The following is a 72089-nucleotide window of genomic DNA, read 5'->3' as shown; positions in this document are numbered from 1 at the left end:
GTAGTACCAGAACTTTTTTTGAACAGGAGTAATTTCATTGCAATGGGACAATTTTGACTTTACCTACACATATAGACTCTACTAATTGTAGTGATTCACGAACTGTTTTGTGTTAAAAATGGAACTGTTTTATGGAACTGTTTATGTAAAAGTGGAATTGCTTATGGAACTGGTTTTGTGTTAAAAAATGGAACTGTTTAAATGGAGAAGTTTTGGGGGTTTTCTACTCAGGTTCAAGATTCAGTTTTAAAAAGTATTAAAAAAAAGGGGGGGAGAGTTAATATTCCTCAGTCACTTTAATTTAATTATAAAAAAAATTCTTGTCCCTTGAGTGGACTGATGTTAACTTGTGTTAATGTAACCTATGTTTTCTATAGTTCTATTAAGAAATTGCTTTTGTATGTTTGCTAAAGTTTATGAAATGTAAACAGTTATATTGAGGGATTGCTTTTGGCTGTTTGCTAAAGTTTATGAAGTATAAAGAGTGCTTTTGGATGTAAGTTTGAAAGAATTGTAATTTTGCATAGTAATATCCATGCTAGAATTATGTTAACCTGTTGATATTGATGAACAATGGTTTGGTGAAGCTAAGGGAGTTTTTAGATTTGATGCAGTTGCATCAGGAGTTTACTGATTTATTTGATGTGGTTGCATCAGGAGTTTATTGATTTAAAAAAGGGCTTGGTGCAGCTAAGACTTCTATAGACATCTTAGACCCACTCAAAAAGGATATTCCATATTGGTCATCCTCTACTTCTTTTCTGGGAGGTATGGCAACCATAGGATTTACTCTGGTTGTTCCAGATAGTTGCAAGCTCTTAATGGGAAGCCCTTTAAAAATATTAAGAAGGGGAACCTATGGTAGCCTACAGAGGTTTCCTAGTGAGATCTGAGCTTACTTTATCAGCAGGGCTGCATAAGAGGATGATTGGACCATGGGCCTGGGTACCAGGTGTTGAAAGGATCTACACTTGGCTGTATCTAGCAAGGGGGAGGTCTTTTGCCTCACCCTGTGGCATTGTTATAAAAAGGGCCATTGGGTATTGACTCAGGTCTTCCCAAAGTTATCCTGTGTTTCTGTCTTCCCTCTCATCAGCTAGAACTATCATTCTACCTAATATTTTTTATTCCTTCTCCTCCTCATAGGAACCCTTTAAAAGGTGGGAGCAGGCCTCCCACAAGTGGTCCCATCTGTCTTGCACTGTGAAGAGTTTTGCTTAGGTACAAGATGGAGAAGGGGATGCTCACTGTGTAAGAACCCTAAGGCAAGGCTCTGGTGGATGAATCAATTTGCACCAGACCCCAACCCTTACAGTCCCCAGCTCCTCAGCATTTCCATGCTGGAAGATCAAGCACCCAGAACAGGCACCCTTGAGTACCAGGTCACATCAAGCAGAGATGGACTTTGCTTGACTTCTGAGTATTCCCTCAGCAAACAACTGCTTAGAAACAAAGGAGAGGGGAGGAGAATTCAGATACCAAACTCTAACTTCAAGCTCAGACAGACATTTGACTCAGAACATGGCATGATCTAGTAGGACGATAGTGTTCAACGAACATTCCAGATGGCTGTGGGGACTCAGCTTGCCCAAGAGGTGTTCTAGCATAGGTTACAGAACCCAAGAGACCTCATCATGGAGAATAGAGAGCAGAATCTGTGAAATCTAAAGTGATGAGAGAGCAGCAGTCATGGGGCAGGAACTGGGGTGCTCCAGCAGCTGTTTATTACAGACAATGAGATCCCTGTATCCCTGGTCTGCAGGAGAAGCCCCACGGTAATTTTTTAGCTCCTTCCATGTAACTGCACTATCATCACCTGGGATATGTAAATAAAAAACAAGGTTCTTTATCTTCCCTGGGACCTTTCTCAGAATTATTTCTTAATCTCTTAGATATCTTGGGAATATCAAAGAACACACACACACACACAAGCTATCTCCCCAACTCCCCATACATGACTAAGAGTTTATTGACTTGACACATTTGTTGTGCCTGGCCTCATATTCCTTAACCTTCTTTGGTCCATAGCATTTAGGAACACAAACTTCAGAGAATCTGAGCTTTGCTAGATTTTCTGAGCATGACTGAATCACAGGGCTGGATGTGTAATTTCAGACTGGAAACTCCCAGGAGATGTTGGAAAGGTTGACAGTCAGCAGTGGAAAGCCAAGCCCTATCTCTGTCTGATAAAATGACTACTCATTGCCTCCCTCTCCTTGAATCAGGCCCTTCAGATTCCTCAAAGGCCAAGATTTCCTTTCACAGCTGATTAATCAGCAGCCCTAGGTCATCAGGAAACAGTTTCTTGGGTTTAGTACTTGAAGTGCTGAGCTTGATAGATGTGATTTTTTCCTCTGGAAGTTATTTTGAAATATTTCCCTGAGTAGAAAAAAATTTAAGGTGTTACCTGGGAAAATTGATGTAACATCATAACTGAGGATAGCTATGAAGGCTGCCAAACTGTGGTGGTTTGAAAGAAAATGGCCCCCAAGGGAGTGGCACTATTAGGAGGTGTGGCCTTGTGGGAGGAAGTGTGTCACTTGGGGATGAGCTTTAAGGTCTCTTTTCTCAAGCTTCACTCAGTGTGACAGTCAGTCAATTTCCTGTTGCCTCTGAGTAAAGATGTAGGACTCCCAGTTCCAGCACCACATCTGCCTACACACCGCCAGGCTCCCCATCATGATGATAATAGACTGAACCTCTGAAACTGTAAGGGAGCCATCCCCAATTAAATGTTTTCTTTATAAGAGCTGCAGTGGTCATGGTGTCTCTTTACAGCAATAAAAACCCTAACTAAGACAACATACAATTATAAACTTACTTAAAACATTATGAGTTGATTTTTTTTTTTGCAGTAACTTGATTATGCAGAACTTTCTAAATAACAATGCCATGTTACAATATCAAAAGGATGGGCATGCCTGGTAGATTTTTAAAATGAGAGAACCTTTGTGGTCTATATTAATTTTCTTGTTAATTCTGTAATTGCTGCCAATGAAGTATACCTTATTCTGCCAACATTTTCCACGTGGATGACCTGTGCTAAGCCACCCTTTTATAGTTCTCTCTGCTATAATTGCCTCCTCGGCTTAATTAATTCCTTTGTTTAATGTCTATGCAATATTATCAACAGAGTTAGCTTTACTCCTAAACATAGTCTGAAATCCAGTGCAGGCCAAGAAGAAAAGAGAATACAATGGCTGATACAACAAGCACCATGGAATCTGAATTCAGGAAATACCTAATTATCTTTACAGTTACTCAATAATTCCTTCAACATTTGCAGTCTCTTCCACCTCCATTCTTGTTGCCTGTAGCTCAGCACTCACTTATCTCAGACAAGGAGAGAAGAGTAGCCAGAAAGAAAAATCTCAGCAAGCAAGAAAGGCAGTTCCCTCACCCCTAATACTGGTCCCATTAGAGCAGTGGTTCTCAGCCTGTGGGTCATGACCCCTTAGGGGTTTGAAATGGTCCTTTCCCAGGGGTTGCATATCAGATATTCTACATGTCAGATATTTACATTATGATTCATAACTAGCAAAACTACAGTTATGAATTGGGAATGAAATAATTGTATGGTTGGGGGTCACCACAGCATGAGGTGTTAAAGGGTTACAGCATTAGGGAGGTTGAGAACCCCTGCCTTAGAGAGATGCTGTCCCTTAAGCTGAGAGTCAGAGAAGAAGGAAGAGCAGAGCATAGTGGTCGAGGACCCCAGGACAAGGAAAGTCCATGCTCAGCTGTGCCAAAGTGAGCACCTCAGCAATTCTTCTCACTCAAAATTTTTTTCAAATATTTAGACAAAATTTTAAAAACTGAAACATCAAAAAGGTTTTATGATCATCTATCTCTATTTTGGGTTTTCCACCTTGTGTTTCCCCCCACCCATACACACACCATATCACTATCATTAATTTATAGATACAATAATATGCTTCAAAACACCAGGGAGAAAGTAACCTATTCTAGAAATCTCTTAAGTTTTACAAAGTATGTTATGAAAATACTTTCTAAAAATCTATACCTAAATCCTTAGTGGAATTTTTTTTTAAATCATTATTATCCACTTCTCATCTCTTTTTGAAAAATAGGGTGCAACATGAATTTCAAATAAATGAACCACATATATGCCAAAAATGACTAAATCTTCAAGCCAACACCATAATCATGGTAATAAAAAAAAACCTGTATATGTTAGGATATGTGTTCAAAATTTTTTGAAAAGGAAATTTTGGGGCTGTAGAGATGGCTCAGAAATTAAGAGCACTGTCCACTCTTCTGGATGACCTGAGTCCAATTCCACACACCCACATAGTAGCTCATAACCATTTGAAACTCCAGAACCAGGGGCTCTGACACTGTTTTCTAGTCTTCAAGGGTACCAGGTATGCATGTGATACATAGACCTTCATACAGCCAAACCACCAATACATACAAAAACAAATAAATAGCAATAATACAATATGACCAAGATACATTGTATACATGTGTGAAAGATTTGAAGAATAAAAAAATATTTTTAAAAAATAAAAGGAAATGTGTCAACTGATAGAAACAGAGACCAGACTATAATGGCTTGAACACATGCGTTCATTTTTGTAAAGGAAATGTGAACGTTAGTATGGTGCCTCCTCTAACCCAAAGACTCAGAATCCTTTTTACCTTTCCCCTCAGCCATCTTTGCTATAGGCCTTCCATTTTCAGTACCATGAGATATTTACTGGCCGTGATGTCCATATTGCAGACAAGAAGCAGAATGATGGGAAAAGGGCGAAGTGTACATGGCTGCTGTACGTCATACCTTTAAGTAGTTGGTTCAAGTTCATTGCTTTATTTTTCTACCACCAAATCTTCTTGTGTTCCATCACCTTACACAGGAGCTGGAATTAACCAGAAAGGACTCTGTAAAACTCAGCATTGTCATTGCTGTCCTTGGCTGTCCCACTTTCATCCCTTCAGAGTACAGAGGACATCCTTTAACACAAAACGTTTTGGCTGTTTGACATGATTGCCCACCCACAGAAAGAATGGTAGAGAAATTCAAGAGACAGAAAGATCATGTTGAGCAAGATGGTCAGGGGACACCACAGAGAAGGAGGAATTTGTTTATCTTAAAGAGGATAGAAGGCAGCACACCAGATGCATGGTGAGAGGGAGGAAGACTCCAATGTGAAGAAGTAGACAGAGAAAAGCAAAATGAGACCCAGAAAGTCCTTTGCTTTAGAGACCATAAAGCAAACTTGTGGCTACATCAAGTCAACCAGGCAGAAAGGGAAGGGTATGCACATTTGAGCATGGATAATCAAGATGAGAGACTTCTGAGTCAGACATGGTTGATGGTACCTAGAACTGAGCAATAAATAAGAACATATTCTTGTGTTTTGATACATTGTTAACATCTAAGAGATAACATAGTGGGATAAAATGACTGCTCCAGGATTGGGAGATGATGGACACCAGGGAAGTTGTTTTTCTCTTGGAAATATTTATAATCCCAAAATTGGTGACTTTTAGGCTGACAAATACTCTTGGAAGTTTCATGAGACAAGTTTTCAATGAGAAAAGAAATAAGAGTCCAGAGACCAAAACAGGACATGAAGGCTCATATATCATCTCGGAATGTAACTTAGAAGGGTGCCAGTTGCTGCAAATACTATGACTCTACTTCAAATCATTTCAGAACCTAAAACTAAATCCAGGTCTTCTTAAGTTATTCAGACTTCCCAAACACCTACCAAAAGCAAAGATAAATTCCCTCTGGAAGTCAATAATATCTGGAACTTCAAAGTATTCCTACAAGCAATTTGCAATGTAATATCCAGCACACAATCAAAAATGACCAGACACATGAGGAATAAGACTACATGTACAGAACCTGTGAAAACACAAAACAATAAAAACAGACCCACAGGGTCTCTGGATATTAGTTTCATCATACTTGGACTCTGAAACTACTATGCTCCCCATGTTCAATAATATAAAAGATGAGATTGAAAATTTTGGCAAAGAACTACAAACTTTAAGATAGAAATTTTAAGACTAAATACTGTAATCATTGAAAGTTACAATCCAACATGTACTTTAAGCTGCATATTAAAAAGGAAGGAAAGGTAACTTGTGAAGAGATTTTTCAGAAAAGAATGAGAAGACACAGGAGACAGACATAGGGATAAACGGGATACAGTGTGGGAAAGCCTAATGTAGATTTAATGAAATTCCAACAGGATAGAAGATGGAACATGGGTAGAAGCCATAGCTGACAGGAAGAAGGTGGGAAATTTCCCCAAACTGATTAAAGACATCAAGTCACAGATTCAAGAGCCCAAACTAAAGAGAAACAGAGTATACTCAGACCTTGGTATACCATACTAACCTGCTGAAGCACACACACACACACACACACACACACACACACACACACACACACACACATCTTAAAGTCAGATGGAGAAGCTGGAAAGATGTCTCAGTGATTAAGAAAACATGTGGCTCTTTCAGAGCACTGGGGTCTGGTGCCCATCATCCACATTGGAAGGCTCTTCACCACCTGTCACTCCAGCCCCAAGGCACCCAACACCCTCTTCTGGCCTCTGCAGGCACCTGTACACCATACACATAAACAAAAGAAATGAAACTTTTTTTAAACTTTTATTTATTTTTATTTTCATGTGTATGGGTGTTTGGCTTGCACATGTCTGTGCACCATGTGTGTGTGCCTGGTGGCCTGCAGAGGCCAGAAAGGGAAGTCACATCCCCTGAGATTGGAGTTACAGACAGCTGTGAATCACCATGTAGGTGCTAGGAATCAAACTAACATCCTCTGGAAGAACAGCCAGTGCTTTTAACCACTGTGCCATCTCGCCAGCCCCTGAAAATTAATCTTAAAAGAAAAAGTGAAAAAAATACCTAAGTCATCTTTGACAAACCTCTCACTCTCAAGAAAAGGCATTTCCATAAATCAATTAAAATTAAAAGGAAAAATAACTCAGTAGAATAAAAGACAAAGCTAAGATGATGCTTTACAAGAATTTGGCATAAATGGCCATGAACTTGGGAAAAGGTGTTCAACTCCATTTATAATAATTGAAAGGTACAAATGAAAATCACCCTGCCATCTCACAACCTACTCACCAAAAATGGCTCTATGTGACCGTATAAAACATGAGAAGGAGATGAGGTGGCAAGACATCTGCCTCACCCTTCTTACATATCAACTTTCAAAACTAGTTGTTAGTCATCTACCCAAGTTGAACAACTACATACTCTTTCCTCTCTTGGTGACTCTCACATGAGCACTGGGAAATGTGTAAGGTCTGATTAAAGCAGCACTATTTGTAATAGCCAGAAAGTAGACCCATCCTAAAAGCCTACAAGAAGCAGAGTGGGCAAGACAGTGACATATTCACACAGGAAAGCAATATATAGCACTGAAAATAAATACACAGTAAGATGGATGTCTCAAATGATGCTGAGCAGAGGTCAAGAGACATCGAGGAACATCTAATTTGTTACGTAAAGTTCAAAAGCCAAAGCAAGTGTCAGGAACAAAGCATCCAAAGAGCAGTTTTTACAAAAATCAACATATGTATACCTCTGGGAATAGAGCAGAGATGAGGGAGGGACTGGAAATACTCTTTGGGGGTGACTGGAAATATTCTGGGTTTTTTTTTTCAGTTTGAGTGGTGTTTTATAGGTGTTTACTCTGTTACAGCACAAGCTGTGTGTTTTTGTCTTGTGTACTTTTCCAAACAAAAATAAATAAATGAATAAAAGCTTTGTGAGCTGGTAAGATGACTCCATGGATCACCGTCAAAGCTAAGGATCTCAGTCAGCCCCCCAAGACTCACAGGGTAGAAAAAGAGAGCCAACTACCACAAGCTGTGCTCTGATTTCCACACGAGAACTGCCATGCCCAATAAATTTAAATGTTTTAAATGATCTTTAAAAATAGTAATAAAGGCTTTAAATTAAAAAGTAGAACCAAGCATCAAGCATTCATGCATAATTACATATTACATATCTACTGGATGGCAGGCACTATGCAAGTCCTTGGAATATGTTATATCATACTGTATTACATTATATTCATATCATCATAATGATCCTGAGAACATTTTACCTCTGCCCCTCCACCATTTGTTCTATCTTAATTTCCTTACAGCAAAATAAGGCTAATATGAAACTAGCTTGGGAAGTTGTTATCTAAACTGAATGACTTGTGGGCAAAAGTTCAATGCTGTCTTGGAAATGTAGGAAGTGTTACTTAAGGGTTATCTGTTATTTCACTGGGGTACAGCACTGAAACTCAATAAAATCGAGGAGCTGGCACAAGCCCACAAAGCTAGTGAGGGAGAAGCTGGAACTGCCAGCCTCTTCACCAGGATGGTGTTTGTCCCAGGAATAACTTGTGATTCCTCCCCCTGGGTGGAGAGACCTGTTCTCAGCCTTCCAGAAGAACTATGGGCTTTGCTGTCGCTGTCATCTGGTATGACTTACTCACGATGGTACCTTCACCTTTTAAAAGATATGAATTTTATTTTGAAGTGTGTGTGTGTGTGTGTGTGTGTGTGTGTGTGTGTGTGTGTTCACATAGGAATGCAAATGTCTATAGAGGCCAGAAGTGGGTATCAGATCCCCTGAAGCTAGAGTTACAGACCAATGTGAGCCACCTAAGCTAAGCTGAGTTCTGTGAGGGTGCAGCTCCCACTTTTTGAAGGGTTCTTAGACGAAGAAGAGAGGAATAAGGAAATATCAGATAGAGAGACCTAAATGACGATAAGAAAGACAGAAACACAGGATTGTTTCAGGAGGGCCTGGATCAATACCCACCAGCCTCAAGGCTTTATTCAAAAGTACTTTTTATAACAATGCCAATGGGAGAGGCAAAAGACCGCCCCCTTGCAAGATCAAAGCACACCGTATAGCCAAGTATAGACCCTTCCAAACACCTGGTAACCACGCCCGCCCATGGTCAAATCATCCCATTACGCAGCCCTGCTGGGTAAAGCAAGGCCAGATTCTCTGACCCTGAGTTAAGTTCTCACTAGGAAACCTTTGTGGGTCTCCACACAGAACTTGGATCCTCTAGAAGAGCAGCAAGTGTTTTTAATCACTGAGACATCTCTTCAGCCCCAACTACCTTCCTTTTAATTACCAAGACTTCTCATCATAAAACAACAGCGAAAGAAATGCCTTTTGTGTGAATGCAGCCAGAGACGGCCCTCTGGTCCAGCTCCTTGCTCTGAGATTGTTCCTTCCATGCATAGGGCTTCAGGGCCACAGCTAGCCCAGAAGTCCCTTCACCATCCCCTATCGGTTCAGAACATTCATGGCCAACCATTTGCAGAGGGGAAGCCTGACAGAGGACCACGTTATAAAGCCAGGGAAGAGACTAAAGATGGGACAAGAAAGCGGGGCAGGCGAGTGGGAGATAGACCACTCCCTTCACCTCAGTCTTATCCTTTTCGTCTTCTTTCATGTCTGTTTTTGTCTCTTCTTTCATTCAAAGACTACATTCTTGAAATCAAAGATGGCCAGGCATGCTCTATAAAATCTCTCTTTCTCTCTCTCTCCCCCTCTCCCTTCTCTGTGTGTGTTTGTCTCTGTCTCTGTCTCTCTGTCTCTGTCTCTCTCTCCTCTCTCCCTTCTCTCTGTGTGTGTTTGTCTCTGTCTCTGTGAACCTAATTCCCACTTAATAAATCAACTAAGAACCCTAGAAGATTTTATAATTTACAAAAGGCTTTTATATGTATGAATTCTCTTTTTTTTTTTTTTTTTTTTTTGGTTTTTCGAGACAGGGTTTCTCTGTGTAGCTTTGTGCCTTTCCTGGAACTCACTTGGTAGCCCAGGCTGGCCTCGAACTCACAGAGATCCGCCTACCTCTGCCTCCCGAGTGCTGGGATTAAAGGCGTGAGCCACCACCGCCCGGCTGTATGAATTCTCATAAAAGACAACAACTTATCTGTTGGGAACCTCTGGTTCCATCCCTGAACCGTCAACTGCTTGGAAGCTGTCACTCCCTCTTCTATCACAAGAAAGGTCCAGGAAGAAATGGAAAGCCAATGGCTTTGCTTGGACCTACCACAGAACTGAAATGACGTGGAAAACTGAAACCTCAAAATGTAGCAGACACACCAGAGTCTAGGAACACGGGCTGAAATCAGCTCGGGGGTTGGAGTCAAACCCCTTGAAGCCAGAAAGTGGCAGAAAAAAAATTAAATGGAAATTTTGAGAACTTGGTAGAGGCTGAGCAGGAGCTAGCACAGAAGGGTAAGATTCCTGGAGTCATAGTCAAGGTAAAGAATGAGTGAGTAATATGCAATAAAGCCAGCGCCTTCTCACAAATGGCTACTAACCTCCACGGAGTAAGATTACTTCCGGTTCACTAGTTGGAGAAAGGAAATTCCTCCTACTCCACCCTGCTCCAAGGCTTCTGTCTCACCTAAGAGCAAGGAAGCAGAGTCAACAGGAGTCAGGACATCAAGGAGATAGACAGGGACACAAGAACCCGACTAGGGAGTGAAAATCCCAAGGGCAGATGCTATACAGCTAGAGAAACACGTGAGGTCACAGCCCTGAGACACGGGACTATTGGAAGAATGAAAGGTTTAATGACAAGACCATAGAATCGTCCCCTCTGCCCCATCTTACCACCATACCAACAGGACTCCAGGACAGTGACAGCTTGTCAAAGTCACTGTTCTATTGCTGTGAAGAGACACCGTGACCAAGGCAACTCATATAAAGGAAAACATGTAATTGGGGCATGCTTACAGTTTCAGAGGGTGAGTCCATTATCATCATGGTGGGAAGGATGGCAGCATGCAGGCAGACATGGTGCTGGAGAAGGAGCTGAGAGTCCTACATCCAGATCCACAGGCAGCAGGAAGAGAAAGAGCCACTAGGCCTGGCTTGAGCTTCTGAGACCTGAAAGACCACCCTCAGTGAAGCACTTCCTCCCACAAAGTCACACACCTACCCCAACAAGGCCACACCTATTGATCCTTTCAAATAGTACCACTCCCTGGTGACTAATTCTTCAAATACATGAGCCTATGGGGGCCATCTGTATTCAAACCACCACAGAGCTTAAAGAAAGGGCAAGACTCAAACTCTCTCAGAAGGAAGTTGGGAAACAAATTCCAGGGAGATCTGAAGTTTCTAATATTACAGATATAACAAACATTATATACAGCCCGGCTCCTGATCTAATTAGCATAAATATGCCCCACGAAAGGCCCATTTATCTCAGCTCCTGGTTCCCAAAACAGCAGGGCCATCTTCCAACAACACTATTATAAGTTATGCCAAAAGGCAATGACTAAAACTCAGTCAGGGGCCTGGAAATGTGGCCCGCTGGTCGGTCACCTGTTGCTCTTGCAGGCCTCTGACCTAAGGGAGGTAACTGTCTCTGTCCCTAGCCACACAGCCTCCCTTTGTCATCTGGAGCCCTCTAAGCTCACACTGTGGCCTTGTTGAGATCCCCAGTGATTGCTCTGCCATCTCAGGATCCCTGGGTAGTACCTTGAAAAACTCCTCCTCCTCTCTCTAGCCCTCACCTTGGGATTTCCCCACAGTGTCTATGAATGGAGCCGTTCTCCATGTACCCAGGGGGAGCCTTAGGCCACTGGGCCTTAAGTCATCCTGGTACTCTGTTCACAGCACAAGCTGTTCCACCCACTAAACCTGACCCTGGCCCAGGGAGGGGACAGGGCTTCTGCTAGAGTCCTCCGGCCACCCTAGGCTCTCCGAAAGCTTGATGTTGCTGTGTGGCCTCTCTCTAGCTTCCCTCCTGCAACTGAGGGGACTGGACGGGCCTGGAGGCCACTCCTCACACCTACTAGTGAAAGGTAAGCTCTCACACCACTCCTCGGCAGCCTGGAGCACCGCTCCTTTGCACTTCCGGGTCACTGGCCTTCTTCCACAGATGCACGTGTACAACACGTGTCTCCCACCGCTGCCTATAAAATCACAAAGCGGCCTTCTCTGGCTGGCTTCCAGATGAGATCAGAACCTGTAATTTACTCCCCAACAGCTGTGTGTTAAGGGTGGAGGTGGGGAACTCCCAGGTCTGACTTCTGAAGACTTCCATGTTCCTCCTGCCGGTTCCAGTTCATTATGGGAATTGCATCTCTTGCCACTGATCCCACCTCCGCTCTCTGTGTGCCGCCACCAGAGCTTTCTGTCCTTCCTCACTTCTTCCCCCGCCCAGCAGGCTGCACCCCCATCGGAGGTCACCCAGAGGCGGGGGAGGAGAGGGCTGTGCCTCTTCCAAGTGGCTGTCATAGTGGAGGAACAGATGGACTGTCAAGTATGGCAGCTGCAGAGACCCCAGCGTAAGGAGGCTCACCCCAGAGTAACAGGGACAAGTGCATTCATTTAAAAAGCCTGGGACAGAACAGCCACAGCTCCACGTGACTGAAGGCCGCTGCTCATCCCACTGCCGGGACACCGCCATTTCCTGGCTCCGGCAGCCATCCTGAGCTGGGCAAATACAGACTCCACCCATCTGTGCTGCCCCCAGAGTCGGGGCTGCCGTTCTTCCAGGAAGCACCATGGTAGGAATCGGGGAAAGATGTCCCTTCCTCTGTCACATGCCGCCCTTCACTAAGAAAACTGTGGCAAGTGCAGCCCATGTGTCTGCACTAAGAGTTCCCCTACAGGCGTGTGTGTTTGAACACTTGGTCCCTTGGGGAGGTTGTAGAACCTTTTGAACATGGTGTAGCCACAGGGATGGGGCAGAGTGCTTTAGCTATAAGGGAGGTCATCTCCCTCACAGTCAGTACATGACACACCCAGACACCAAATTCTCTGCACAAAGGAGATTTATTACCCTGAAGGGCAAGTGTGTGTGTGGTGGTGGTGGGGGTGCTACAAAGGCAGACAATAGGCAGCAATGGTGGCCGCGGCAGCAGGAGCAGCATCAAGTAGCAAGCAAGTGATTTTTGTAAGAGAAAAATGGGGTGAGTTGGTAAATCCTGATTAGACATGTTAGATACATAATGGATTTCACCTTCGCCGGGCAGTGGTGGCACACACCTTTAATCCTAGCACTCCAGAGGCAGAGACAGGCGGATCTCTGTGAGTTCGAGGCCAGCCTGGGCTACCAAGTGAGTTCCAGGAAAGGCGCAAAGCTACACACAGAGAAACCCTGTCTCAAAAAACCAAACAAATAATAATAATAATAATAATGGATTTCGATTGTTGGACCTTGCTGTTTTGTCTCGGGAATGTCAGTAGTCAGATAATGGAATAGACCTTGGGGGTTAGCTTTAGGAATGAAATCTAATATTTTTCAGCAAGGGAGAGGACAAGGGGGAGGGGCAAAACCTGTCGGCACCATGTTTGCTATGCTTGGGCCTGTTAGAGAGCTCTTCAATAGCCAACCTAGGTTCCAGTCCAAGACCTCTGCCTCCTGACTCACTGAGATGTGAACTCAGTTCCTGCCTCAGGTTGCTGTTGCCACAGACCGGATATTTCAAAAGCCACGCCTTCTCTGCGTTGCTTCTCAAACTGTGAGCCGGAATAAGCCCTTCCTCCCTTAGGCCGCCTGTCAGGTATTCTATCACAGCGATGGGTGAGTAATGAATACAGTGTCCTTGTGCAGAGAACAACCTTCCCAAGCCTGCCAGGCGAACCAGCCTAACAGGAGTTACAAAGGGAAGGAGGTTAGCCTTAGCTGTCTGAGCAATAAGAGCGAGGGACTCTTCTAGTTCTAGGGTCCCTTCACCAGAAATTTCATAAGAATCCCATGTGGCTAAGTCAGAGGGTAATCAGGTCAAAACCAAGAGACACTGCCAATAGATGGGCAGCCACCAATTCACATTTCTGCTACCAACTACACAAAGAGTTCAGGTCAGCAATCCTGTTGTTTCTTATCTTATTTTTTTTATTTATTTTACAATACTATTCAGTTCTACATATCAGCCACAGATTCCCTTGTTCTCTCCCTTCCTGCCCCCCTCCCCTTCCCCCCAGCCCACCCCCAATTCTCACTACCTCCAGATCAAGGTCTCCTCCGAGGACTGGGATCAACCTGATAGACTCAGTCCAGGCAGGTCCAGTCCCCTCCTCCCAGATTGAGCCAAGCGTCCCTGCATAAGTCCCAGGTTTCAAACAGCTAACTCATGCAATGAGCCCAGGACCTGGTACCACTGCCTAGATGCCTCCCAAACAGATCAAGCCAATCGACTGTCTCACCTATTCAGAGGGCCTGATCCAGTTGGGGGCCCCTCAGCCTTCCGTTCATAGTTCATGTGTTCCCGTTCATTTGGTTATTTGTCCCTGTGCTTTATCCAACCTTGGTTTCAACAATTCTCGCTCATATAAACCCTCCTCTTTCTCACTAATTAGACTCCCAGCGCTCCACCAGGGGCTTAGCCGTGGATGTCTGCATCCAGATACCTCAGTCCTTGGATGGGGTTTATGGCACAACTATTAGGGTGTTTGGCCATCCCATCACCAGAGTAGGGCAGTCCCAGCTGTCTCTCAACCATTGCCAGCAGTCTTTTGTGGGGGTATCTTTATGGATTTCTGTGGGCTTCTTTAGCTCTTGATTTCTTCCTTTTCTCATGTGGTCTTCATTTACCATGGTCTCCTATTCCTTGTTCTCCCTCTCTTTTCTTGATCCAGCTAGGATCTCCCGCTCTCTTTCCCTCGACCCTCACCATTCATTGCTCCCACTCATGTCCAGGCTGTTCATGTAGATCTCATCCATTTCTCTGTGTCTTTCTTGGGGTCCCGTTTTCCAGGTAGCCTCACTGGTGATGTGAGTAGCAGTCCAGTCATCCTTGTTCCTCTTAAAACTGGGAAGCTTTTGTAGAGCAAAGGATACAGTCAACAAGGCAAAGCGACAGCCTACAGAATGGGAAAAGATCTTCACCAACCCCACATGTGACAGAGGACTGATATCCAGAATATATAGGGAACTCAAGAAATTAGACATCAAAACGACCAACAGTCCAATTGAGAAATGGACTTTAGAACTAAACAGAGAATTCTCAACAGAGGAAACTCAAATGGCTGAAAGACATTTAAGGAATTGCTCAACATCCCTAATCATCAGGGAAATGCAAATCAAAACAACTCTGAGATACCACCTTACGCCTGTCAGAATGGCTAAGATCAAAAACACTGAAGACACTTGATGCTGGAGAGGATGTAGAACTAGGGGAACTCTTCTCCACTGCTGGTGGGAATGCAAGCTTGTACAACCACTTTGGAAATCAATATGGCGCTTTCTTAGAAAATTGGGAATCAATCTCCCCCAAGATCCAGCTATACCTCTCCTGGGCATATACCCAAGAAATGCTCAATCATACCACAAGAGCACTTGCTCAGCTATGTTCATATCAGCATTGTTTGTAATAGCCAAAACCTGGAAAAAACCTAGATGCCCTTCAACTGAAGGATAGATAAATAAATTGTGGCACATATACACAATGGAATACTACTCAGCAGAGAAAAAGAATGACATCATGAGGTTTGTAGGCAAATGGATGGATCTAGAAAAAATCATCCTGAGTGAGGTAACCCAGACTCAGAAAGACAAATATGGTATGTACTCACTCATAGGAAGTTTCTTATCTTTTAACTGGAGGTCATAATGTATTCTTCTGGGGGTGGGGGAGGGGGTGGGGATAAGGAGGCTGGTCCCCAGAAAGAAGCAGTAAGTGTTTAGTAGCTATGGTTACAGAAGGATGATTGCATCTCTCACTTCCTCAAGACCACATTCTCATACCTCAACTCTTGCCTTCGTTTGGGTCTCCCAGACAATGATATCTTGGATCCTAGATGGCTTATAGAAGCTGTCCCCCACAAATTTCCTAGACAAACTGAGACACCCATAAAACAAACTCCAGCTGTTTACATGGCCATCTCCCTCTTGTCTTGGGCTGTGTGATTGTCAGCAGACAGGGAAAGTTGTGTCTGTTTTTAATGGCATCGTCACATGTGACCATCATCATAGCCGCTTAGCTCAAATGCTCATCACACCCTCTGACATCCAACTGACTCCTCTGCATGACTGGTCCTACTGTGCTTCCTCATTAGTTCAGGCTCTGTAACCAGTCAAAAACCAAATCTTCACAGAAAGGAGGACATTACTCTAGGACCTGAGAATCATGCTCATTTCAACGAAAATAAATTAGTCAGGCAGCCGATTCTTTATAGAGGATCAGTTTTAATTAAGAAAGGAAAAGGCTGGGGATTTAAAGATTAGTTGTTAAAAGTTTAAAGTTGTAGTAAATATATTCTACATTTTTATAGTTAAGCTCTGCCCAAAGTATCTGCCACTATTGGCTCTGGTGACGATATTAACCAGCATTGCTAATGCCTTCCACACCTCACATGGTTCCCTAGCACTTAGTACTCTAATGTCAGCTAATTCCTTTAATCCTCCTAGCCACCCTGTGAGGTAGAGCCTATTATTTTATAGACAGTAAACTGAGGCATGGAAAGGTTAAGTAACTTGCCTAAGGTTGCCCAGCACAAACAGTGAAACCTGAACCCTGCAATTTGGAGTCAGGAGCCCTGTTTATACCTCCTTTCCTTTATCTCTTCTTACTAGGGTTGGAAGCCAGGGGGGAACTAAACAAAACCTCACTTCCCTTGACTTTGGCTACTTTGCTTTAGATGACTTTATTTTTATAATATTTATTTATTTTTACGTATTCAAGTGTTTTGCTTGTGTGTATATATGTGCACTACATACATGTAATAGCCACAGAGGCCAGAAGAGGGCAACTGGTCCCCTGGAATTGGAGTTACTGATGGTTGTGAGCTGCCCTATGAGTGCTGGGAGTTGAACCCAGGTCCTCTGCAAGAGTAACCAGTGCTCTCAGCCACTCAGCTATCTCTCTAGGCCCTGCTTTATTTGGCTTTAAAACCCACTGATTTCAGAGGCCATGCTCTGAGTAAATACTGTTAGTCCTCTACCAGATAATAAAATACATTGCAGAGTCATAGTTAAAATAGTCTTGTACTGTCATTAGTAATAGCTAAATAATGGAACGGAGAAGAAAAACTAGAAGTTGACTCAATCTACACACAAATCTCATTACATAAAGATTGCTTTTTAACACAGTGGGAAGAAAGTGTACTATTCAATAAATGGTTTCAAAAAGCAGGCTTGTCCATTCACACACACACACACACACAAACCACTTACTCCCCGATACTTTATACCAAAATAAATTCCAAGTAGATAAAAATATTTAGCTGTGAAAATTGAAGTCATGAAAGTACTAGAAGCAAATGTAATTTTAACGTAATTAATAGAAAGATTTCAGGTATAACACCAAGCCAAAACACAAAAAGTAGATAAATCTAACAATGACAAAAATAACATAAACAAAGCCAAAAGCAAGCAGTAAAGAGGGAAAAATGCTTGTATAACTATGACAAAGAACTAATTTCCATCATAAGAGCAAAACTGTAAACAAATCAATTGGAAGAAGCTGAAACTCCCATAGGGAGGGTGAAAGTGAAGAATGCTATTACAGAGGGAAAATGTGAAGATTCTTGGTTTCTGTCATATTAAAAGAAATGCAAATTCAAGGCACAAGGAGAGTCTCTCTCTCTCTCTTTCTCTCTCTCTCTCTCTCTCTCTCTCTCTCTCTCTCTCTCTCTCTCTCAGTAGTAAGTCTGACACATCTCTGATTGAAAAAACAGGTGTTCTACAGCACAATCCATAGAACTTTCAAATAGAACAATGTCTTTACACAATGACCATTCATCAGAAACTACCAAGTTTAAATCTCACTCAAAAATACAACTACCATTATGTATAAGGGTACTCAACCTTGTATATAATAATCAAGGTAAATAGCTGAAGCATATGGACAGAAAACTGACTGATACGTATGTGCATTCAAATACATAAAGGAGATTATACATTAGATATTAAGAGGACTGGGGAAATTAGATCAGTGGGTCAAAACATTTGCTGTAAAAGCAACTGGACCTGAGTTCAAATCCCCAGCATCCATATAAAAGCCAGCCATTGACCCCACATGCCTGTCACCACAGAGTTGGGAGGTGAAGACAGAAGGATCCTTGGGTTTGCTGGCCAGCCAGTCCAACCAATCAGTGAGCACCAGGTTCAGTGACAAATCCTGTCTCATAAAACAAAAGGAAGAGTGATAAAGACACATGTGTATATTTACTACTATAAAACAATCTACAACGTGTTAAATGCAAAGGGAAATGTGAAGACTAGTATATATAGTGGTTTATAATTTGCATTTTAAATAGACTCTATGGGGCTGGGGAGATAACTCGGTTGATAAAGCAATTATCACAGAAGCAGAGGACCTGGGCTTGGATCCCAGTATCCATGCAAAAATCCAGGGATGTGTGGAATGTTTGCAATCACAGGTCTGGGAAGGTGGAGACAGGAGGACCCCTGAGGCTTACTAGCCACCCTATTTCCAAAAATCAAGTGGGAAATGATTGAGGAAGACACCCAACATCTGGCCTCTACACACACACACACACACACACACACACACACACACACACTTGTACCTGTGTAGAAAATATAAATACATCTATGTATACACTGTACGTGAAAGATTATCAGTTTCAAAGTTACAGGACAACTTGTTAGTAGGATGAAAATCGGCTCAGTAGATTGCTTCCCTGATGTTTGTATCTTGGGTACTTTTTCATTGTATTTAAATATTAAGAAATTGGGCATTAACTTTTTTGCATTTTTCTTTATCATGTAGAGTAAGTATAAACATTATTTGTGTAATTTTGTTATACTTGTGAGACTACAAAGTGGGTTGTGATGGGAAGAACACTTTTTCTGCTGGATGGTGGAATTTAAAAGTTTGAAAAATGCAGATATTAGCTATCTTTGTAAAGACTACAATTGGTCAATGGCTTTAATTAGGGAAGGGAGAGATAAATACAGAAGAAGGAGGGGAGGGCAAAATAATAGTAAGGATGTCTAAAAAGATCATAACAAATCATACTATTAACTATCTATCTAAAAATACCTATAATGCATTTAAGTCTGTATACATGTACATATATAGTTTAAATGAAATTTCCCCATCTGGGCTAACAGTGCTCCTCCCAAGAACCACAGACCATCTAACACAAATCCCAACATCACACATAAGGCCTCTTTTGAGTTGTTGGTCAGGGGTGTCTGAGAGTCTCCCAACACATTACAGACTATTGCTATTGCCCTTGCTTGTCCCCACAGAGGTGGAAGGTAAGTTCCTATTGCTGAAGATACCATTCACTCTAGACACAGAGCCCAGAAGCCCCTGAGATGGACCTGACCTGAAAGCTACCTCCTAGGAGACTAGCTTTCATGGTACCAGAAAGCACCATGCCAACTTCCAAAAGACAGAAGCAACCCATTGAGTCCCATAAACCACACCATTGACCAGCGTGGCATAATAACACTAAGAGTACAGTAGTGGCATGCATACTTTGGAGGTAGCCAATAGCTCTCCAGTTAAACTTAAGACACACTCAACAAAAGGGAAATCACTCCTGGCCCTAGAAACCTAGCCAACTATGCTGGCCTAATAAAGTCATGAATCTTGGAAAAGAACCCACTCCACCACTAAACCAGCATAATCCCTAACCATATTGTAAATATTTGTCCTTATAGCCACAGTTAACTGTAGCCCGTACTTCTCATCAAGGAAACTTAAACTTGTCTTTGAAACAGAAAGAGACCATTATAGAAAAAGCCAAAACTAATCAAAATGCAGAGTTGTGAAGAGTTTCCAACCGATGCATCCATCTACAATAGAATTCTTACATCTAAGGCTTGGGGAACATTGTGGAAGAGAGGATGGAAAGATTGTAAGACGCAGGGGGTTAGGGGGTTTTCTGTAAGACTGTCTCCTAGTAATGTCAGAAGCTAAACCCATAAAGTCTCACCAACATGGCTGCATAAACATGACCTGAATAAAGACAATACTAATAGACACACTAACATGAACAGGAAAAAACTTACGAGGCCTCAATCTTACAGAAAGAGCTAGTAACAACTACGAAATGATGAGTACAGAGAAATAGTCTTCCCCAGGAAAAAACACACCAGTTATTTATCCAGTGCCAAATGGTCAGCCCTGAAAACATATATATACAAGTAACATTATATATATTGACAAGGCTGTTTTCATATACTCAGGAATATGTATGTATGCATATATGTGAGCACACACACGCACATATATATACACATTTATGAAATTGGACATTTCCTGTTCTGACCACCTAGTCCCAAATGACTGACTCAGAGGCTAAATATGAATTATAAATGAACAGCAGATTAGCTCAGGCTTGTTACTAGCTAACTCTTACACTTAAATTAACCAATGTGTTAATGCTTAACTATGTTTAGCCATGTGGCTTGATACCTTTTCTCAGTACAACATTCTCTTCTTGCTTCTCTGCATTTGCTGTGACTCTCTGACTCTGCCCTTCCTCTTCCCAGAATTCTCCTAGTCTGGCTCTCCAACTCAATCTCTTCCTGCTCAGCTATCAGTCAATCAGCTTTTTATTAACAGTGAGCATAAAAAGGCTGTGAATTTGAAAGAGAGCAAGGTGGTATATATAGCAGGTTTTAGATGGAGCAAAGGGAAGGGGAAATTAATGTAATTATATTAAAATCTCAAAAACAAAAAAACCTAAAAAGTTTTTAAAGTTTTACATATAAACTATCTTTGTAAAGAACCTTTAAGGACTTAAGTAGACTCAGAAGTTGAAAGTAAGTTGACTTTATACTATTTTATTACCCATTAAAATAATTGTATTAAAAAGTAGTTGAGTTAAAAGCTAGAGGGAGTTAAATTATGATATTCATAGCACTTCTATTAAAAACATGCAACAAAAATGCAGATTTGGGGACCTCACTGTTTCTCCCCACTGATGGGTCTTGTTTTTATCAAACTCAGAGACATTTGTCTCCATGGTTATCACTTCCACTAGTAATTATGGCAACATCATTTCAAGTCTTCTCCATGTCAACTCCACTGAGCTCAACCACAAATGTCACATCTACCTTACCCCCACCTCAGAGGCTCAGAGATCATCTCTGAAGATGAAGTAGAAAGACTGCTAAAAGCCAGAGGTCAGGAAAGGTCAGAGTAAAACAGTGTCTTCTAGACATGGCAAGACTACTTCACTCATAAGTTATGGCTCTGTGGTTTCCACAGAAGACCTGCACAGAATGAAGTCAGTCAGTCTGTTAGTTTACAAGCATGGAGCGAGGAAGGGTTCACAAGCTCCCACCCCTAACTGAGGAGCTATGGACAGCTGGTTTTCTTTAAGGGTGTGGCCCCCGGTAAGTCAACCACACCCCAGTAGATGGCCCCCCATCCTAGAGTTTATGAGCAGCACCCACTGGATTCAATGGATTATTTTAAAGAAGGGGGAGGAGAAGACGATGAAGAAGTTAGAGAGGTAAAGTTATCAAAGAATATAAGTATCTTTTTAAACTTCAATCTATTTCACATAGTGCCACTATTAAACTGTTTTCAGTCTGTGCCTATTTCCTCTTAAAAACTAATTTTCATTGCAATTATGTTTCATGTAACTTTTTAAGCAAATACCTCACTGGCAAAATAAGGTTTATTCAACTCAATAAAGACTATGTACTGTTCCTCCCAATAGAAAACTTCCTTTCCCACCATTTTCAACACTTGATTTTCCTGAATCTAATTTTGCATAACAAAATTGCACCAGCAGATCCCTCCCAATCAAACACGTGTGCTTTTCATTGCTGTCAGTTTTGTTTTGTGTTATTTCAGCCCCAGACAGTCATTATGATCAAGTGTTTGGTATTTAATCCATGAGAAAACTGTAAATGTGCTGCCCATGATATTCCAGGCTCACTGTGTGGTCCAGGAGAGTCTGTTAGGACTTGAAACCAAGCCTTTGGTGACTTTCCCAACACTGAAGGTTGGAAGCTGCTTCTCAAAGCCACTAAAAATCTGGTCACACAGCAGCATAAAACTGCTCTGAGTTTTAGTGAGGGTGAAAAAATGCCACATTTGACACCTACAAAGTGCAGTTCCCAGACGGTGGCGTCAAACCGACAGGATGGAAACATTGAAGAGGGCCCTGTGCCATGGCTGGGGTTTCCATCTGTGGAAAGGCCAACTTCTTTCCTTCAAAACATTCAGACACTCCCAAAAGACACTATCGTGAACAAGTTCTAATGATGTTGTGTGATAAATATCACAAAAGAACTTTCTTTGCTCAGGGCCCTGAGAATAATAGTCAACCTTTCATACTAAGCCATTGGTGTCTGAAGCATTAAGATCCATCCTGATTGGAACTCACCTTCCACTGACGTGACCAATTCACTGGCATGGGAAATATGTTCTGGGTAGGCAACTATATTGCTTGTTTTTCTCTTCACTGTGACAAAATGCCTCAACATTAAGGAGAAAGGGGTCTTTGGGGCTCACGATTTGAGAAGCAGAGGAAACATAGTCATGAGTCATAAGGACTGAGATTGCTGCTTGTTACATGGCACTAATCATAAGAAAGCAGAGAAACTGGGCAGGAAGCAGGACAGTCTATGAACCACAACCCCTGCCTCCCATCCAGTGACTCCCTTCCTTCAGCTAGGCTCCACCCCCTAAAGTTTCCACAAGCTCCCAAAACAGGCTCATCAGCTGGGGACCACGACCTCAAACACACGAGTCTGTGAGGTAAATTTCACATCCAAATCACAATGACTAGTCATGTTTTCTTCCATTGATTTCCTCACTGGCCCATCTGTCTCTCCTCTGGTGTTGGACTCTACCTGGAAGATGAGCCCCATTGTTTCTAGACCTGATTGTCTTTATCGGTCCATCTGTGGCCTGAATCTACCTTCCTCCCTGGCTCCCTCAGGTCTGAGAACAGCACTTCAGAACACCAAGTAACAGTGACTCCAGGAGCTGAGTCCTCAGAGGACAAGGCACCATGAGAGGAAACAGATTTAAGGAATTCGGTGTTCCCGTGGTGAAAGCCTGATTGAAATTCCATGTTGTTCTCCCTTCCTCCAGGGGAGCTTTGGTTGGCTTGACTCTTAAACCATTTTTATAATAAATTTATGTCCTTGGCAAGTTCTAATGCTAATCACAGCATTAATTCCGGGGTTTATTTAAATGCATAGTGTTGGGCTGTGGTCAAAATGTGCTTTTGTCTGCAAAGTTATCATATTAATTTTCTTCATTGGACAGAATGTTTGACAAGATAGTGATTGTTTTAGCAGAGGGTTCCCTGCCCAGAAACAGTCTAACTGAAATGCCCACTGCTGATGCATGCAGGCTCACCAGCCCTCTGGCCTGCCTCCCCAGAACTAACTTTGATGTCTCTAGCCCAAGCCCAAACAGAGTAGGAAGGATGAGTGATTCAGACAAGGGAGAAAAGGCTCACAGATGCCTCCTTGTTTACATTTGTTTTATTTGAACCAAAGTCACACTCCTCTACTGCAAGGGAGCTATAGAGCCAGGGGAGCCTGTATCTCGGGTCCCCACTGGACAAAAACCTAGCATTCACACTCAGGCACACACACATGTGCAGGAGTACACACACACACACACACACACACACACACACACACACACACACCCCGAATCACACCTGAAGAAGGAAGCCTGAGGAAGAAAAACACTTTCTCTGCAAGGAACTGATTACAGGCAGGAATTAATGCTTCGGAACATAGTATTATTGGATTGATTTTAAATAGATGCTCTGCTCCTTTGTACTAATAAACTGTGGGTTCTCAAGGGGAGAAAAGAAAAGAGGAGAAATAAGAAACAAGGAAAACAACCCCCAAAAAGTCTCCTTATGCTATTGTTCTAGAAGGATCTTTAAGTTTCTGCTTTAAATTGCCAGGTGTCTGACAGCACCATTGTGATAAACTGATGAACGTCTATCGCTACCAAAACATAAAACATATGGATGGTTATTTAGGAGACAAATGCATTTTGGCAGCTATCTAATTTCATCCCTCTGATAGGATGTGTTTTGTCAGGGTCTTCATTTCATTTGGGATGCAATCATTTTTGTTTCCAGTGCCTTACCATGGTGGAAATGCATTTGTCAGGCCCTCCAGACCTAAGACAGCTTAAAAATGCTACTATCCATGCTTAAGACCATGCAAAATCATAAATATCTTCTATTACCACTCTCACAAGAAACATAGCCAAGTGAATACTTCCATGCACACAATTGTATAACAGGGAGAATTACTAAAAAGTCCCTGGCATGGTTGTCAGCAAATTTCAGCCGCTATGATGTATACAACCACACATGAGCATTAAGGCAAAAGAGCTTCATGTCTTCAGTGCTTAGTGGGTTGCACTGGAAAAAAAGCAGGAGGCCCCAGGATGCACTGGAAAACCTTTGTTCCTCCTTCATGGTCTTAGTGGGTTATCGTCTGTAGGAAGCATTTCCTAACTCGTCTCCGCAGTCGTGAGCTTGTATCCTTATCTCTCACTGTACCTATCCTATAGCCCCATGGATCCTCTTGTCACTCTGCATCTCAGTTTTTCTGGTAAAAATATTGACTTTATACTTTGGTACCCTTGGTGTCTACAAGAGCATCTATGACATAGTATGTATTCAATGAGACTTTGTTCAATGAAAAAATGAATAGCAACTTCTAGTGCAGCAATTATTATCTGAAGTTATTAATATACCTCACAATTGTCCTCTACCAGATCATAGATTCCTTGAATATAAGGGCTAATAAATTCAAACCCACTTCCTCAGTATAAGCATGGTGTTGGACACATAGCAGATACTCAGTATATGTGTTGACAGCATGGATGGGTGGATGGATGGATGGATGGGTGGATGGATGGATGGATGGATGGGTGGGTGGGTGGGTGGGTGGATGTTTGTTTTCAGCTTCAGCTACTGGGTACCTCAATATTTTCCAAATTCATCAGGTGTGTGTGTGTGTGTGTGTGTGTGTGTGTGTGTGTGTGTGTGTACCAAAGGACCTTCCTCACCTCTTTAAAAGAAACCTAGGGATAACACCTTGCATCATTGATGTTAGAATCTACTGGATATTCCCCAATATGTATTCTGCTATTCTTCCTTAGTAATAGAACCCCTAAATTCTAGCTTAGCTGAAGCTGCCTGGAATGATATTTTCCATTCTCCCTTGCAGACAGATAGGAGAACATGACTGAACTCTGTGTTACATGAATCTCATGCAACTTTTTGAAAGAGCCCTTACAGGAAGGAAACATGGCAGCTATCTACCCTTCTTCCCCTCTGTCAGACCTCAATTTTGACAGCTGGACCTCAGGCAGCTGTGTTTATTCATGAACAGAAAGCTCCATATTGAAAACATCAGAACAGCAAACTACAGTGTGGGCCATAATGTGGGAAATATAAAAAAAATCTGCTGTAAAATTGAGTTGTATTGCATTGAACTAAATTGAGTAACTTGAATTGAACTTAACACTGGGAAGAATTAAGCCACATCCTTTTAGATAACAGACTCTTCCTGAAACTCGAGGCAAGGGTATTTGAAGCAGATAGCAAGAAGCTGATTAGAGTCAGCCACACATCTCTTCACTCCTCACTGCAGGCAGCCCTACCTGATCTTTGTTGTGTCCTTAACCTTTGGGAAGAAAACCATCACTATGACTATTGTTGAAAGAAACCTAGATATAGTCCCATTGTGGAAGCTCAGACCACCCAGCAACCTCCCTTGCAGAGAGTCCTCACTTAGGCTGAGAGATCTCACTCTCAGTCTCTATCTATGAAGCATCTTGATTCAAATCATCCAGGGCTCCATTTCCATCTCCATTTAGAACACGTTGACTGTGGTCATTTTTCTGATAATGTCTGGAAATTTCATGGCTTCTTAAGCAAGACAAGGTAGAATGGTTGGATTTACTGCGGGTGAAATGCTAGCAGAAGCAACTTCAATTTAGCAACTGTTATCATGGGCGACTAATCGAAGACTCTTCGGAAGAGTGATGCCACTGAAAACAGTTAGTACTCAATGTTAATAAAAAAATTATGGATCTAATAAAAGTTAATGGGGACGTATCATATGCCATAAAAGCTGCAGTCAAAGCAAAGAATGCTGGGGTGGTGGGGAGAAGATTCCACTATGATTCTGTATGTGTTGTCTAGGAGCCAAAATTGCCCATGCCACAATGCTCCTGAGGTTCAAATGGTTATGCAAACCAAATGAAACTGTAGAATACTTAGGAATAGGATCAGCTCCTTTTGTTAAAAAAAAAAAAAAAAAGAAAGAAAGGAAGGAAGGAAGAAAGAAAAAGACCAAGTGAGGTATTCCCAAGAAAATCCAATTATTTAGCAACCAATAAGGCCCCGCCCCATGGTTGGCTATTCTTTGTGGATATGAGTCCTTCTCCCAGAAGGACTCCATACACATTTCCCAGGTAGGTCAAGAGCTGACATCTGGAATGGAAAAATGGCTTAGCAGATAAAAGTATTCCTGTTCTTGCAGAGGATCTAGGTTCAATTACCAGCATTTACAATAGGTGACTTACAACTGTCTATCCAATTCCAGGGGATCTGAAGCCCTCTTCTGGCCTCCAAGGGCACCAGGCACGCACTGGGGCACATACATACATTCAGGCACTCACATATACACAATAAATAAGTAAATAAATAATTAAATTTTTTTAGAGAAAGAGAAAGAGCTGACATCCTCCAGTGGGGCACGGTCACATGTCCAGACTGGATGTCTCTTCCAGGGTCTCAGAATTCCAGCTTCATGGGCTATCCATGATACCTGTATAGTTACTTTCCTTGTTGCTGCGACGAAACACTTTAAAAGCATCTTAAGGGAGGAAGGGTTTATTATGGCTTAGAGTTCACAGGGATACAGTCCATAATGCATGAGAAGACAAGTGCCTTCATAGTGGTGAGAACATGTGGCTGGACTCCTCATATGTCCATGAATCAGGAAACAGACTGAACAGGAAGTGGGCACTAGTACTGTAAATTACTATAAGTAACACAGGGCTTGTCCCCTCCCCCAGTGACCCATCTCCTCCAGTTAAACCCTACCACCTAAGACCTCCACAGTCTCTCAATTCTCAGTGCCGCTAGCTGGTGGCCAAATGTTCAGACACATGATCATGTAGGGGACATTTCACATGTAAACCATAACAATGCCAGGTAAAAGATGGTAAGTCAGAAAGTTCCAATCGTTTCCCATCCCTTCTAGTCAGGCCACAGTCATCCTCCACCTAGACCTCCCTATGACCCCCCAGTTGATCAGCCAACACCCCACCTTTTTTCCCCACTATCTAGATCCTTTCCCCACAGAACAGCTAGAGTGAGCTTTTCCATTTACATATGCAATTTTGTCACACTTGTGTTTTAAAATTACTTCAAAGACTTCCCTTGACTTCTTAGAATAAAAAAAAAAAATTATAAAGGCTCAAAGGCTTTCCCAAAGCTTGGAAAGCCCCATCTCTCATGAGACACTCCTGCCTCACCCAGACGCCCAGCCATATGAATGTACCATGCTCTGGAGAGGGTACACTGGCTCCTCTCACAATCCTACCCTCATCCTTAATTTCGTTTTTTTCTGAAGGACTTCCAAGGAAGGGTTGCTCCTGTTGATGCAGTCTCAGAAGGCAATTTCTGCTTGCTGCCTTCTCAAAATTTAGTCTATTATTGTATGTCCAATATCTGTCTTCCCCACTAGATTTCAGATTAATCACTGATAGGCTCTATGTCCATCCATTTCACCACTGTCCCCAGCATTTATGACAGTGTGTGGTAATTATAAGCACTCAGATCCTTGTTAATTGCTTAAAGAAATAAGCAAATAAATAGACTAGTCCCTAAAACCCAGAAGTACTAATTAATTATATGGTTGTATTGTTGTTTATAACACTGTGTAAAATTGAGACTCAGAAACAAGTCTTATATGATGCAAAACCCAATTCAGGAAGGCACAGCATCCAAAGAGCTCTTCAGAAGTTACTGCCTAGTCATGGAGAAACAGGACCCCCTATTTAGCAGCCTTGAACTACTTTCCAAGGTCAAAGGTGAATTTTGACAGGAAGCCTATTTTGTAACCTGTAATAGAGCCCTCAAGAAATAAGAGTTGGGGAAGCTTCATTGTGAAATCCTTGAAGATTATTTCAGGTAACAATCACCAATAGGATTGATATTGACCATGTGGGGAAATGTTGGCTTGTGTAGACTTACACTGCCAATTAGAGACATAGAATAAAATAATAACTATACCTAAGAGAGATTGAACAACACTCTTCACAGTTAATTAAAAGTAAAAGATAGCAAATTGACATTATGTGGCTCTAGAAATAATACCCTAGGAAGGACACAATGTCACCGATGTAGTATTCTGGCCTGGAATGCATATGCCAAACCCATGACGAAGAAGCTGAAGGGAAACTCAACAGGCAAAGCTGAAGTGGGGTCCAGATTAAAGGTGAAGCAAGATAATAAAATATAACAAATGCACACATATATATAAATAATAAAATACAATATCTCAATGTATATTCTAGGCTATGTTGTTCTAGATTGAATCTTTCACTAGAAGGAAAACACTGAAAAAATATCATAATGTTACTGACAAAATATGAAAACACGCCGGGCGTTGGTGGCGCACGCCTTTAATCCCAGCACTCGGGAGGCAGAGCCAGGTGGATCTCTGTGAGTTCGAGGCCAGCCTGGGCTACCAAGTGAGCTCCAGGAAAGGCGCAAAGCTACACAGAGAAACCCTGTCTCGAAAAACCAAAAAAAAAAAAAAAAAAGAAAAGAAAACACTAAGTTAAATAAATAATAATACTATTTCAAAATTAAACTTTAAGTTGATCGATGTCCTGTGAGTCTATTTTTAAAAAGATGGAAAGGACACCTTTATTAGGGGGAAATAGACATTGAAATATTGTCGGGTTAAGGCTCATCATGTATCCAACTCATTTCATATGGTTAAGAAAAATATTATGGTGAGAGAAAGGACAGGAACAAAGCAAATTGATTAACTGATAAAAATAGAAAATGTGGGTATATTTTGTGTGTGGTCCTTGCTATAAGTTTTCTATAAATTTGAAATTACTTCCTAATTTCAAAAGCTCTCCAAGGCCCTTCAAGCTTTAACGAGCCCTCCTCTTCAAGATAATCACCTGCTGAACAGCATTCCAGCTCTCTTCATATCCATTATTGGTATCGGAAGTTGGAGGATCACAGCCTATGTCCCAAGCTAGGTTTGGCCACCCATTCTCAACAGCCTAATCAAAAGAGCCAAATTAATAGCAGAAACTAGCAAAAGGAAATGTATTCGATGTGGCCGAGGTACAGGGAAATCCAGCGACTCCCTCAAGTGTCTTCTTTAGGGTCCTGAACTGAGATTAAGGTTTAAACAAATAACCAAGATTATGTACATGTAAGCAGCCCTGGTCAAGGTGTGGTCCTCCTCACCACTGATCCATCATTGTCTGGACTTCATTATGATCCTGTTAGCTCCTCTAACAAGGTGTTACCTGTGTGAAATCTCTTTAATGGAGACAAATTACCCCTCTATCCTGGAGCCCTTTCCTTCTCCCAACATGCGATTCCTGGGGAATTTCCTATTTCTTCAGGGTCCATTGTTTTAACAGTCTGATAGTGAGAGTTGGAGACACATGTGTCTCTTTAGAATACCTTCATTCCTGCCAGGCCAGTTACATTATGAGGCACCAGAACCTTTCCCTAACTTATGATAGCCATGCAGGCATGACAAAGACGGGGTGAACCTGTACTCAGACATACACAGCTGCCATGTCTGCCTCTCAGAACTCTTAAGGGTCTCCAGAATCCACCTAAGGAATCTTAAAATGCAAAGCACCACCACAGAGCAGCAAGGCTGCCTTGAACTGTCTGGTTGCCTAGCAACCCAGGCTCCTACTTGACAACATGAAAAGAAGCCTTCCCTCTGGATCCCTGCCTTGCTCCACTCTGGAGGGAAAGACTCTATTGGTCAAGTTCCAGGTGAAGCTCTGGCTGAAGCTGAGTTAGGTACTGAGCAACAGAAACCATCCATGACTCTGGGGTCATAAGTCAAGTACAAAGCCCAGGGATCTGGGGATTCAGCCTGGTAAAATCTCAAGTGAACAGAGTCTGAATCAAGCTTCTTTAAATGCTGTGAGCCTGCTTCCTCACAGTAGATAGGTGGGTGCTTCTCAAACTCATCTGGATTTCAGAACAGCCAGGTAACCTTGGAACCGACCCCAAGTCACTCACTACCGATGAGATTTGAATCCCTGTGGAAATGCTCAGACACCTGCACTTCTGGAATCTTCTTCAGATGATTCAAATATGCAGAGCTGGAAATCAAAGAATAAAATGGTCTGTGCTATAGTGTGAATGTGTCCTATCCAAAATTTAGGTGTTGCCAATGTGAAAATACTGAAATAGGATCATTAAGAAGTGCCAAGAGCAAGGCTGGGGAAATATCTCAGTGGGCAAAGTACTCACCGCCCAAGTATGATGATGTCTGTAGTTCAGATCCTCAAGCACAAACATCAAAGCTTGTCTGTAATCCCGGCACACAGCAGGTAGAGACAAGAGATCCCCAAAGCAAGCTGGCTATCTAGAATAACTGACTCAGCAAGCTCTGGGTTCAAGTGTAAGATGTTGCGTCAATATATAAGGTAGAAGAGAATTGAGGAAGACACCCCATGTCAAACTCTGGCTTGCACACACATCATGAAAACACTTGTATATGCACACACTAGCACACCAAAACAAATTTAAGAAAGAGGTGACTTGTCCTGAGGGTTTCTTCTTCATGGATGGAACTAGGTGGACTTTTAAAAGTGACTTGACCTGGGAGTGTCCTAGTTTGCTTTCTGTTGGGATAAAACACCATGACTAAAGTCAACTTGAGGAATGAAGGGTTCAGTTTGCTTACATGTCCCAATTGCAATCCATTATTGAGGAAAGCCAAGGCAGGAACCTGGAGGTTGGAAGTGAAACAGAAACCATGAAGGAACACTGCCTACTGGCTTGCTCCTCATGGCTTACTCAGCCTGCTTCTTTATTCAACACAGGCCCATTGCCTCCAAGTGGCACCACCCATAGTGGGCTAGGTACTTCCACATCAGTCGTCAATCAAGACAACGCTCCCAAAGACTTGCCTTTGGAGCAGTCTGATGGAAGCATTTTCTCAATTTAGCTTCCCTCTTCTCAAATGAGTCAAACTTGTATCAAGTTCACAAAAAACGAAGCTGCACAGGGGGCTCCACTCTCCTTGTTTTTCTGCCTTCCACTATGTTTAAACACAGCATTCTCCACAGCTGAACCTTACGGTGCCTTAATCTTGGACTTTCTAGCCCAGTGGTTCCTAACCTGTGTGTCATGACCCCTTTGTATGATGAAGGACCCTTTTACAGGGATCACCTAAGACCATCAGATAACACAGATATATACATTATGATTCGTAGCAGTAGCAAAATTACAGTTATGAAATAGCAATGAAAACAATTTTTTGGTTGGGGGTGATCACCACAACATGAGAAACTGCATTAAAGGTTTGCAGAATTAGGAAGGTTGAGAACCACTCTTCTAGCCTCTAGAATTATAAGAAAATTAATTTCTATGTTCTACAAGTAATCAAATCTTTGATTTTCTGTAATGGCACCACAAATAAACAAAGACAACCTATGAAGGTCCCATGTGCCTCTTTTTAGAGTTAATCATTTAGTTGAATTTGGTGCCTATAAAGGCAGCTTGGATCCTCATTTCTTCTTCCTACTATTTCCTCCACACAGAACCCTTAGCCCTACACTTAAGAGTCAGCTTTCCCCCATTCCTTGGAGAAGTCCAACAGAGCTCAGGTCCCTTGCTTCAGACTCGGTTAGTCCAGACCCATATTTCTTGAGGTTGAAGCCTACCATGAGCCTGTCAAGAACTGTGAAGGTCACAAGTCAACCTGCCACAGATGTTTAAAAGCTGATGAAAGAGGTGAGAAGACCAGAGATGGTTTATTACTTCAAGCAGCTGCAGTAGCCAGTTCTACTTACTTTTACTATTCTCCCAAGTCTCAACGTCTACTGAACAAGGTGAAGATTGCAAGAAGTCATAAGAATACAAGGTGGGTTATTGTCTAGGACAGGAGCCCAGAGTTTAGGAAACCCAAATATTTCATATAGGTTACTAAGTATAACTGTCATTTGCTGCAGAAAGAGATGCAATCCATATTATTTGAGGATATTCACTACACAACTTGAGAAGACAATCAAGAATGAAGAGAAGTCAGCCTTCCACCAGCCAGAAATATGAAAGACCCACAGAGAAGTATCTCCCATTAGCATCCAGCCCTAACATTCTTTGCTGAAGCCCATGACTTGTTCATAGTATCAGAGCCTTTGCAGATACACTTCTGAATTCCCTCAAAACTAATGTTCTATCTGAATCCCAGTTCTGTATCTGGGATCTACTTCCTTAATGGCCAACCACTTATAAACACTCCTTGAATCCCAACAATTGCTGTTGGTGCCCATATTATCTTAAAAAAAAAAGTGACCCATGGTTATACTTCTTTGGTGTAGGACATGAAAATGGGGCAAAGCTGGCCTGAGGCTACAAGCAAGGAGCTGGAGAAACACCCAGAAGAAAGAGGAGGCACCATCCCTGAGCAGGTGGCCCTGGGCTGTAAAAGAAAGCCGACTGAGTATGAACTTGACAGTGAGCCAGCAAGTGGCATTCCTCTATGGTTTCTATTTCAGTTCCTGCCCTGACTTCCCTCAGTGATGGACTGAGACAATACGTTGGGTTTTACTTACATCACCTGCCTGTTCTCCCTGATGCCATGCCTCCTGGTTAAATATGTCTGCCACTGGCTCTACTCCAAGGTCTTTATCCTGCCTCACAGGCAGATCTAGATGGAGATTTTGGTCTCCCTAGCCTGTCTGGTTTGACAACTCAGCCATGTTAGTCTCTGCCTACTTCACCATATTCATACACAACTTCTAAGTTAGTTCTCCTTTGCCTCGTTTACTAACGAGGCCAGTGCCCTTCAAGCCTGCATGTCTGAGTTACTTTACGGAGGTTTCCAATTCCATTTGGCCAGTGAGAAACACTAGGAGGAGTTCTAGGTGTTTCTTTATTGCTGTGTTAGTTTCTTTTCTTCCTGCTGTGACTAGCCATCTGACAAGTAGTAACTAAGAGAAAGGGGGTTCGTTCTACTTCCTGGTTGGAGGCAATACGCACATCCTGGTGGAAAGCTGGTTGGCAGGAAGTTAAGGCAACCAGGCACTGTGTCAGCAGTCAGGAAGCTGAGAGATGTGGATGCTGACGTTCTTCTTGCTTTTTCCTCTTTAGTCCGGACCACAGAGTGTGTCTGACCACTCAATTCATCTAATCTAGAAACTTTCACAGGCATGATGAGAAGTTTGTCTCCTAGGTGATCCTAGGTGCTGCCATGCTGTTGACAAGCCACATTAACCATCACACACGCCTCCCCCCCCCCAGAGTTGTGTCTCTTGCAATACAACCGTGTGTCACCTAAACACAAGGATATGTCCGAGATATGTGTAGAATGGACTCATGCAAATTGGATGGTATAGCCTAAGACGCACTTAGACTAAATGGCATCGTTGTTATCATAGATGTGGCTGGCTGTTGACTCAACCTCTGTTGCACAGTGTGCTGCCCTGTCCAAGGGATAACTGCTCTGTGATTCCAGCTTTATAACTGGAAAATCATTTCTGTAAAACTCTCTCTCTCTCTCTTTCTCTCTCTCTCTCTCTCTCTCTCTCTCTCTCTCTCTCTCTCTCTCTCGCGCGCGCGCGCCCCCCCCCCCCTTCGGGGTGGTAGTGGCTTCCTGTTGCTCTTATTTCCAGAGGCATCACTGTCCTTAATTCATTCCATTGGTCCAGTTGAGAAAAAGCTCACTGCACCTTCTGGCACATCCTCCTTGAGCTCCACCCACCCCGCAGAGTGAAGTGGGACGGCAGTAAAGATCAGCCACAGATCTCATCAGTTGTGCACTGAATGCTGTTTTCCCTAGGACGCTTCCCTGAGGAGGACACAGGCCTTTCTGATGGAGCTAAACAATAAGAGAGAACGGCTGCCCCTGAGAGCAAATGTGATCCTGAGGCCCAAGTCTAGTCAGGAGATTGGTACCAGCAGCCCTCCAGAGTCTGGTGATGTTGCCATGGTAGCAGAAGGGTCACTGCTTAGCAACAGGCCAGAGCTGCAGGAAGTTGCTAAGGTATTTTCACATGTGTTAAAGCAAATGGATGTTTATCACAGTCTTGAGTGTAAATACACTGTGGAGGGAGAATAGAAAACATACACACACAGGCCACCCAGAGATGTGCAGGGCTGCATCTCCTGACACTTGAGGACCGGAGAAGATGCCTTTTCTCTGGAGGAGGCTGTAGAAGACCCAATGAAGCACATCCTTTCAACCTCCCTAAAACAGTTGACTTCCCATTGACCCTGCCATAAAAGCTTCACCATCATTTAATTATCAATAGGGTCTCCAAACCTTTCTCCTAAATGGTTTTTTTGAGAGGCTTAGTGGCACGGTAATTAAATGCATATAGCTTAAAGCTAGTACTTTGGAGGTCCAACATACAGCTTTGCCCCTTCCTTGCCATGTTATTTTGTACACATCACTTTACTTTTCTGTATCTCAATTTCCTACCACACCTTGCAATATTTGTATGAGAATTAAATAAGTTATTACATGGCAAGCACGTAGGTGCAGTGCATATAATGAATGATCTATTCATAATGTTCCTAGTAGTCAACAAAATTATGGAAATTTCCCAATGTGCTTGGCCCTATAAAAGAAATGAAGGAAATAAAAGTTAGCAAAAGCTAGACCATATCTATTTAATTTCCAGAGCAGCAAAGAAAAAGCCATAAGTCCTTGGTTGGGTCAGTCGAGGTACCCCAAATCTGTCTCCAGAATGACTTGCCTACTTAGGGGTAATTTTGAGGATTAAATAAAGCATGTAGAAATGCAGCATGGTGTCTGGCCCACACTAACTATTCCCTAAAGGCTCCCTCCCACTAAAAAAAAAGTGCTATTCTTATTATTCCTTCCAGAAATCAACTCTACATGGGTCTGTGTTCCAGCCCTGAACACACCTATGCACTGTACTCAATTCACATACATCTAAGTCTTCTTCACCCTGTCTGGACCACCTGCAATACTTCCTCTACATTTTCACCAGTCTCATATCTGTATAATCTTCAAAACCATGACCAGCCCACCAGTTCCTGGAAGCTCCCTAACTAATCCAGGCCATGGTCATCCCTCCACCTTGAATCCCTCCAGGGTTTCTGTAGTGTCCACTGCCTTGCTTGCCCCATGCTTATAGGGTATCTATATTTTCATTTCTGAATCACACTGTAAGTCCTCCTTTGTAGATGCTTCTTAAGCATCTTTCTGTATCTTCTGGGTCTCACTGTCCTGCCTCTGCTGTCACTCACCATGACCAGTTCTCATGCCACCCATTCACAAAGTACTCTCCTAGAAGCCTCTTACCTCAGAAAAGAAAAACACAATGGACGAAAGCCCATGGGATTCACTGGTCCTGTAATGATCCCCCATGGAATCAGAGTCAGCAATCCGAAAGAACAACAAGACACACAAATACACCAGTTTCGTGAGTACCCGGAAGGCTTGTCCTCTGAGCCAACATTGCTTATGTTGATGGTGGACAGAAGAGGAGTTGCCATGTTGTTAGACGGTGAGAAAAGGGATTACTTCTAGAACTCAGTAGGGTCTATCTAAGTGCTCAAAGCCCAGCAAAAATTATAAAGGACAATTGCAGAAACCACAAGGATATGGCAATTGGGGATGAACTGATATATTTCTTGGCTACCTGTGATGATTAGGGCTAATTGTCAAAACTGTAGTCTGAAATCATCTAGTAAACAAGCCTGTGGGCACACCTGTGAGGGATTATCTAACCTCTGGGCATGTTTATGAGGGACTATGTTGAAGGGGTTCATTGAGGGGGGAAGACTCATTCTAAAAGTGGGCTGCACCATTCCCTGGGCTGGGATGCTGAGCACCATTATTCTTTGCTCTGCTTCCTGACAATGGATACTATGTGACCAACTGCTTCAAGCCTTGACTTCTCTACTATAACGGACCATACCTTTGAACTGTGTGAACTGAAGTAAGCCCTTACTCCCTTGAGGTGCTGTTCTCAGTGCATTTTATCACAGCAATGGGAAAAGAACCTAATACACCATCCAGTGTCCCTATGGACATCCCTGGAAAGCTTGCCAGAAAAGCAGGATCTTGGTCCTTTCTGCAGATCACTGAATCACACTGGGTACTAAGTCAGCCACCTGGTTTGGCTTAAAGTGAGAGAAATCCATAATGAGTAATGGGGTTGGGGAAGGAGGTGAACATTAGTTATGGCCACACTCCAGTGCCGGATGGGAAATGTAGCTTCCTTCACTTAGTCTGATTCCAGAAAGAACAGCTGCTTGTCTTGGTGGAGAATTGATGGTTGAATGGTGGTAAAAATCAGAAATGATGCAGGTGGTCTGGAAAACAGACTAACAGTTTCACCAAATGGTAAACATAGAATCGCCACTTCTAGATATCTATGCAGGAGAAATGAAAACAAACTTCTACATGACTGGTTATAGCAGCTTTTCCATAATAACTCAAAGATAGAAACATCCATCAAGTGATGGATAAAAACCTGCACCAGGCCACACAGCATCTTCTTCAGAGCAAATGGAAATTACAAAGGATCCTTGACTTTCCTTCAAGGGGAAGAGGGTGATAGAGAAATGAACAGAAGTCAGAGATGAGCAAAGAAGCTCTGGATATTGAGTCATGGGGAAGAGGTTCTGCTGGAAGATAAGAACATTCTTCCTGTTTCCACAGAGTCCAGATGGGAAGTCATCCAAGATCCCAGATGAGCATCCTAATGGAAACATGGACTAGAAGACCCCTTCACTGAGCAAGAAAGGCACAAGTTGGGTGAGAAAAGAAGGAACATTCAACCCAAACGTATGCATCATTACTGACATCAGAGATGGTGTAAACAACGGTCATGTGTTCTGTGCCAGGAACATCTGATATTCCAGTTGCTGAGCACCTGACCCAGAACAGACACTCAACAAGTATTTGTGAATCTCATTGCAGAGTTAAACTGTGGAGCTACATAATCTAAGAAAACCTGAGCTCAGCACAGCTCGCCATCCAAAACAATAATTTTCATATAATGAGTGTTCAGTGTTTGGCAAAGGATGGATGGCTGAATGAGTAGGCTGGAGTCAGGCCACTGCATACAGGTGAAACACATCAGAGTGAGGAAAATGAATTACCAAGTACAGTGCCTGAGTTGGGGGAAAGAAGGCAACTGACCGTGTTTTGGTTCCTAAAACGTCTTTCTCAGCCACTGTCACAGCCACCAATGAAATTAGGCATCCAAAATTTGGTCCTGGGCCTTAAAGTATCCACAAATTGTTGATTGGTAGCTTGGTAAACGACAATGTAGAATTTTCTAGGTAAAAGAATTCTCAGAGATGCCTGAACTATTGAGGAAAAAGAAGCCCTGAAGAACTGTCATTTTGTGGGAGTGTGACAAGTGGCTGGGTAATTTCCCAAGGATGAGCTGAGCCAGGCGGTGAGCTTACGCCTCGATAGCGGTACCTCTAATATCAAAAGTTTAGCAAATTGACACCGTGTCTGTCACACATTATTTGAATTGATTGCTGGTTATAGATAATGCACTCCTCTCTAAAAGGAGAGAGAGAGAGAGAGAGAGAGAGAGAGAGAGAGAGAGAGAGAGAGAGAGAGAGAGAGAGAGAGAGAGAGAATATGGATATATGGCCATGGTTTTGCTCAAATATCAAGGAGAATAGGAATCTTCCCCAAATGCCCTGAGCAAAAATGTGCGTATTACACTGGTGACCCATGATGAAGGGCCGGGACCACCCCAGGAGGAACATTCCCAGGTCTGAACTTCAGAAAGCCATTCACCTACAGCAAGCACCAGGATGATAAGAGCGTAACTGCCCCCCACGGAAAACTGTGCCCTTGGGCACAAGCAATGGAGCGAACTAATTTCTAATAATGAGGCTGTGAGCTACAGGGCTTGTCTACAAAACAGGCTTACTCATGAAGAGTAAATATGTCAACTAACTCAAGAGGCATGCTAAATCTCCATTGTTTTCTGAAGTTCAGGTTTCCTGGCTCTATAAAATGTGATGCATGCTTCCAATGTGTGTCGCAGAATCTGGGAGATTGCAGAATGCCACATTAAACTCGGAGCTTCTGGGCTAATGAGGGTAAGTCCATTTTGCAGTAATGAATTGTTGGTAATAGCCCATCATGGAACAGATGTCTCATCCATCATTGCACTGGGAGTCCGACACTCCCACAGCACAGGGAAGCCACACAGCCCAAGGAGGCCATCCTCATCTCTGGGCTCCTGAATGGAGGGGAGCCAACCTCAGGAAATGGTATGAGTGGGTGTGATTTGAGGCTCCCAAATCCACCATAACTCAAAATATGTCCCCACCCATCTGCCGCAGCAGTTAAAATACCCTCCTTTGAATTGTCTCCTATTAAAATGTAAATATGTCACCTGGAAGAAGTAACACATCACATTAGCATCGATTATCACCCAGTTTCACATTACAAGGTGCTGGGCCCTGAGGGGATGGGAAATAGCAGGTAGTCATTGCTCAAGGGTGGCTTTCAGAAGGGTTTAGCAAGTCAAAGTTTGATGGGGTAAAGCTAAGGCAGGGCACATAGTAGGCCTGTATGTAAAGCAATGCTCACCTATCCTACTAAAAATATCCTGAGGGGGTGGTGGTGGTGGTGTGTTTGTGTAAAATGCCCATGCACATAAAGATATGTGAACACTTGTATGCATGTAGAGTATATAGGTTGATGTTCAGTGTCTTCCTTGATCATCTCCACCTCACTTTTGAGACAGGATCTCTCACTGAATATAAAACTCACCCATTCGGCCAGACTGGAGAGTCAAAATCTCCATATATCTACCTTTCTCCACCCCCCCCCAACCCCAGTTCTGGGGTTACAGATGTGCTACCATATCCAGCTTTTAACTTGAGTGCTAGGAACACAAACCCAGGTCTATACTTGCGTACCAAACACTTTCCTGACTGAACCATCTCCATAGTCCCAAATTCTGAGGATTCTGTGTGAACTTCACGCAACTACCTAAGCAACCCCAGGGAGAAATTATACTTTATCTTTGCAAGTTCCCAGAACCTGCCACATAATCCTGAGAAAGCCCTAGTGCTCTCCTACTGAATGGTGAACACGTGTGTTTTAGTCTCACAACTCCTGAAGAACTCACAGAAGCATTTACATTTTCCAGATACAGAAACAGATTCTAGGAGAGCACATGGGTCTGGGAGGTACAAGCTGCGGATAAGCTCTCTCTAAGAAGAACAGGACACATGGGAATACTAAAAGGAAGTAAGGGTACACTAGGATAGGACCACATTTTGGAAGTGCTTTTGAATGTCAACCTGAGAGTGCTGGGTGTTATTCTGGATCTTCTCAACAGTGAGTAGGAGGGCAGGAGGCAGAAGAACACAGAGCTATCAAGCAACATTGTGGTTTGAAAAGATGGTTAGGATCAAGGAAGATCGGATGGAGAACCAGAACATTAGAAGAAGTAAGGGTTTCCTTGTGTGATGCAGAGCCAGAGCAATAGTGGTGAAAACAGAGGTGAGGGCATGCACGTAAGAGAATTACTTAATGGGCAGCCAGTAAATCTGTTTTAGTAGCTGATTGAATAAAGAGAAGCTGGGGAAGAAGAAGGAGTGAGGGACATTGATTACATTTCAAACCCACTTAACTGGAGAACAGAAAATTGGCTGCCATGGGATAGATAGATGAAAGGCAGTCTGCTGTGTGACTTTTCCTAGAGAGAAGTAATCAGATGTCAACTCACCTCAGATAGGGCACCAACAACAGACCAAAGGCAGGATTCTGCCCAAGTCCTGCTTGATGAATCCATGAGTGTATTGCAGTCATCAAAAGGAGAATGGATTTAGTTACTTTCAAGTACATGAGTGACTCAAAGGCATCTTCACCACCAAACATCCCCATCCCAACATGAGTGACGAGTACTTACCTCCCGGTACAATTTGCAGGCAACTCAATTGGTGGAAAGTCTCCTCTCACATCTGTTATGTTAACCTTGGTGAGGAGAGCTTTGAGACTCGTGTAACTTTCCAAGCCTTGTGAACTGCATGAGACTCTCTCTTCCCCAGAGAGAACACTCAAGCTTGGAGGAAATGGCTGTACAACACAGACTTTGACTAAGGATGGTAAAGTCCACTATAAATGTGTTGTGTAGGGTGACAATGGCATACTCAAGGGAGGACATCCATGGGACAGCAAGAAATGTGGCATCAAACCTAGAAAAAATTCAATAAAAAGCCTTGGGAATAGGCAAGCATTCTGAGAAAATGTACCAATGACTCCAAGTTGGAATCAAGCCTGTCTACACTCAAAGTACAAGTCCAGAACAGCAGGGACATTGCCAGGTCCTGCAGAAAAGTCAAGAAAAATTAGGAGAAAGGGATATTAAATTTCAAGAATATGCCATCTCTGACTCTTCCAGAGCACAGTCTCAGAAAGGTGGCAAGGACAAGAAAGTTTCAGTGGGATAGGGGACAGTGAGGAAAAGAAGGGGTAGGAGGAGAAGGCAAGGACAGTCATGGACAATGGATCCACATCTTGGCTGAGCCTTTTCATTTTTCCTTTCCAGTATTGAGATGGCTGAGTCTATGTTTTATGTTCAGAGACTATGTGGTGATTTAAATGAGAATGGCCCCCATAGGTTCAAATGTTTGGATGCTTAACCCCCACCTGGTGGAACTGTTTGGAAAGGATTAGGAGGTGTAGCCTTGTTGGAAAAGGTGTGTCACTTGGGGTAGGCTTTGAAGTTTCAAAAGGGCACACCAGGCCCATTTTCTCCTCCTCCTCCTCCTCCTCCTCCTCCTCCTCCTCCTCCTCCTCCTTCTCTCTCTCTCTCTCTCTCTCTCTCTCTCTCTCTCTCTCTCTCTCTCTCTCTCTCCTCCCTCCCTCCCTCCTCCCCCTGCCTATGGATCAGGATATAGCTCTCAACCACTTCTCCAGCACCATGACTGCCTGCATGCCCCCATGCTCCCACCACAATGATAGTGGACCAACCCTCTGAAACCGTGAGCAATCTTCCAGCTGAATGTTTCCTTTAAGAGAGTTGACTTTGGCCGGGCGGTGGTGGCGCACGCCTTTAATCCCAGCACTCGGGAGGCAGAGGCAGGTGGATCTTTGCAAGTTCGAGGCCAGCCTGGTCTACAGAACGAGATCCAGGAAAGGCACAAAGCTACACAGAGAAACCCTGTCTCGAAAAAAAAAAAAAAAAGAAAGAAAGAAAGAAAGAAAAAAGAGAGAGTTGACTTGTTCATGGTGTCTCTTTACAGCAATTGAACAGTAACTAAAACAGAGACTGAAATACAAAGAGAGCAAGAGATGGAGGGATGAATGTCACAGAAACACCAGAAAGTAAGTCAGCAGCTGAGAAGTTCAAGAGGAGAGTGAGTGGGGTGGAAATCTAGCTTGAAGAAAGGATGAGCTGAAAACAGGGGTCATTTTACTAGAAAAACCAACTCTTGGGAGGAGAACAAGAAAACACATGAGCTTTCCCTGTAGTGCAGGAGAGGGCCCCAGATGACAAAGGACCAGATTCGGTTGCTGTTCAGGTTCATCCAAAGCAGGGGAGAAGTGAAAATCATCCCCAAAGTTAGAAGCTCTTCTTTCTGTACAATGAGTAGAACCTGGACCTAGCGTTGTCAAGAAGCGCTGGACATGAGCACTACAGGAGCCCTGAAACACCCAACTCAACACTTAACACTTCATCAAGAAAATGGGACCCAGAAACATAAAATAAATTAGCTAAAAATCACAGTGCTGAGTGAGGACTAAGCCCAGGCCCTCAAGTCAGTCCCCACCAAATAGCAGCTCTGTGTGCTGGATTGCCTAGGACAATTTGAAACATCAATAATTTCTTCTTTCAGATAATGACGATTATATTCAGATGCATAACAAGAACATGGCTTCATGTTGGTATCTTTGTACAGATTTTCACATTGAAAAAGTGAAAAATGGTAAATCAGAAGAAGAGAAAGTCATTCATCCAAACATGCCCCCCCTTGGTTTGGGTCCTCGCAAAGAGTCACAGCGGTTACAAGAGGTAGTAACTAAGCCTGTGACTAAGCGGCACCTACAAGGGAGAGCCACCACTTACTGCTTGTGTGACATTGAACGAGGTGTTTGGCCTCTGCTGGGATAGAGGCCCCGACTCTCAGAAGACCACGGAGGAGGGCGGGAGGCAGCAGCGCTCTAGGATGCCAGCATCATCACCTTCATGTGGGAAGAAGTGGCAGGTGAGAGAAAAGGGAAGAGAAGCAGCTGAAGCTACCGCGACATCATTTTCCCTGGGGAATAATCCCAGCATTTCAGCCAGGGATGATTTGAAGACTTTCTGAGAGGCAGACTTGAAGAGAAATGTAATTACCTTTTCCTGCACTTGAATATCAAGGCGGTGTCCTTTCAAAACAAAGAAGGCACTTGAGATGTGGGAGGGAGACAGCTAGAAGAGAAATGAGGGATGGAGAAGGGCTATTCACCCTGAAGCCTGTGACATTTCACCAGAGTGACTCCCTTTGGGAGCAGCTGGCACAAATGTCACTCGGCTGAGATGGCAGGCAGCAAGAGAGAAAGGCAGCCCTATGGGAAATAGCACGATCCGCATCTGCACTCTATCTTAAACCCCGACCCTTGAGGGGAGAAGCAAAGTCCAGGCACTTAGCTGAGGTCACTGGCCTTGGACATGGCTGGAGACCTCTCACAGTGCGGTGTCATCAGGAGGAAGTGCGTTCTAGTTTCAGCTCTGTTTGAGATGGCAAAACACTGGACACCCCATGCTTCCCATGTAGACTACTTAACCAAGAGAAATAGTACCACAGAGCTGCCTCCCCCAGAGGACCTCAAAGGAAGTGCCACCATTAATGATGGAAGAGGAGACTTCTAGAACAGGCAACCTGGAGCTCCTCAAGTTGGCCCAGTTTGGACCAAGAAAACCACAGACTAGGGGAAAAAACTGGATGACATCTGAGTTCTTTTTGTTTTCCCATATCAGCAAGGTTATGAGGAAAACAATGGTGACGATTGTGGTGGTATTGTGTTCCCCAAAATATTATGCACCCTAATAAACTTATCTGAGGTCAGGGAACAGAACAACCATTGGATACAGAGGCTAGAAAATGGTGGCACTCAAACCTTTAATCCTAACATTCCAGAGGCAGAGATCTACCCGGATCTCTGTGTGTTCAAGGATACAGCCAAGCATGGTAACTCACGCCTTTAATCCTAGAAAGTGAGCCTTTAATCCCAGGGAGTGATGGCAGAAAGCAGAAAGGTTTATAAGGCGTGAAGACCAGGAACTAGAAGCTTTTGGCTAGTTAAGCTTTCAGGCTTTGGAGCAGCAGTTCAGCTGAGATCCATTTGGATAAGAACTCAGAGGCTTCCGGCCTGAGGAAACAGGATCAGCTGAGGAACTGGCAAGGTGAGGTAGCTGTGGCTTGTTCTGCTTCTCTGATCTTCCAGCATTCACCTCAATAACTGGCCTCAGGTTTGATTTTATTAATAACTTTTAAGATTCATGCTACAGACGATTGTAGCACCATAGACTATGTCTATGAAGACAGACAGAAAGCTGCTGTTTCTACCACTGTAACAAGTAGCAGGGCTTAGGAAATCTGCTGAACAGGCAGGTGAAACACTGTTATTCCAATGGTAGTTCTGTGTGGAAAGCGGGTACAGGGAAATGTAGGCTTTTCGTACTTATTTTCCTCACAGACAAAAGTGATGCTGAGTCTAAAGTCTGCCTGCTCTGGAGTCACTAGAGCACATGGGTTGTAGCAGAGAAACCAGAGCCTGTTTTCTCCTGGGAGTAGGGTCTGCTGCAGAAGCAGGGCATTCGTGTAGATACTTAGAGCAAGGATTCGTGAACTCTCACAACAGAACTCCTTTGAGGGGCTTAGGGCTATACGATTCCTGTGCCCCAAAACACTAAGATCCACACAAAGAAATGTAGGATTTGGAGTAAAAGAATGTCTTCTCTGACTTTGTTGCAAAGGACAGAAATAAGGGAGGTTATAGATAACATGTTAATCACTAAACACCTCTCTCTCTCTCTCTCTCTCTCTCTCTCTCTCTCTCTCTCTCTCTCTCTCTCCCCTTTCCCTTTCTTTCTGGCAGTTTCTCAGGCTGGGCACTGGACCTGACTTGGGTAGGGAAACGCTGTGCAGTGAAACACAGGACTTGTTATCATCCCTGTCCTAAGCCTGATGGGTGACTAAGGCTCCCTCCCTCCTCCTACCCTCCAGCTTAGTAAGAGAGCTCAAAATGTTTTCAGACACTGGGGACTAAACTAGCCCAGTGAAAACCACCTGTATTTCCTCTCTTAGATAACTTATCTGTAGACCTGAAGGGTGACATGGCCATTGGTATCTTCAGCAGTGACCTTTTCTCATCTCTGGCCTCAGCTTAGGAGGGTCACGGCAAGTTCAGCCTTTTACATATGCTTCTTCCTCACGGTGGCCAATTGCTTTCCTGTGTATTCCAGTTCCCTGGTTCACAAGACTGAATAGTGCCAGTACATGATTACTTGTATAGCTCATGCTTAAATCTCCACCAAAGTCAAGTACGAAGCCAAGAATAGCTTCCGAGAAAGAAGTTAAATTTGGTGTGGAGAATGGCTTCAATGCTCTAGAGCTCTGGGCTATGGTCCCGCTGTAACTTACAGGGGCTCAAGAAGACATACTGATTGGCACAAAAAAAAAAAAAGGCTGGATTGGTTGGTTCAATATTGGCTCTGGCCTCACCACAGCTTGCAGCCTTCAATTCTTTGGTCCATAGGTCAGAGCAGTACACCTGTTGCTACACGTGCTACCTCCAAACGGCCAAGGAGTTCAAGACTGGCCGTATGGGTAATGAAAGCAATCGTGAAATGTATCTACATTGGCTTTCTTCCTCGTGGGCCAGAGATACGTGCCTACTTGGAGTTGGTACTATTTCTGAAGAAGTTTGGGGAGCTGTAGCAAACGACTGCCTGAAAGGGAAAACTGGCAGACACTGAGTGTTTTGCCAATGCCTCCCTCGTAGGCATCAATCAGTTGCGAGCATTTGCTTGCCCTGGCTTGTTAATTAAACACAGATACTGTGCCTGTCTGAGTCGCCCAGTTTGTAAGAACATAGACAGGCTGCGCTTCTTGGCTTCTCTCCGCTCTCTCTCTCTCCTAGTACTGAGAGCAACCAAAGCTGGAGGTAAGGATCCTGCAGACACCGGTCCTTGGACCTACCATGCACTTTGGCAGTGTCTCAGGCTGCCCCTTGGCATCCAGAGGGGCCTCAGGAAATCCATTCTGCAGAAACAGAACACACCCTGTGGTCAGGGAATTTCACTTACCTAAAAGTCCCTCATCAGGGCTTCCTGTAGCCAGGCTTATCGTTCAGTTCTCAAGTGCTACTTTCCTCTCTGAGGTATTTTAGCTTCAATTAGGACTCTGTGTTTATTGTTTTATAATCCCAGGAGGTTAGCTTTCCAGAGACACATTTATCGGAAGCACAGGATTTTTTTTTTAAATCAAGTTCATTGTTTAAAAGCAAATAAAAATAACCAGACAAAGCTGGGCATGGTGTCGCCCACCTGTGATCCCAGCACTCGGGAGGCTGAAGACGAAGGATTGCTTCAGGTTTGACCCTACCCTGCATTATATAGTGAGTTCCATGTCAGCCTAGGCTACAGAATGCTTCTGATCACTTATAATTTCATCTGAAGATGGACATCTTCTGGACCAAGAAGCCTAAACAGGATAGTCAAATGTATGCACTATGTTAAAGCTGGGATTTGAACCCTCCTCTTTGGGAAATAGAACCTCTGGTTTGTTTGTGTTTTTTATTCTACCTGAAATATGGAGGCTCTCGTAGCATTGATATCAGATATCAATATGTGACAACTTTTTGAAAGCTGAAGACCACATCTTCATCTGTTAGTTTCAATTTTTGCATTCCCTAAAACAGAACAAAATAAACCACCTTCACCAGAAATAGTATTTCTTTTTGTTGTTGTTGTTTGTTTATTTGTTGTTTGTTTTTGTTGTTTTTTAAGACAAGGGTTCTTTGTGTAGCCCTGACTGTCCTAGAACTTGTTCTACAGACCTTGAACTCACAGAGATCCGCCCGCCTCTGCCTCCCAAATGCTAGGATCAAAGGCATGTGCCACTGACACCCGGCCAGAAATCATATTTCAAAGTGGTATGGCAAGTGTTCTTTCTGCTTGCCTTTCTTCCCCTTGTCTCTTTATGCTGAGTTTTGATGAACTGAACTTGGTCTTTTCTAAGGTTTATTTTCAAATTTGTCTTCCAGAATACCCATAAGAAGTAGCCATAAGGGTTAGTTACTGAGTCCCAGATTATAATAGACACCACTACTAAGTAAAAGGGCCAGGACCTTCCCAGAGCAGCATGTTCAGACAGGAACTAAGAGCCTACCAAGTAGTGAGCAATCACCATGAACCAAGCATTGTGCCACCAGGTTGAATTCACATCCATATAGAGTTGTGGTGGGTTGTTTTTGAAAGCATGTTCAGGTATCCATTATATACTGTGAGTACATAAAACTGACTAGTTTCCTGAGCAGTTTTCCTTATGGGTCAAATATCTCAGGCTATAGAAGGATCCATTAGTCCTAAAGACTCGTCAATCTATAGAAACACTGGAGTGGCCACCTGGAAACCTCAATAGCTTAAGATTCCAGCACCATCTTGCCTTATTGAGTTTTAGGAATGTCTTATCCTTCGTGATGGCGTGGAGACCATAGACAGGGACCTGTGCATAACATTGCTACTTCCTTGAAAATCCAAATGTATGTATGATACTGTTCATTGAGTACCTGCTTTCTGCTCATCTTCTCAGCACCCTGGTGGGTTCTATTATCCTTCTTTTTCAGGTGAGGACACTGGGACACAGGGATGCAGTAATGCATCTAAGTCTCTTAGGAAATGGAAGGAGCCAGGGTCTATTTTCCTGACTATGGATTGAACCCGAGTCCTCATGATCACACAGCAAACATAGACTGACCGAGCTATCTCCCTAGCCCCTTACGTTGCTTTTGTTGGGCATTTGGTAGCAGCATTGAGAATGGTAACTAATACACTCAGCTTTGGCACAGGAGATGAAATGAACGTGGTGATCAGGCATCAGCATTGGAGTGAACTGTCAGTAGCATGTAGATGATCGATAGGCTGTCTGCCAAAGCATCCGAGGCTCACAAGTCTGGCTCTGGTGCCCTGGCTCTTAGATCTGCATCCAGCTCATCTGTAGACATACTAATAGTGCCCAGGGCTGCCCTCCATAGCGAAGGTCCTACCTGCCCTGCCTTCCCAGCTGGCCCTCCTGGCTCCCTGCCCCTTCCCCAATCAAAACCAATTTCCACATCTTCTGAGCACTCATAAGGGAGCAGTGCTAACCTGATAAATTAATTCAAGCTAATGCAAATTATATCTTAATATGTTACCCTTCCAGGCAACATTTACATTTTTAAAAGTAGCTTCAGTTCCTTAAATCTAAATGAGTGAGTACTGTGGGAATGTCAAGCCTCATGGCAGACAGCTTGGGAAGACTTCAAGAATAGCAGCACCTGTCTGGGGCCCTCACAGGTCAGTCACGGAAGGTCCCATCTGCTCCTCCTGATCTTCAAATATCTCTTGAGCCCAGAGGTACCAATGTCAAATCTTTGTCTAAAATCAGGAGATGTCTATCTTGAGAAAACATGCTTAATACGTTTGACTATTGCCTCTATTCTAATATATGCAGATGAGATTCTTCTGTGCAATCAAAATAAATCTATGATATTGCTTGGCTTAATTTCCTCTCCTGTACTAGAGAATGTGAGTTCCTTGAGGATGGCAGAGGAGAGAAGAGGAGGCACCAGCCTATCACCAGCCTGTCACCAGCCCGGGAGAGGTCTACTCAAGACTAGTAGGCCCGCCCAGGGTGCTGCAGGCCTTCCTGTGCAGATCTGGCCACCAGGCAAGAAAGTATCAGACAAAGCTTCAGCTGCCCCTGTGCTCCTGTAGAAATGGGAAGAGAGACCAGGGCTGTGGAGAGCCCAGCTCCAGGGACCACAGGATGGCTCTGTGAGTTAAGAGCGCATGCTGCTGAGCCTAACAATTGAGTTAAATCCCCAGGCCCCACATGGTGGAAAGAGAGAACTAACCCCAGTAAGTTGTCCTCTGGCCTCCACATGTGCCCACAGACACACAAATTAATAAGTTAGTTAGCTAGTTAGCTAGCTGGCTGGTTAGTTAGTTAGTTAGTTCATGTAAAAACAGAGGACCTAGCTACAGAAAGCAATTCTCCCATCTTATCAGAAGGTCTGTCACAAGGAACCTGGTTGTAAAGATGGTAGTTATACACACATACACACACACACACACACACACACACACACACACACACCCTCCACACATACTTACTTCCCTAAGTTCTCTAAGCTTGCCTTGGTCTGTGAGTAAAACAAACCCTCCCTTCTGTTTTCTCAGGTATTCTGTACTGCCCTCTGATGCCCCTTTCTTCCAGAATGGAGAAAAACTGACTCCATGAGTTCCTTAGCTAAAGGAACCAGCAGGAAGAGTCCCTATTCCAGGACTCAGCTGATGACTTCCAAAAAACAATGGGATCCATCCACCCTGCAAGTGGATTCATTCCTTACTCACGGGAGCCAGGACACAGGCTCTGACTAAATACAAAACCAACAGTCCTAAGAATGTGTCTGTCTTTGGGGATTGTCCAGAGCCCAGTCTTTCCCTAGGGAAACAAGGCAGAGCTACCTCTGGCTCTCCACTCAGTGTCTATTGCCTGTTTCCCATCCTGGGCCAGTCGTCTGCTCCTTCCACAAACACAGCATTTCCTAGAGTTAATCTTCCACTAAATGTCTTCATGCTTCTGAAGCTTTGTTATAGTCATCTCCACCTTCCGGCAGGTGCTACACTACCATCGTGTACATGCAGCTTAAATCTCTCTCTCTCTCTCTCTCTCTCTCTCTCTCTCTCTCTCTCTCTCTCTCTCTCTCTCTCTCACACACACACACACACACACACACACACACACACACACACACACACCACTCTTACTGTGCTAGTGTCCCCCTACCTCTGCTTTTGTTGAGGGGCCCCCTCAGCGAGCCTTGTCTTCCTTCTATTCCAAATTGGTTGAGCACACCACTGGTTCCCTCCAGTGCTTGGGTGTTGTGAAGACTCCTGAACACTCCTCGGGGAGTTTCTGGTTTCTGGGTTCCACTTTGCAGCGCTCAGATGCCGACCCTTTCTTAGAGTCCGTTCCCGCTTTCAGACACTCCCAGGATGCAATGCAGCAAGCACACCGCTCCCTGGAATATAGACGCACATTCTTTCCCCAGCCTGCACAAAATCCAAACATTCGCTCCTCTCTGGATTCCTAGGGCCACAAGTGAGGCCACACGCTTGACCGGAGAGGAGGTCACACACACCTTGCATTTCCTCCTTTTCTGGGAAATAGAAACCGAATCACGAACATTTATTCTTCAAGCAGATCGGTCTCCTCACGGTGGCACACAGGATGTTCTAAGAGCATCTCAATTGCTGCTGACTGTCCAAGGACACTTCAGATGGGAACCCAGGAACATCTTTTGATTTTCACGGCACTCACATGAGAGTAAAAAAGTACTAAAAGTCCTGCAATTTTGCTTTAGAAACCCCTGATAGTGGAGCTGGGCGAAAGTGGAGAAAAGTGCCACGGTGCCCAGAGAGACCAGGAGCCATAGAGGCTGATAACCCAGAGAAGGTCAGTGGTGACTCACCAGACAGAGCCCATGGGCAGCCCAAGGGTAGGCAGTTGGAGGCTGTCTCCTCACAAGAAGCCACAGCCACAGTTCATGGAACAAAGCAATATCTAAAACCTCAGGGACTGGCTTGAATCAAATGTGAAATCAACACAGGGGAGTCCCAGAGCTTCTGACTTCAGACCCTGAAACTAAGGTGGCCTGAAGGATGTGGAGTCTGAATGTTGTCATGGGGGAGGGGGCCTCTAGTGACAATCTGAGACTCCTCTCGGGAAATATTTTGGGATATGGCACATGGAAAGTATAAGACATTTATGTGTAAGCGTTATGTCTAAACTCACCGCCGAGTGAAGCATATTGATTACCCAAGCATGGATTATTTAACTACAGTGATTTTTCTAGTCAATACAGAAGCTACCAATAAAGCTATAGACATAATCTGGCATCACATTTCATTCCATCTGTAACTTACAAAGGAAGAGAATCTGTAAAAAATTCTACATAATTCTATGCTCAGTCAAACTCTCTTTAATATGTAAAAGAAACCAGAACATGGTATGGATATATGGGAATTCAGAAAATATACTTCCTCGTGTCCTATTCCTTTAAAAAGAAACTTCAATTATATAAAGATATATAAAGGAACTAGAGTTTATTGGGATGCTGCCTATTGACTACTGAGTTCTGTTAAATATAGATCTAAATAACTTCTGTAAATACCATTGCAAACAAATGCAAATGTCAGGGGGAAAGGCTTGAAAGAGAATCTACATAATGTAAGTATAATGTTTTTAAACCAACATCCCAGTTCGTATTAAATCAGGTGGGAATGTGGGGAGGTATGGAGAAAATAAAATGTTGGTTGTAGAAGAAAGTGGACTGTATATCAGATTTACTATCCCTATATATCATATACCCTGGTTAGCCTTAATTGTCAACTTGACCCAGCTTAGAGTCAACCAAGAAAGAAGCCTCAACTGAGGAATTGCCTAGACCACGTTGGTATGTGGCAATGTCTCAATTATTAATTGATGTAGAAGGGCAAAGCACTGTGGGCAGTTCCATTCCTCAGGCAGGCGGTCAAGATTCAAAGGCTGGGGTGAAAACCTGCTAGCTCAGAGAGTCTGGGTCACAACTAGCTTACTTTCTCTCCTTCCTGCTGTCTTCTGCTTTGCCAAATCAGAAAAAAATGCACCACTCCAAATCTCTCCCTGCTACTTCCTGTTTCTCTCTGTCTCTCCTGGATGCCCTCTGATGCTCTATGATTACTTCCTGTCAACTAGTTGCTAACGCAGCCTCCTGACCCAGGGCTAATTTTATTTAATTAACACAAATGCAAACTTGGGGATCACGGTGTTATCGAATATCCCCCAATAAGTTTCTGCTTCGGATTCCTGTCTCAACTCCCTGCCCTGACTTCCCTCAGTGATGGATTGTGACCTGGAAGTGTAAACTAAAAATTAACCCTTTCCTCTCTGAGTTGCTTTTGATCAGAGTGTTTTATTCCAGCAACAGAATGAGACAAGGACACCACAGTCAAAAGTATAATTTTCCTTGCTATTCTAGCATCAATAGAAAAAGACATTTCCACTTGTGGGATAATGGTATCTAACAATTCAAGTCAACACTCCTGCTAAAAATCACCAAAAATTCCGGAAAGGTAGTTGTTAAGTCTAAGAAGACCAGACAACATCCTGGGGAGTTACCACACTAAAGTGTGACTGAGAATGAAAACCTGGCCAGGGAAATTGAACAAAAAGCAGTATTTGTCCTGAGGGTGTGTCTGTACGAACCCAGAGCTCCAGTTCAGGTACCAGTTCAGTGAGTGGACTGGGCGGAAGGCGTGGGAAGTATTCACTTCACCCACAGAGGCTGTATGAAATTGTCTCTTCCAGATTAGAGAAAGCGAGTAACAAACCTTTCTCCCCGCCTCATCTCCTACAAGCACCCTGAGACACCAATAGGAGAGCTGTTACTCAGAACCGTGGGGAGAAGATGAAACAAAAAATGTGTCTGAGAAATTGCAAACAAACAGCCCTCAGGCAGATTTGTAGTTGAAGTGCATATCACCTTGTGAGAGACCAAAAAAAAAAAAAAAAAGCGCTCAGGACGTGGATTTTAACTTACGGTGTTTCTGGACCAAGGCATGCAGTAGAACTAAACACAGGCCCTCTGAAGAACACACCTGCACAATGCCTCAAAGCATCTCTAAGCATAGCATTTCTGAAGGCAATGCCATCCGTACCATCAACAGCAGTAAAGGAGAAAGAAGGAGAACAGCCAGCAGAAACAGACCCACAGACTTCACATGCACTCAGTTATCAGACAGCTAAAAAAATCAGTGACTTAGGAGCTGGAGAGGTGGCTCCAGTGGGTAAGAGCACTTGTGACTCTTCCAGAGGTCCCTAGATTCCATTCTCAGCACCCACATGATGACTCACAACCACCTGTAGCTCCAGTTCCAGAAAATCCAGTGCCCTCTTCTGGCCTCCATGGGCACCAGTCAGACATACATACGTGCAGGCAAATACTCATACACATAAAAAATAAACAAATATTTTCTTAGGCACACCAATGATATAGCTCAGTGGAGAACACTGCCTAGTATGTCCAAGGCTCTGGTTTTCATTACCCCCCACCAAATATAAAAAAATTCAACTGTCTTTATTGTATTTTCTAAAAGTGACCATTTTTCAAATATCTGCAGTAAATCTCTACAACAAAGTTATAAAATATTTCAGTTATAAAATATTTCACCTCCTTTTTTTATAATGGAATTCCTTGGAATAAACAATACCAGATGGTTGTAACCACTGACAAGCATAGCCAAGGGGACATGGGAGAGAAGAGATGGATCAGAATATAGCATCGAGTTCCACACAGAGAAGGGGAAGAAAATCAGGGGAAAGTGATATGTGAAAGGCTAATGGTGACATATTGATGAAAGTTACCAATATACACATTCAAGAAGCCAAATAAACCCCAGTAGTAATGAAAGGCATGCTTGTACAGCCCCAGGATACATAAACTGAAAATCAGGGGAAGATGTTACATAGACCATCAACTTCTTAGCTGCAGCAATGATACCCAAAGCAGCAGTGTCTTCAGTGTCCTGAAAACGAACAGCTGCCAGTCAATAACTCAACTTCCAGCAAAAAGGAAAGAGAAAAAGGAAAGGCACAAACCTCTTTCTTTAAAAAAAATAAAATGAGGCTGAAATGGCAACATTTTTAGACCAAGGACATCTGAGAAATCACTCTCAGCACACCCAACTAAGAGCAACCCCAGAGGATGTCCTTCACAAAAGAAAACTAAGAACATAGTAAGGGTTGGGGTAGATCTAAATACACAACAGTATTTAAAAGCCTCGAGGAATAAAAATGAAAACGAATCAAAACAAGCAGCAACAGGAGGCTAGGCGGAGCTCAGTTGGTAGAGCCTGGCATGTACAAAGCCTTGGGCTTGACCCAGCACCACATAAATTAGGCTTGGTGGCTGGCATGTCCCGGAACTCAAAAGTCGAAGCAGGAGGATCAGGAAGTCAAGGTCATCCATGAAGAGCCTGTCTAAATCTAAAAGGGAAAATAATACACAATAGTAGTCATAGGTTCCATTACATTTCCATCGCTGGTGTTCCAAGTATATGTGAGCAGTTCCCATGAAACTCTATCTTCACCTTGTCACCGAGCTGCCATTTGCTTTCATGAGTGTACTTCTTGAGGTTCCCACAACAGAATGACCTGACCACCTGACAATACATTTACCAGACTGTGGAAAGGGACACAAACTTACATAAGCAAGGAAGGAAGAGAAATAAAGCAACCCCAGGTTCTTGAATTACCAGAAGATCAAAGATATCAACCAACTCTGGACTTTGGTAAGGTAACTGCACATACAAAAATTTCACAGGTAACCAGCTGTGAGATGAACAGAGTAAATATCTCCCAAGAAGCCAAGAGTGAAAGACATTATTTTAAATACCCCATACCTCCAACCGAATGCAAGCAGGCAACATAAGAGATGTTTAGAACCAGTAGAAGAAATGGAGATGCCAAAATGAGGAGGCAGATTTAAATGCAAACATACTGGTCATTACATTAAATCTAAGTGTGCTGACTGCTCAAGCAGGAAAAGATGAAGATAGTTGAGCTTGATGGAAAATTTAAAACCTGCTACATCATTCTGGGAAGAAGCCCATCAACAAAGCTTACAAAAGGTTGAAAGTGAAAAATGTCATTTATACTGATAGCTACTTAATAATTGTTCAATAAGCTGGACACATGCTGTATGTACCTTTAAAGTGTCTATTTTTATAATTTTAGAAACATTATTTTATATCTGGCAATAGAGTTTATATACTAACTAACACTATAATAGAATGACTTGATGTAGTTTTGAACAGAAGGAAAAAAACAAATAAAATTTTTGAGTTTACAAACCCCTCCACCCCCAACTATTTTTTGATTGCTTTATTTGAGTGAGTCAATTTAAAAACGGTTTTCATAGACTACTCATATCTAATTCCTAGTGCATTAATGGTCAATAGAGTTAAAAAAGAAAGCCCAATTTTCACAGTCACTGTGTAAAAGGAAGAAAACAAGATGAATTCTTTGGGAATGCAGAAATTAGTCTTGATGCATCACTACCCAGAAAATTGAACTCACATGCCCACCACAAAAAAAGGAATGACTATAATGGAGTTGAAACTAAAAAACAAACTAGCTTTTTATCCCTCAGAAGTTGTGTGCTCTTTTGCCTACATTCCTTCTTTCTTCCTTGCCTAATACTACCCTCTCTTAGTCTCCCATTTAAACTAAAAGAAATAGTAATATTTTGTATACTGATGATGTACAAAATGCCATGTTGATATGTATATATATTTTGAAATTGTTTAATACATTAATTAATGGCTGTATGACCTCATATACTTACCTTCTATGGTAAGAACACTTAAAATCTTTCAGAAATTTTTAGGTATAAAATATATTTGTATTCTATGCTCTCCATCACAATAAAAACTTCTAAAGGTACATTATTAAAATATTCCTGATATTCAAAGGTAACCGGTAACATCATTTAAAGTAGACACATCTGCTAAGTCACTGGAGAATATAAAAGGATATAAAACATCCTGCATAGCTTAAGATAGAAAACAAAGAAAAGGCAAGGAAGGATGAAATGGAAAGTGTAAAACAGTGGCAAACAAAAAAACATATAAATCAATCTTGAAATAAATGTAAGGTTTTTAACTGTCCCATTAAAATAAAAATATCCTCCAATTGTGCTACAAATTCAAATTCTCTGATGTGTTGCCCACAATAAATAGACATAAAACAAAATAGTAGGGTGAAAAGACATGAATGAATGAATAAAGGTTTTTTTTTTCAGCCAAGTATCAAACACCACCGAAGTGGCTGTGTTATGTTCTGCAAAGTATTTATTCCAAGCATAAAACACTCAATAAAATCTAAAATGTCACTTTCTATTTATGAAAGTTACAATCCACAATGAAAATATAATACTCATAAATTTTTATGTCTCAAATAATTCAGCAAATGAAGGGAAAAAATTGGTTGGAGCCATACAGATATAATCATTGCAGAACATTAAAACACCCACTCTTGCTAGAACAAGAAAAGAGCAACGAACACAGGCGCAGAGTATTTGAGAAATAAAGTGACTCGGATTGAATTAACGTAAATGCTTCAGATGTTGGACCTTACCATCTCTCAATACGTCCATGAAATGGTCACAGAGGTGGAGTCTAAGCTACAAAGAGAACTTCAGTAAGGTATTAAAAACATGCCACATGTAAACAACGTTTTCTGACCGCATAAGACTAGAAATTCACAACAAATATATTTTATGTTCAAAAAATTGAAAATGCTTTCATAAAGACAAAAAAAATTAGTCTTCAGACAGAAATACATGGATATATACATGGAGCATTATTTATATATAATGGAAAATCTAAACTAACAAAACTCAACAGCATGCTGGGCATGGTGGCACATGCCTTTAATCTCAGCATTCAGGAGGCAGAAGCAGGAGGATCTCTCTGAGTTCAAGGCCAGCCTGGTCTATAGGGCTAGTTCCAAGACAGCCAGTGCTGTTACACAGAGAAACCCTGTCTCAAAAAACTCAATAGCAGAGGTACTATTAAAATATGTTATAGTGGGATCCCCAGAGGCCACACCAGCACTCAGATCCCAGCCCAAGCCATCCTACCCTGGCCCACATCTCCTGCAGAAGCCCCCATCCTACCATACACCACACCAGAACTCAGATCCCCAGGTAAGCCCGCTGCTCATGGACCACCAACACTCCCCCAGAACCAGCCCGCCCTAACCCCAACAGCCCTTCCTGTCCTCATCACCCTATCACAGCCCACACCTCCAGGGGAAGCCCCGTGCTCCACCAGAGGCCACACCAGCACCCAGAACCCCACCCCTCTCTCCACCAGAGCCCACACAGGCATCCAGATCCCCCAGAAGACCCCCAACTAGACCAGAGACCATGCAGGCTGCCAGAAGAACTTTAGTCCCCAACTCAGGTGGAGACCTTCTACTCAACCCCAGGCCACTCTGGCCAGAAGACTGGAGGAGAAACAGAAACCAAGGAACAAAACACCCATCCAACCAAGACCAACCAGAAATTGGCAACCTAGACCTATAGTCACTCCAAACCCAGATGCCCAGACACTAGTGTAAGAACACAATCAACAACAGCCAGGACATTATGTCTCCATTGCTAGAACTCAACCATCTCACTACACCAAACCCTGACTACTCCAACATAGTTGAAGCACAAGAAAACGACCTTAAAACCACCTTTCTGAAAATGATAGAGATCCTTAAAGAGGAAATGAATAAATCCCTTAAAGAAATCCAGGGAAAAAAACAAACAATTGGAGTAAATGAATAAATTCCTTAAAGAAAGCCAAAAAAAGAAAAAAGAAAAATTAAACAGTTGAAGGAAATTAATAAAACTGTTCAAGACATGAAATAGAAGCAATAAAGAAAACACAAAATGGAGGGGATCCTGGAAATGGAAAATCTAGGTAAGTGAACAAAAACTACAGACATGAGTATCACCAACAGAATACAAGAGCTGGAAGAGAGAAGCTCAGGTGTTGAAGATATGATAGAAGAAATAGATACATCAGTTGAAGAAAATATTAAATTTTAAAAAAATCTCTTACACAAAAGATCCAGGAAATCTGGGACATTGTGAAAAGACCAAACATAAGAATAATAGAAAAAAAGGAGAAGAATCCCAGATCAAAGACCCTGAAAAATATTTTTAACAAAATCATAAAGGAAATTTTTCCAAACGTAAATAAGGACATGCCTATAAAGGTACAAGAAGTTTACAGAACACCAAATAAATTGGACTAGAAAGAAAAGTTCCCTCACAATATAATAATAAAAACACTAAACATACAGAACAAGAAAAGAATATTAAAATTTGCAAGTGAAAAGGGTCCAGGAACATCTAAAGACAGGCCTGTTAGAATTACACCCGACTTCTCAATGGAGACTGTAAAATCCAGAAGGGCCTTGACAGATGTCCTGCAGACTCTAAGAGACCGCAGATGCCAGCCCAGATTACTGTGCTCAGCAAAAATTTCAATTACCATAGATGGAGAAAACAAGATATTCCATGATAAAGTCAAATTAAAACAATATCTATTCACAAATACAGCCCTACAGAAGATAGTAGAAGGAAAACTCCAACACAAGGAGGTTAACTACACCCATGAAAATACAGGCAATAAATAATCTCACAACAGCAAAATCAAAAGAAGGAAAATGCACACACACTACCAACAATAGCAACAACATAACAATAACAGGAATTAACAATCACTTGTCATTGATATCTCTCAATATCAATGGACTCAATTCCCCAATAAAAAAGACTTGGGCTAACAGATTGGATATTAAAACAGGATCTATCATTCTATTGTATACAAGAAACACATCTCAACATCAAAGATAGACATTAACTTAAATAAAAGATTGGAAAATTATTTTCTAAGCAAATGGACCTAAGAAACAAGCTGGTATAGACATTATAATATCTAAAAAATGACTTCAAGGCAAAGTTAAAAGAAACAGAGAAAGACATTCCATACTCATCAAAGGAAAAATCAACCAAGATAATTTTTCAATCCTTAACATCTATGTCCCAAACACAAATGCACCCCTGTTTGTAAAAGAAACACTACTAAAGCTTAAATCACAGATCTTCACATATTGATAGTGGGAGACTTCAATACCCCTGCTCTCATCGATGGGCAGGTAGGTAATCTAGACAAAAACTAAACAAAGAAATACTGGAGCTAACAGACATCATGAACTAAATGGACCTAACAGATGTCTACAGAACATTTTACCCAAACCCCAAAGAATATATCATCTCAGCACCTCACAGAACATTCTCCAAAACTGACCACATACTAAGTCACAAAGCAAGTCTCAACAGATATAAGAAAATTGAAATAACCCCCTACATCCTATGAGACCACCACGAATTAAAGCTGGATTTCAACAACAACAGAAAGCCTACAAACTCATGGAAATGGAACAACTCTCTACTTAGTTACCACTAGGTCAAGGAAGAAATAAAGAAATTTAAGACTCCCTAGAATTCCATGAAAATGAATGCACAGCATATTCAAACTTATGGGACACAATGAAAGCAGTGCTAAGAGGAAAGTTCACAGCACTAAGTGCCTTCATAAAGAAATTGGGGAGATCTCATGCTAGCGGCTTAAGAGCACACCTGAAAGCTCTTAGGAAAAAAGAAGCAAACACATCCAAGAGGAGCAGACACCAGGAAATAATCAAACTGAGGGCTGAATCAATAAAATAGAAACAAAGAGAACAATACAAAAATAATCAGTGAAACAAAGACTTGGTTCATAGAGAAAATCAACAAGATAAACAAACCCATATCCAAAGTAAAAGACAGAGAAAGAATATCCAAATTAACAAAATCAGAAATGAAAAGGGGGACATAACAACAGACACCAAGAAAATCCAAAGAATCATTAGGTCAGACTTCAAAAACCTATATTCCACAAAAGTGGAAAATCTTAAAAAAAAAAAAATGGACAATTTTCTGGATAGGTACCACTTACCAAAGTTCAATTAAGATCAGATAAACAGTAGAAACTCTGTCTCAAAAAAACAAAAAAAAAATCAATTTAAATAGACATAACCCTTAAGGAAATAGAAGCAGTCAGACAATTTAAGCACAGAATTCTACCAGACTTTCAGAGAAATCTAACACCAATACTCCCCAAATTATTCCATAAAATACAAACAGAAGAACATTCCCAAATTCATTTTATGAGACCACAGTCACCTTGATATTCAAACCACACAAAGATTCAACAAAGAAAGAGTGTTACAGACCAGTTTCCCTCATGAACATTTATGCAAAAATACTCAATAAAATACTCTCAAACCAAATCCAAGATTACATAAAAAAAAAAAAATCATCCACTATGATCAAGGAGGTTTCATCCCGAAGATGGAGGGATGGTTCAACATACAAAAATCTGTCAGTACATTCCACCATATAAACAAACTGAAAGAAAAAAAATATGACCATCTCATTAGATGCTGAAAATTCCTTTGAAAAGTATCCAACACCCATTCAAGATAAAAGTCTTGGAGAGATTATGAATACAAGGGGCATCCCTCAACATAATAAAGGCGATTTACAGCAAGTCTATAGCCAACATCAAATTAAATGGAGAGAAACTCAAAACGATTCCACTAAAATCAGGAACAATACAAGGCTATCCACCATTCTCATATTTATTCAATATAGTATTTGAAGTTCTAGCTAGAGTAATAAGACAACAAAAGGAGATCAAGGGGATACAAATTGAAAAAAAAGACATGAAAGTGTCACTATGAGCAAATAACATGATAATACACATAAGCAACCCCAAAAATTCTACCAGGAAACTACTACAACCAATAAACAACTTCACCCAAGTGGCTGGATACAAGATTAGTTTTTAAAAGATAAGTAGCCAGCCAGGTGGTGGTAGCGCACGCCTTTAATCCCAACACTTGGGAGGCAGAGGCAGGCAGATCTCTGTGAGTTCGAGGCCAGCCTGAGCTACAGAGTGAGTTCTAGGAAAGGTGCAAAGCTACACAGAGAAACCCTGTCTCAAAAAAAAAAAAAAAACTAGCCCTCCTATACGCAAACAACAAATGGGCTGAGGAAGAAATCAGGTAAACAACACCCTTCACAATAGTCACAAATAATATAAAGTATCTTGGGTAACTCTAACCAAGCAAGTGAAAGACCTGTATGGCAACAACTTCAAGTCTTTGAAGCAATAAATTAAAGAAGATATCAAGAGATGCAAAGATCTCCCTTGCACATGGATCAGTAGGATTAACATAAAAACAATGGCCATCTTTCCAAAAGCAATCTACAGATTCAATTCAATCCCCATTAAGATTCCAACACAATTCTTCACAGACCTTTAAAAAACAATACTCAATTTTACATGGGAAAACAACAAAAAACAGGATAGCTAAACAATTAAAAGAACTTCTGGGGGTATCCCCATCCCTGATTTCAAGCTGTACTATGGAGCTTTAGTAATAAAAGCAGCATGGCATTGGCATAAAAACAGACAGACTGAATAATGGAATAGAATTGAAGACCCAGATATAAACTCACACACCTATAGACATCTGATTTTTGATAAAGAAGCCAGAAATATACAATGAAAAACAAAAGAAAGCATCTTTAACAAGTAGTGCTGGTCTAACTGGATGTCAGCATGTAGAAAAATGCAAATAGAGCCAGGCAGTGGTGGCACACACCTTTAATCCCAGCACTTGGGAGGCAGAGCCTGGCAGATCTCTGTGAGTTTGAGGCCAGCCAGTTCTATAGAGCAAGATCCAGGACAGGCACCAAAACTACACTATCTTGAAAGCCTGTCTTGAAAAACTAAAAAAAAAAAAAAAAAAGAGAGTGCAAATAGATCCATATCTATCACCCTGCACAAAACTCAAGTCCAAGTGGATCAAAGTCTACAACATAAATCAGATACACTGAACCCTAATAAAAGAGAAAGTGGGAAATAACCTTGAACTCATTGGCACAGGAGACAGCTTCCTGAACAAAAGAACAATAGCACAGGCACCAAGATCGACAATTAATAAATGGAACCTCATGAAACTAAAAAGTTTGTGTAAGGCAAAGGGCATTGTCAACAGGACAAAATGGCAGCCTTCAGAATGGGAAAAGATTTTTACCAACTCCACATTTGACCCAGGGCTAAGATTCAAAATATATAAAGAACTCAAGAAACTAGAAAGCAACAAGCCAAATAACCCAATTTTAAAAATGGGATATAAATCTAAGCAGGGAATTCTCAATAGAGGAATCTCAAATGGCCAAGAAACACTTCAAGGAAATGTTCAACATCCTTAGCCATCAGGGAAATGTAAATCAAAATGACTCTGAGATTCCATCTTAGACCTGTCAGAAGAGCTAAGATCAAAAACACAAGTAGGAGGTTCTGCTGGAGATGATGTGGAGCAAGGGGAACACTCCTCCACTGCTAGTGGGAGTGCAAACTTGTACAGCCACTTTGGAAATCAATGTGGTGGTTCCTCAGAAAAATGGGAATTGATCTACCTGAACACCCAGCTATACCACTCCTGGACACACACTCAAAGGATGCTCAATCATACCACAAGAACACTTGCTCGACTATGTTCATAGTAGCCAGAAACTGGAAACAACCTAAATGTCCCTCAAACCAAAAGTGGATAAAGAAGACGTGGTACATTCACACAATAGAGTATTACTCAGCTGTTAAAATATATATATATATATATATATATATATATATATATATATATATATATAACATCATGAAATTTGCAAGCAAATGGATGGAACTAGAAAAACCTCATCCTGAGTGAGGTAACCCAGACCCAGAAAAACAAACATAGTATGTACTTACTTATAAGTGGATATTAGCTGTTAAGTAAGATAATCATGCTACAATCCACAGACACAGAGAGGCTAAGTAACAAGGAGGGAACACGTGGATCTCCCTGGGAAGGGGAAATAGAATGCTTAGGGATGAAAACAGGAGGGCCAGGTAGGGGTGTGGAGGGAGAGAGTACTAGGAGAGATGACTGGAATTGGCGGGCATTTCGGAGTTGAGGTAGAAACCTAGTGCAATGGAAATTCCCAGGAATCTACAAGGGTGACCCTAGTGAAGACTCCTAATAATGGGGGACACAGAGCCTGAACTGGCCATCTTCTGTAACCAAGCAAGGCTTCCAGTGGAGGGATTGGGACACCAACTCAGCCACTAAACATTTGGCCTAAAATGCATCCTGCCTGCAAGATGTCCTGGGGTAAAGGTGGTACATAACTTGTGGGAGTGGCCAACCAATGACTGGTCCAACTTGAGACTCAAACAACAAGAGGAAGCCCACACCTGACACTGCCTAGAGAGCCAAGATTCAGAGTTTGGATAGCCTAGAGAAAAAAGTCAATGAAATGATTCCTAATGATACTCTGCTACACTCATAGCTTAGCATAATCATCATCAGAGAGGCTACTGCCAGCAACTGATGGGAGCAGATGCAGAGACCCACAGTCAAACATTAGGCCAAACTCGGATAATCCTACAAAAGAGGGTGAGGAAGGATTGTAGGAGCCAGAGGGGTCAAGGTACTACAAAAAAAATGGCCCACAAAATCAACTAACCAGGGCTCACAGGGGTGCACAGTGACTGAACTGCCCATCAGGGAGCCTGTATGGGTCTTACCTAGGTCCTCTGCATATATGTTACAGTTTTGTAGCTTAGTCTTCTCATAGGAAGCATTACAGTAGGAGCAGGGACTGTCTCTGATTCTTCTGCCTGGTTTTGGGACGCTTTTTCCCCCAGGCTGGGTAGCCTCATTCACTCTTGATATGAACGGATGTGCCTAGTCTTATAATAACTTGATATGCCATGTTTGGTCGACATTCCTGCCCTTTCCTGAAGAGAAAGGAGCAAGCATGGATTTTGGGGAGGTGGGGGAAGAGACTTAGAAGAAAGGAGGAAGGGGAAACTGCAATTTTGGATTACTATATGAGAAAATAATTTAAAAATATTTTAAAAAAGAAGAAAACACGTTATAATGCTTTCATCACACAGGTGATGGGAAGTGAGTTTTTGAGATTTATTTTATTTTCGATTATATGTCTGTCTGTGTGTGTGTGTGTGCGCGCGCATGTGCGCAGGTGCCTACTGAGGCCTGAAGAGGGCATCAGTTCCCCTTCAGCTGCACTTACAAATGACTGTGGGCAGCCCATTGTAAGTGCTGGGAAGCAAACTTGGGCCCTCTGAAAGAGCAGCAAAGCCCTCTCCTAAGCCGCCTCTTCAGCCCCATGTATAAAGTCTTGCTAAGAAATTTTATACTTAAAAAAAAAAAAGACATTTTATACCATAAAGAACTATTTACTTATCTACTTGGTTTTTTTTTTTAACATGTTCCCATTAGCTAGCCCAGGTTGGTGTTGAACTCACAATCCTGTCTCTGTTTCCCTAGTGATATGAAGACACACTTATGCTTCCATGCCTGTCATAATATAATACTAAATGATTAAGGAATGAAACTACACTGTACTACATCCCATAATAATTAGTATGGCTAATACCTTGGGTGAGTGCCATAAAGCGGTATCTAAACAAAAACAAAAAGATGTGCTCCTATGTACACATATGTGTTCACTTGTACTTGAGCTGGTGTCTAAGTTCAGATGTACCTTGTGCATTCATATTTGCATGTGCATGTGTGTCAATATGTGCACAGGAATGCATGCATTTTTATGTGCAGGTATATGTGTTTGTATTCATACTTTTATTTAAGTATTTTATTAGAATATAATAATTTTTAAATGTGCATTTGGTGTTTTGCCTGCATATATGTCAGTATGAAAATATCAGATCCATTGGAACTGGAGTTATAGACAGTTGTGAGCTGTCACGTGGGTGCTTGGAATTGAACCTGGGTCCTCTGGAAGAAGAGTCAGTGCTTTTAACCTCTGAGCCATCTCTCCAGCCCCTCCACTTACATTTTTATGTGTATTTGTTTTCATACATGCATGTGTATGCTCACAGGTATACTAGACAGAGAATTCCAGTCATTTCTGCTTGCATATTTTCCTTCATTTTCTACCATGCCTCTGTGGACATCTTTCACAATCAGAATAAGAGCTGTGTGTGGGTCTTGAAAAGAAAAAAGAAAACACGGTACTGTCTACCAAGGAAAAGGTGAATCTGCCTTCTCAGTGAATCTTTCAGTATAATTTTTCAACTCAGTAATTCTCTCTTCTGTTTGCTCAGGCTAGAGTTTGTTGTGGCACAGGTTTTTATCTCAGTTAACATGTTTCTCTATGCACGGTATTTCTCCTCCGTCTTTTTTTAATCACTGTTTTTATTTTATTCCCCTCTTTGTTTAGCGTATGCTTGTACTTTTTAATAGTTAGTGTATATCTTTATTTCTTTAAGTAGACTTATATTAAAACCATCTCTAGCCGGGCGTTGGTGGCGCACGCCTTTAATCCCAGCACTCGGGAGGCAGAGCCAGGCGGATCTCTGTGAGTTCGAGGCCAGCCTGGGCTACCAAGTGAGCTCCAGGAAAGGCGCAAAGCTACACAGAGAAACCCTGTCTCGAAAAAAAAAAAAAAAACCATCTCTAAAGGCAGATGTATTGCAGCAGGTTGGTAAAAGGGCGGGGGGGGGGGGGGGGGTAGGGGGACACGACCCTGAGTTTCCAGCCAGCCTGAAAAACACAGTGAGACTCTGTCTCAAAAACCAAACAACAAGACATTTTCACTTTACTTGCTTTACTATTCTCATTTAATTGGAAATGAACTTATGGACCATGTGTTATTGTTGTTGGCCACTTTGCTATGTGGGCCTTATTATATTCCAAGTTTTTGTTTGCCAGCTCATTTCCAGAGGAAATCTCTCTTTCTCTCTCCTGCTCACCTAAAAGCTCACCTTTATTATTTGCTTCCTCAATCTCTCTCTTCCACTCTCAAACTGGCTTGATTGCTCACCAGCTAGCACCCAAGGTTCCCAGGACAGAATCTGTCACCCAGCAATGACTCCTGCCTGACATGAAGCAATAAATATGGGCTTTCTTTACCTTACATCAAGATGGAGACAAAAAGTGAGTATACCTCATGGGGCCATAATAATTAAATACATTAATTAAATACAGGCAAGAAACTTAAAATGGTGTCTGACACATGGCAAGTACCCAGTTTTTGTTTGCTCTAAATCAGGAAGCCATCACCTTTCCCAGACAGGAAACACTTACTCCGGCCTTCATTTCAAACAGCAGACCAAACACTAGTCCCCTCTAAGGGTGGAAACACTTTATCTCCCTTTAACCCCACAAGAGAGAAACTCCCAGCTCCCTGGACCTTCTCCAGTCCTGGATCCCAGTGGTCCCCTACCTGTCACCCTGTGAGCACTTTGTGTGAGTTCTGGTGCTGTTTCTATCCACAGAGGTGGCATCTTACACTTGATCACGGTCATATCTTTTCTGTCTTCTCTTTTCTATTAGCATCTATCACTAGGGAAGGTGGTGAACCACGTGACTATAGTTTCCCTTGGGTTGGCTTGCGCGCGCGCACACACACACACACACACGTGAACATACTGTTCTGATATTGATCCCCCAAGGCACGCTGGCCCTCCCAGCACCACATTAGTTCAGTTCCTCCAACAACAGAATGAATGACCCACAAGACAGAAATCAAGGCCTTCTCTCTACATTAGGGGGCTTTTTAAACTGGCAGCTTTGGCTGTGGTAGACGGTAGAGATCCAACACAAGCCCAGCTAAGTAGACGCATTTCATCCTGAAGAAGACATTGCTTCTGGCTACATCCCTGCCTCCTCTGCCTTCCTGTACCACTTCTGTTAGGGTCTCATCCAAGCTCCTCCAAAGAAACTACCCTCATTATCCCTCACTCAGACATGGCGGCCTCTGTTAATAGATAGGCGCACAACACCCAAGCCCCGTCAAAAGTGGAATCCAAAATGTTTTCTTCTTATGCTCGAGTCTAAATGGCCCTCATCACCTGTTAGAACGGCTGAAGGACAGAAGACCACATCAGGCAGTTGTGAAACAAGTTGTGAAACACACAATATGACCCCTCCATGCCTCCCCTATGAACTCCAGAAGACACAAAAATGAAAGCAAGAAAGATTTATAAGAATGTTCTTAGAAGCTGGATTCAAATGGCCCAAACTGCAAACAACTTAAATGTCTTTCAACAGCTGAAGGCCTAAACCAATCATGACACAGACATACAATGAACCGCTACTCGGTGATAAACGATAAGAACCGTTAATACATATAACAACATGGGCAAAACAAAGTAACCATACTGACAGAAATAAAAGTTGAGAGTGACAACCACTTTTTAATGGCAAAAAGCAGAACATTTGTTGATTGGAAATACATTAGACTATTAAGAGACAGACAAAGAAAACACAAGGAAATCCAGGCGTGACCATGGATATGTTCATTATCTTGAACATGGTAATGGTTGTGTGGGTACACACCTTTATCAAAACTCAGCAAATTCTACGCTATAAATATGATAAATGTGTGTGGTTCCTTGTGCCTTAATTTTAAGAAATAAATCTAAATGCCCTGTCAGAGTGAGCTTGGCCCTATCTAAGGAGAAAACAAGGGAACTAAATTTGCCATCATACCATCTCATTGTACTATCTCATCCAGCCACCAGGTGGCGCCAGTCCCAAGTTCCACCTTGACAGTCCTCAGCTCTAAATGGGGCGTCTATATCAGGCCTCTCCCCTTGAAGCTCAAGAATCTTGATAGAAAAGTGGGTGGAGAGACTGTAAGAGCCAGGGGAAGTAGACGTCCAACCGTGAAACAATGTTTGCCAGACATGATAACGCAGTTGCATGCGTGAACTCACTGGACCTGGGACCACGCATACAGGACAGCACATGATCAAGCTAGCCAAAATAGCAGGACACTGAGAAGAAGAGGGAACATCATAAAGTCCCATCCCATCCGAGGGGCTGTTTGGCAGCTAATGGCTTCTGGGGGAGGGATAGTCAGTTTTGGTTTTTTTAGTTGGGGGGGGGAGGGTTGTTTTGTTTTTGTTTTTGTTTTTTCAGTAATACAGGCCCTGAGAGGATACCCATGCTCCAGTAGGGTCCCCACCCCCACGTACACAGAAGCAGTGTTAAATAGACTCTGTGGGTATTTGAAAAGAGAAAGAGAGAGCACGTGAAGTTGGTAGGAAAATGCAGTAAGGGAGCTACGGGTGGAATTGCAGTGGAGGAGAAGGGAGGCAGATTTGACCAAAACACATTATATGCATGTGTGAAACTCCCCAACAATAAATTGTGAAAGCTTTTTTAAGATGTAAAATAAACACAGACCCTTAAAAATAAATTTACACTAACTTCTCTGTTAACTTCTCAGCAGATACTGGTATTGAAAGCCCTTGGAGGAAAAATCTATTGTTCTGCCTATGTGCATTAAGCACCTACAGGAAAGGCATGGGGTGATTCTCTGGGGTGGAGGGCACAGGAAACAGAGACAAAAAAACTGAATACACGCAATCTATGTGCCCTAGTGGCTGGCAGCCTGGGCTTAGCATTCTGACAGCTAAATCAATAGCGTGGTGGACCTAAGAAAGGCAGTGCGTTAGCTGAATTTTTCACTTTTCAAGTGGCATCCAATGGACAAGCAGAGGTTGGCTCCAAACCTGAAATTAGTGTAGTGTTCTCCGGGAGAATAAGCAGAGTAGAAAGAAAAGACAGTAGAATGGAGGTCATTGCTGGAGAGCCAGGTGTGAGTGAGGAACTCTCACAGGACACCTCAGAGGGATGTTCTCGGGAGATGCTAGAGAGACAAAGATTAACCGGAAATGGGCCTTCAGAGGGGATGTGAGGTCATAAGAGAAGAACAGTGTGATCATATGTAATACAGAAAATAAACATAGGAGATGGATGGGATCTGGATGAGACCAAACTCCAGCCAAGGATTAAGAGAACTCACAGTCATTTGGGAAACAGCCTATGAAATACTGACCTCAGGGGGGTTGGGGGAGAGAAAATAACCATGTAGAAATAATGAGCAATGAAGTGTGGCTAGCACATCTAGATTCCTCTCGGGACAAATTAAAACTGAGTTCACCAGATGCTTCTGGCATTTTAGTTAAGAATAAGTGACAATTTTATTCAATAAATAGAGAATTCATGTACATGAAACATCATCATTTAAGGTTGGGCATGGAGGCACAGGCCTGTAATCCCAGCAATTGAGATCTAGATGCAGGATCATGCTTCAAGGTCAGCCTGGGCCACATAGAATCTCTCTCTTTCACACACACACACACACACACACACACACACACACACACACACATACACCACCACCACCACCACCACCATCACCATCACATTATCACCACCATCACCACCACCACCATCACCATCACCATCACATTATCACCACCATCACCACCACCACCATCACTTCTACCACCACACCATCATCATCCCCACCATCACCACCACACCATCATCACCATCATCACCAAATTATTATCATCACCATCACCACCACACCATCACCATCACTACTGTCACCACCACCATCACCACCACCACCATCACTTCCACCACCATACCATCACCACCAAACTATCACCACCACCACCACCACCACCACCACCACCACCACCACCACACCATCATCACCATCACCATCATCACCATCATCACCACACTATCATCATCACTTCCACCACCACCACACCACCACCACCACCACCACCATCACCACTGTCACCACCACCACCATCCCCACCACCAGCAGCAGTAGTTAGGGAACAAGGAGGAAGAAGGGGAAGTGTCATAAGATCACAAAGTGGAAAAACAGAGAAGCTAGTAATTATTTCTAAGAAAGTACAAGAAAAGAAAGGATTGAAGGGACCCTACAAACTCTAACCTTTGGAGGTTAGGGTGTGTGTGTATGTGTGTGTGTGTGTGTGTGTGTGTGCGTGCGCGGGCGCTTCCAAAACAAGATTAGAATTCTCTGTGACAGTGGGCTAAAATCTAGAGTTGACTTTACTCACAAGGTTCGTGGTACAACAGGTACAGGAAGTGGATGCTAAGGTGTTGATCCTACAGAAGAGGAAGGAAGCCTGAAATGACTGGAGTTTGTCTTCTACTTAAAGCCAAGAGTAAAGGCCAGGGCTGAGTCCCCACCAAAAGCTACAGGCCTGGATAGAGTTTCTTTTCTCATGAGGAAAAAGAAAGAAAAGTCTAGAAACTAGAATTCAGAATCCAGATGTGTCAACGATAGGTTATACATGGCTGTTTGAATCTGTACATTTATCTCTTCGCACTCCTGATACCCTACTAAAGTGAGAATAGAGGGTTAAAATATTAAAACCTGCAGGGACGGAGAAGGCAGTCAATGAGAAATGGCACCAGATGATGGATGGTGGGAAGAGAAGGCACTAACAGACCAAAGAGAGCTGAATACCAAGTACACAGAGGAGGACGCCAATGTCATCTCAGGATGCAGAACGCCGGGAAGGACCAGACATGGCTCAGGGATAAAAAACGATGAATCCAAGGGAGAAAAGCAGGCATCTTTGGACTCTGCTACCTCTTATGCAGCCAGCTTTGTGTGAGCTGGTAGGTCATCTCCATGTTCAGGGAGACCTAAAGGCAAACACGAGGGTGAAGAAGGGATGCCTAATTAAATCAGGATCTTGTAAAGATGGTGGTCCTAGTGTCCTTTCATTGTTTACTCTAAGTTACAGTGCTAGGTGGACAGGTCTCCAATGGGCAACGGGTAAATGGCTCTAGGAAAGTCACAGACTCTCACGTTTCTGCATTACAAAATAAAGAAGCACCCCACACACACCCAGCCACCCACTGGAGCACAGGGAGTAAGCACGGTTCATAGGAAGGGTCAGCCAAGCATGCCAAGACCTTGGAGGAAATACTCCAGAATGGAAAAGAAGACCTGAGGAGTCGGGCGGGCAGGGGGAAGGGAGTACAAACTAACTCTAGCAATTTAGAGGAGTAAGAGCAGATTACATGCATGCCACAAGAGCAGACAAAAATAGGTTGCTATAAAAAGGAATGCTTGGGGAATAATAAAAAGGTCATAAAACTTAAAAATATACATACAGAATAACTGAAATAAAAGAAAATCAATAGGCTACTTGAGAGATAAAGTTGAAGAAATGTCACAGAAAGCAGAACCAAAGTGTGAAGAAATGAAAGCCGGGCAGAAAGGATGGGGTCAGAAAGTTCAAGCTCAAAATATCCAAGGGGAGATAATTAGAGAGAAAATGATTATTTAAATAGTATTTACATTCCCCAAAATGGGGAACTGGAGTTTCCAGAGTAAGACACTACAACCTATACCTAGTGAAGCTTTAAAAAAAAATAAAATACTATACCAATTGAAGTTTTAGAACACCATTGTTTTTAAAAAAAAAAAAAATCTATCTTACGTGGATCAGTGGCCACTGGATTGCAACAGAAAATGTCTTCACAGATGTGAGGGATAATCATTTCAGCCTAGAATTTAGGCAAACCATCAGTCAGACTTGAAATAAAATATACGATCAAGAAAATTCCAGAAAGTAGGTGTAAATGATTCACTTTCTGCTGTGGATATCGTTCTGTATAAATAAAACACTGATTGGCCAGTGGCCAGGCAAGAAGTATAGGCAGGACAAGGAGAGAGGAGAATTCTGGGAAGTGGAAGGCTGGGTCAGAGAGACACTGCCAGCCGCTGCCATGACAAGCAGCATGTGAAGACGCCAGTAAGCCATGAGCCACGTGGCAAGGTATAAATTTATAGAAATGGATTAATTTAAGATATAAGAACAGTTAGCAAGAAGCCTGCCACAGCCATACAGTTTGTAAGCAATATAAGTCTCTGTGTTTACTTGGTTGGGTCTGAGTGGCTGTGGGACTGGCAGGTGACAGATTTGTCCTGACTGTGGGTCAGGCAGGAAAACTCTAGCTACAACTTTCCACAAAACACTTCCTAAAAGGTAACTTGAGAATGAACCCAAACAGGGATCTGTAAGACTCGGGAAACAAAGTCTCTGTTTCCAGAGAGGGAGCCAAGGGAAGGATTAGCTATGGGGAGTGCTAAAGAGAGCACAAAGGGAGCTAGACTGAGAGAGAGTCCACCGCTTGTGTGATTTGCAGTTTTGGCTGGTCTGGATAGAATTAGTGATAAGTGACCGACAACTAAGAAAACAAAATTACAGTCAGGGGCCTGCAAGATGACTTACGTGGTATAGACATATGTCCACAAGCCTGAAAACATGGAAGAAGAGAACCTGCTCCTGAAAGCTGTCCTCTGACCTCCACATGGGCACCAGGATACCTGCACCAACATACCTGCAATAATAATACAAAATAAATTACAGAAGTACAATCATATATTGACCTGAGGTGTATTTAAAATACAAAATATAGCTTAGAAGTCATCTCTGATTATTTGTAGGCAGATAAAATAACTTTATTGTGATTATAAACACAAAAAAATACTATCTGATGTTTATTAATATGTGTAGGTGAATAAAGAGGTTAAAAATGGACTAAATGGTATAAACTCACAGCTAACATTTTATTTGCCTATAAGTAAAAACTAGGAATGATGAGCTGAAGTTTGTTTTTTTTAGGTAGTGTCATGTGGGACTGGCGGGTGACAGATTTGTCCTGACTGTGTGTCAGGCTATGTGGTCAGGCTGACCTTGAACTTTTGATCCACCTGACTCAACTTTCCAAGTTCTTGAATTATAATAGTAGAAGACGGAAGACGGTCTGACATTTCCTTGCAAAACTGAATATGCTCTTACAAGTAAGGGCAACCCTTGTTTTTTCCTGTCCATGTAGGTTTCTGTCACTTGCTTGCTTTTCATTTATAGAAGAGAAGAGGTTTATCAGAAATTTAATCTGAAGTCTGCTTAAAGGTTTATCAGAAATAATAATTGAAAATGGAGAGATTAGAAAGAACACAGACTAAGAATCTGGGTACGCCATCAGAGAAGAACTTATGTAAAGTAAGAAATATCTACAATGCACATGGTGTTCTTGTCTCTCAAACTGAACTCATTGTC

The sequence above is a fragment of the Peromyscus leucopus genome, chromosome 7 (assembly GCF_004664715.2).
Source record: "Peromyscus leucopus breed LL Stock chromosome 7, UCI_PerLeu_2.1, whole genome shotgun sequence".
Classification (NCBI taxonomy): domain Eukaryota; kingdom Metazoa; phylum Chordata; class Mammalia; order Rodentia; family Cricetidae; genus Peromyscus; species Peromyscus leucopus.
This window is presented reverse-complemented; position numbering follows the sequence as displayed.